The sequence below is a fragment of the Cervus elaphus genome, chromosome 1 (genome assembly GCF_910594005.1).
Source record: "Cervus elaphus chromosome 1, mCerEla1.1, whole genome shotgun sequence".
NCBI lineage: Eukaryota > Metazoa > Chordata > Mammalia > Artiodactyla > Cervidae > Cervus > Cervus elaphus.
This window is the reverse complement of record NC_057815.1, coordinates 49,934,347-50,006,150: the sequence shown is the minus strand read 5'-3', so window position 1 is coordinate 50,006,150 and position 71,804 is coordinate 49,934,347. Positions and strand designations below refer to the sequence as shown.

General features: G+C 48.4%; 1 long non-coding RNA gene and 1 other non-coding gene across 3 annotated transcripts; both read right to left on the bottom strand.

The window, feature by feature from the left end:
* Positions 1-806: 806 nt before the first annotated feature.
* TRNAH-GUG lies at positions 807-878 on the bottom strand. The gene has a single exon. It is a non-coding gene; the product is annotated as a tRNA-His (tRNA).
* Positions 879-12,494: 11,616 nt separating this feature from the next.
* On the bottom strand, positions 12,495-38,641 carry LOC122694091. 2 transcript variants are annotated; one of them, XR_006341110.1, is made up of 7 exons: positions 33,633-38,641; positions 32,670-32,899; positions 30,463-30,562; positions 25,348-25,549; positions 24,569-24,653; positions 23,117-23,300; positions 12,495-13,799 (listed from the first exon to the last, which is right to left on the bottom strand). It is a non-coding gene; the product is annotated as an uncharacterized LOC122694091 (long non-coding RNA). The 2 variants fall into 2 exon arrangements; XR_006341112.1 differs by lacking the exon at positions 30,463-30,562 and having other exon boundaries at positions 12,767-13,799.
* Positions 38,642-71,804: the final 33,163 nt, after the last annotated feature.

Genomic DNA, 71,804 nt, shown 5'->3' with positions numbered 1-71,804 from the left:
ATGTCATTTGGCATAAGTTCATCTATTAACACTCGGGGTCTACACAGGGGGAAAAAATACCTCGATTCTGGTGCTGTCTACACAGTGGGCCTCAGAGTCCAGAGGACGAGAATGGGTTAGTCAGAGTGTGGTCCCTGGGTGACAGCACCAGCCTCTTCTGGGAGCTCCATGAAACAGAACTTAAGTTTTAACAAGCCCCCCAGATGACTTTCAGGCACTCTCAAGTTTAGGGGGGCCCTGGCGTAGAACATCAGAACTAGACAGACCCGTGGAGGTGGTGTGAGTGGCAGGCGGAAGGCCACAGACAAAGTCAGGGGAGAGCGGGTGACAATGTCTCCCCCCAGCTCCCAGTCTGTCCCGTCTGTGCTGCCACAGCCAAACAATCGGGGGCTTTCTCACCACAGCAGAACCAGCACGATGGTAGGAGGTGGCCACTCTGCCCCTCCGCACGCTCTTCCCACAGCTGACTCCCCAGAGGGGCCTCCTTTAAAAGGAAGCCAGGCCCTGTCTTCCTTACCACCCTTTACTTAGGGAGGGGCTGGGCAGGAACCATCCCAGACACTCACTCACTGACCTCAGTTCTCATTCTCAAGGGGGCTCTCCTGTCCTTCTTCTCAAACTATGACCCTGGGGCAGATGTTCACCCTCTCTCCCTCTCCCCATTACCAGTCTCCTTTAAAACAAGTCTCGATGGAGGGAGCACAGACCTTGAAATCACAAAGTGAAAGTGTTAGTCGCCACCCCATGGATGTAATCATCCAGGCAAGAATACTGAAGTGGGTTGCCATTTCCTTCTCCATGGGATCTTCCCAAGCCAGGGATCGAACCTGGGTCTTCTGCATCACAGGCAGATTCTTTACCATCTGAGCCACCAGGGAAGTCCCCTCTCTCCCTCTCCCCATCACCAGTCTCCTTTAAAACAAGTCTCAATGGATGGAGTACAGACCTTGAAGTCACAGACTCAGGCGCAAAAATCTGTTTCATCATTCCCTACCTGTGTCACCTTGGGCAGTTTGCTTAACTTTTCTGAGCTGCATTTTCTTCACCAGTCAAATGGAGATGAGAATAGGTCTGTCATAAAGGATGAGATAATACGAGTCTGATACCAGACACAGAGGCCCCTTTCCTGACCACCTTCCATCACTGATCCCTGGGCCTAGGACCCAGGTGATTGTGAATGACGTGGGTGGTGCCAAACCAGGATATGTTAACCTGGGGCTGCTGACGCCAACTCCACATGGAATGCCATGGGGGTAGTGCCCATGCAAGAATAGGATGATCACTCAGGGGTTTCAGACCTGCAAGACCTGACCTATCGCATTCCCATCACTGCTTTAGCTGAAACCAAAGCCCATTTCCTCTCTAGGGTCGGTCTCATGCTAACAGCTGCAGGTGGGTCCCAGGAGCACACCTCTTTTAAGATCCCAGTGGCCCCAGGTAGAGCTGCCTCAGCCAGGCTGGTGGTCAAAATCAGACCAAATGAGACATGGGAAAGATTAAAACCCAGAGTCCTTTGCATCTGGGATTGAAGTCGTCAGCCCCCAGGTGATCTTATTCAGGGCTGGCATCATCCAAGTTTTCCTAAACACCCTCTGAGCCACTGCTTCCCACATCCTGGCCCAACATAGTGAAAAGGATTCTAGGAAGGCTTTCAGGGACCACATCTAAGAACAGCCATTGCCTCCCCAGCCACAGGACAAACATCACCCACAAGCATCACATGAGCAGCACCCTGGCAGAGGCAGAAGGGCAGGGAGGGGAAGCAGAGCTGCCGGAGAGAGCTGCTGCCCCAGAACACCAGGACTCGCCTCCCTGGCCCTACCCAAAGCTCCCGGGCCATTTAGCACATTGCCTTCCCAGATGAGAATCCCTTCCAGAATTCTTGTGCTTAATACTTCAAGGATGCCTCCCTTCTCTCAGAGTAAGCATAATCATAACTGTTGCTATTTGTTGAGTGCATGCTACATGCTAAACATTTTATGTAATTTTAGTCAAATTGACCCTTGAAAAACTCCTATGAGATAGAACACACGATCATTCTCTTTAACAGATAAGGAAGAAGATAAGGCTCACAAAGAGGAAAATTTCTGCTCAAGGCCACACAATCAGCAATATAGAACCAGGATTCCCACTTAGATCCCTTTAATTCCAAGGTCACGCTCATAGCTACTTGGCTAACAGATGTCCTTGTCACAAAGATTCCGCTACCTTTTTAGTTCTGTTGCTTAACCAGTTATGTCTATGTTCCTTATCAATTTGGGGACCACAGGCAAACACCCTGATATCTTTGGAGATGATCAATATGGAGGATGGCAGGACTATCATCTCCCTGATTCAGCACACTCTACCTACATTGGTAGGACCCCAAGACATCAGCCCTCCAGGCAACCTTCCACCACTGCTGACACACACTGAGCTAATATCAGCACAAGAATCTAAACATTTTTCACCTCCACCAATTTCCAGCGGAACTGGGAGAGGGCCTGCCCGCTTCCTGATGGAGTCTCAGAGCTAGGATTCGGCAGCACAGTCCCTGGAATCTTCTCTGCCAGTTCAGGCTGTCCTCATCGCCTTTCCTTTGCCCTGAGCCTGTAAACTCCACATTCCTCATTAACAGCAGAGTCAATAATTGCACTTCTTTGACAAGCCAGAGTTAGACCCATCCCCAGGCACCCCAGATGTCCCAGACCTGTGTACTTTTTCAGAATGTATGTATTTTTACAATAACAATTGCTTACTCCAAATGGCAGATGCATCCTCCTGACCTGTGGCTTTCATTTTAGTTCCTGAGGTCAAGTCAGAGGCCTGGAGCCAAAGGGCCTTTCTGCAGATTCGGAAGGTTCTCTCTGGCCCATAAGGCAGCCCCCTCCCTCAATCTTCCCCTAGTAAATGATATGAAAGTTCTCCCTAATTAGAGTCTCCCTTTAAGTTCTGTAGACTGCTAATGAGTAAGAAAGAGGAGGCACTTGGGAGCCCTGAAGAAATTATTTGAAAGCAGAACCAAGTGGCCTGGGTAAAACATCACCGTTTCAGTCAAAGGCATTTTCCCTTTCACATAACCATCTGACATGGCCCAGCTGGCAGCATATTGAAAAATCAGAGACACTGGCTTTTTTTTAAAGAAAATGACCTCCACTTTATTATTCCTGGGCTTCCTTTGCTTGGCAAACTGTCTCCTTATCAACTTGACCCTTCCACGACCCCCGATCCCTATCAGCTAAGACAGGAGCGGGCATCCTCTCTTGCCCAGGGTTCCAAAGGAGGTAAGTTAATTGATTGAGGTTGCACAGTAAGTTGACAGTCAGCAAGAACTGGGTCTTAGGGTTAGACACTCCAGGTCATTTCACTCCATCGCTAACAATTCTGAATGCTCACCGTGGGGTAGGAATGATCTTTCACAGGCGCTGACTCATTCATCTATTCCTTCATGAAACTGATATTGAGCAAAGAGTTATTTCTTGCTGGGCCTACAGCAGTGAGCTCAACAAAGTCTCTGCTCTCCTGAAGCTTACATTCTAACAAGGGAGACAACAACAGATAAATGTACATGATAGTGTCAGCCGATGCTCAGTGACTTGGGGAAAATACATCAGGGTAAGGGAATTGAGGGGGCTTCCCAGATGATGCAGTTATAAAGAAACTGCCTGCAATGCAGGAGATGTGCATTCAGTCCCTAAGTCAGAAAGATCCCCTGAGAAGGAAATGGCAACCCATTCCGATATTCTTGCCTGGAAAATTCATGGACAGAGGAGCCTAGTGGGCTACAGTCCATGGGGTCACAACGACTCGGATGTGACTGACTGAGTCACAGGGGATTTGCACACACACATGCACATGCACACAGGGGAATTGAGAAAGCCTCAAAATGCTGCTTAAGAGAGAGAATTAGGAGTTGTCTCTAGCAGGAGGTGACAGAGAGATTTCAGCCGAGTTTAATCAACGGTGGAGACAAGCTTCGCTCTGTTTTCTGAGGGCTTCCCAGGTGGCGCTAGTGGTAAAGAACCTGCCTGCCAATGCAGGAGGCATAATAGATGTGGGTTTGATCCCCGGGTCGGGAAGATCTCCTGGAGGAGGAAATGGCAACCCATTCCAGTCTTCTTGCCTGGAGAATCCCGTGAATACAGAAGCGCCTGTGAAAAATCATTCCTACACCATGGTGAGCATTCAGAATTGTTAGCGATGGAGTGAAATGACCTTGAATATATAGAGAATATAGCCTTTGGGCTATAGTCCAAAGGGTCTCAAAGAATCGAACACAACGGATGCAACTTAGCATGCACGCATACGGGCAAGGCATGCAGGCAGAGGGAACACAAGCACAGGTTCCATGGGGCAGGAGCCTGCTCTGTTTAGGGAGAGGGAGGAAGGTTGCTGCTGGCCACGTGCAGGAGCAGACCCTAACTGGGGATGCAAGGAGGCAGATGGCAGATCGCATAGGGCCTGCCAGTCCACGGTGGGGACTTCAGATTTTATCCTAAACACTGAGATGTGTGCTCAAGAAAACAAGTTCCAATTTCAGTTTTATAGGGTTTATCTGGCCACTCTTTGGAGAACAGTCTGGAGGGGGTCGAGGGTGGAGGCTGGGAGCTGAGTAAGGGGCAGATGAGATCATCAAATCCTTCAACAACCCCAGAAGATAAGTCATATTGTTACGAGGCAACTGGGGCTCAGAGACATTACAGAACTTGCTGCAGGTCTTACACCAGGATGCAGACAGACTGGGAAGGAACCCACGTTTGGCCCTGAGCCTGAGCTGCCCCAGAACCATGAAGCTCAAAAGCTGCAAGACACCAAGGAAAAGGGCAGGCACTGCTGCTGCTTTAAGGAATAAAGCTCTCGTTTCAGGCCTGCCTCTAGCCAGCGCCCGGAGTCCTGGTTCACTTGAGAAGCACCATTTACTGGGGCCTCGCTGTGTCCCAGGCACAGGCCGGGGCTTTGACGTACAGGATCTCATTTAATCCTCACTCTAGCCCAGGGATCTGGGTATTATTATCCCTGTGTTACCAGATGAAAAAGATCTCATTTTCTCAGTGGAGATAGTGAAAACATTCCAAAGCTGCTTTGGGGTTTAATTCACAGAAACCTCAGCATTTAATCTACTAAACCAGAAAGTAATCCCTTCTTTGGCTGGCCCTGGGAGCCTGGGTCTGCTCAGAGCCTGTGGGGGAGAGCTGGTTGCTCTCACTTGTACACGTGCTTAGGGGCACACACTCTATACTGCATTAAGGTCCCGACCTATTTGAACAATGCTAGCTCATGAGTCCCCAAGGCTCCCCTCCCCTTTCTGCCGGAGGGCTCTTGTTCGTCCTAAAGCCCCCGTCTCTCCTCTATTCATCTACACTCAGACAGTCGATGGCCTCCCTCTAGCCATTTGGCAGCCCCATAAACCCACCCACGAGGCTCCACCGGCTGCAGTGACAAGCACCCTCATCCATCTGCACCCTGGCCTAGCCCTCTCCCCTCCCTTCAAAACTTACTGAGTCATTGGTTAAGACGTGGATGGACCTAGAGACCGCCACACAGCGGGAAGTCAGTCAGGAAAGCGAATATAGTGTATTAATGCATGTTTGCAGAATCTAGAAAAATGGCGCAGGTGATCTCACTTGCAAAACAGAAAGACAGACACAGATGTAAACATGTGGACACGGAGGGGAAGGTGGGTGGGGTGGGATGAATTGGAAGATTAGGATTGACACATACACACTAATTGACACTGTGTATTAAATAGATAATGAGAAATGATTGCATAACTCAGAAAACTCGACTCAGTGCTCTGCGGCGACCTAAACAGGAAGGAAATCCAAAAAGAGGGGATGTACGTATACATATAGCTGATTCACTTTGCTCTACAGCAGAAAATGATACATCATAAACCAACTATACTTCAATTAAACAAACAAAACAATAAAACGACTCATCACATCTATGTCACTTTTTTCCCAGGACCTGGTAAAGCTAATCTGACAAGCTAGACTGGGCTCAGTGGTGTGTGGCTGTCAGGAAGCTATTGATACCAAAATCAAAGGTAATCCTTCTGTCTTTCAAAAGAAACCTTCTAAATCAATCCTTTCGTCCCAGGCAGTGAGGATAATAAGGAAAATTGCTGAGTGTGGCAGACAGGGAGGAAAGAGATGTTCCAAGAGGAGTTTACAGATGAGGTTTTGGGGTGTTTCCTAAAATTCTGCTTTTTCAAAACTCCTGTCCTTGGAGATAAATTCGACCTAATCGGGATTTTAGCACCTATTACAGACTGAGTACTCCGAGTAAGGCGCTCACAGTCTAGCGGGGACCCAGATAGGTGGACAATTACAATGGTTAGGTAACTTGCATGGCCCCTTGAACTATGTCCATGGTCTAGGAGGGCTGAGGAGGAAAGGGTTAAGTCTATCCTGGGAGGGTTCCTAAACTTGGGGAGCAGGTTTTGAAGTATAAATGTAAATGTATTTACATGGCCTATAAACAGGAAAGGGAGTTTCAGGCAGAATAAACTATGGGGACAGAGGCCAGGAGGAGTGTGGCTGGGAGACTGGCATTACTAGTGTGGACAGGGAAGTGGGCAGAAACAAGAGGATGGTTTTTCCTGGTATGTGATTTACACACTAATTTTTCCAAAAAATTCCTCAGCCAATTCCATTTCCCAGCTTCCCCCTGGAGCAAGAGGGTATAGCAAGAACTGCAGGGGCTTCAGCAAGTAGATGGTTTTCTGATGGGGTCACTACCATGCTCAAAAACCCTCCATGGCTCCCCAGTACCTAGGGAATTGAGTTCATATGAATAAACAAAGCTTGAGGCCATTGTTAAGTTCCCAGCATCTTTTTCAACCTCGGACCCTTCTCCAAAATCTCTTGCCTTCAACATGAAGCTGTTACTGATTCTTCCCTACTGGAAGGGGACCTCTCTTATGACACTGTGATGGGCCTCCCTGTATCAGAGACCTCTGTGCAAGTCACTGTCTGGGGCCATCATGGTCCAGTGGGAAAAAGCAAAAGCTCAGGGGTCCTCATGATGCACAGAGATGGGCGCGGCCGGGGCAGGGCCTCACAGTGGTTAAGTCTACAGGCTCTGGAAACACTGTTTTCAATCCTGGCAAAAGACGTACAGCCCGGGGGTGAAGTTATTAAACATCAATGCCCGATCTCACACTCAGAGAGTCTGAATTTATTGGTTTAGGGAGAGATCTAGAAATGGTTATGTTTTAAAAGCTCTCCAGGTGACAAAAAGGGGCCACCAAGATCAAAACCACTGATCTAGAGCCTGACCATAGAGGTCAAATCCCAGGTCCATCCTCACCAGCTGGGGACCTCAGGCAGGTCACCAAGTCTCAGCTGTTGAAACTGACAGTTTCCAGAATTATCCAAAGGGGATAATACAGCACCTCCTCTGAGGAGTGCCCCGAGACTTAAACTAGGTAATGAGCATCCTGCTTGGGGCAGAAGCGCTGCATGTGGTAAACACTCCGTATTAGCTCTCATTAGTATGGCTTTAGGCGGGTGTGCGCCACTCAGCTCTGTGTCCCCCGCAGAGCCCATCACAAAAGAGGCACCCGGGAGGTAAGTGCTGAATTAGAATCTGTTTAACTGAGCTCCTTGGGCAGCCGAGCGCTGCCGGGCAGAGCCCAGCCCCGGCCACCTCCCTCTGAGGCTTCCTTGAGCACTCAGGCTCATTCCTCAGCCAGTTGGCAACTTGCATCCTCTCTGGGACCCTTTCAAGACCAGCTCGCGCGTGCAAACAGGTGAGAGCTCAAGGCAGCCCCAGGACCGCTCTGTCTTCTCGCTCTTGGCCACCTCACAGCAGGGCCTGTCGGTACAATAGGACCTCAGACCCCAAGAGTATCACTGTATGTTCTCAGGACACAAGCTCATGCACCCCAACCCCTTAAAGTCTGACCACTCTGGTCAGTGGCAGGGGGAGCTCCCTGCCTCCCCACCTCGTACCCTGCCCACCTCCAGCCCAGGCCTCTCTCTGGCCTCTTGGGTCCCCAGGCCTCTGGTCAATTAATAGTAAGGTTCTGACCAGTGAAAGAATTGGTTTAAGTAAGTTTGTGCATCTCAGCCCTCACAGGGACCTTGCCAATCCAGAAATCTGTGTCCCATGGCCCTGGAAACAAATCTTCACATTTTCCAGGAAGGCTGGAAGATGACTACAGGCCTTCCGCTGTTAAATTTATCAAGAGCTGTAAAAAGTAAGAACATGTAAGTGTGACAGTACTATTGCCAGAAATTCATTTGCTGTTGTTGCTAAGGCTTTATTGCACAAATGAAAGAAATATTTGTGGAGGAAGGGAAAGCCTACATCCCTCTCTCCAACCCTCCAGCCAGCCTTTTCCTCACTCCCTGTTGCCAATGGGACATCTTCTAATCTGCTAGATGGGCTGTGTTTCCTGATCAGCAGGATCACTCCCTGGAGAGACCTGACGCACATGGGCCCCCCCTACCCCCTGCAACCCCGTCCCCGCTGCCTGTGGTTTCTTGGCAGAGTTGGTTGGGGAACCCATGACTGCCTCTCTTGATGGCAGGCCCTGCAACTCTTCTCTCTGCGTTTCTTGCATGTGCTACAGCAGGGCTGCTAACATGTGGTCCTTGGACCAGTGTCAGTCTCTGAACTGGTTTACACTGGTCGGCAAGGAGATTAGGACCTGCGACCCAACGTAAGCACAGTGTCACCAAGCGCACCGTTTCGCTCGCCTGATGTTTTTCCCAGCAAGGCTGTCTTGATGAAGAAAGCAGGGTGTTGATTTACATTCTCCATACGATGCTCACTTCGTTGCAGAAGGGTAACAGCTTGAGGAGGACTCCTCCACGTAGCACTCTTCTGTCAGACCCCCACACTTAGATGGGGTGCCTGGCCAGTGACGAGGTTCAGGTGTGAGCTCAGCTGGAGGGAGGTTGCACCAATGCCCCACCCCTACCTCACCAGGCCTCTGCAGGGGGGCATCAGGCATGGCCCAGCTCACAATGAAGTAGCCATCGTTCCTTTTCTTTGTGTGTAGCAAACCCAACACCCCAGCTGGAAGGAGGGAGATTCGCCAGCCAGAATCCAAGCTTAAATACAATCCTTATGTTCCCAATACCCCTAACTAATTACATTTGTATTCTGAAGTGTATTGATATGTAGTATGTCCAAGGTTACCTTGAAAGAGCCAAGAGGTTTTAGATGCATCATCCACATCAGGCAGAACGCTTCTTTGCGAGTGGACCCAGGAGACCAAAACTCAGGAAATGTTCTGATCAAAATTCCACCCCAAAAGTATACATCTATAGAGGTGTAGAGAGGTGTAACCACACCTTGGTTAACCTACCTGGTTTTCTAGGGACCACAGCTAAGCCCTGGGTGAGTAATTACAACAGGGCTTGTTCATCAACAATGGGGCTCCTGAGCAGTGTTTGTAGTGACAACCACATACACTAGTGTCCTACGCTTGATTCCTCTCACAGCCAAGGCAGGGAGTTGAGGTTCCCTAATCTCTCAAAAGACTGAGTTGAGCACATACTATACATGTGATCCTGGGTTTCCCTGGTGTCTCAGCTGTAAAGAATCTGCCTGCAATGCAGGGCACTCGGGTTTCATCCCTGGGTCGGGTAGATCCCCTGGAGAAGGAAATGGCAACCAGCTCCAGTATTCTTGCCTGGAGAACCCCAAGGACAGAGGAGCCTGGTGGGCTACAGTCCATAGCGTCGCAAAGAGTTGGACACAACTGAGCAACTAAACAACAGCAATGCATGTGACCCTAGGAAGTTGCCAAGACTCAATTTCTCCATCTGTGAAATGAGAGTGAAAGTATGTATGGGGGCAGGCAGGTGTGTGTCCCCTGCAGAGAAGCACTTTCAAAAGAGGTACCCCAGGAGGTGTCCTGTCTGCTCTGACTCTGAGGCAGCTGGACAGCAACTGAATATCTCCTTGGTTAGAATGATGCTGAGGAATGCTGGTGGCTCCTGAAAACCCTTCAAAAACAGTTGGCAATTCTCTGATGTTCCCTTTTGGACACCAAGAGATCACAACACGGGGAATTACGCCAGTTGCGGAGAAAAATCACCGGTCTTTAATCAGACACTCTAGCCGCCATGTCTCCATGGTTTGGTCTGAGGGTCGTGCTCATTTTCTCTTACTTTTATGTGATTCAGCAACATGCTGTGAACAATGACATCCAGGTTGCTGAGAGGCTTCCTGCCCCCATGCCTGAGCCTGGGGAGACAGCACCTCCAGAGAAAAGTGGTTCTGATCTAGGCCCCAGTGAGATGGCCAGCTGTCCCATATCGGGAGTGAGGGGGAGGGGCCAAGCCATCTCTCTGCCCCCAGTGCCAGTGTGGCCATTTCCTAGGGCTGCCCAGATGGCACTCTGTTACCATCTACTAGAGAGCTTAGAACAACAGAAAGTTATCCCCTCATGGTTTTGGAGACCAGATGTCCAAAATCAAAGTGCCAGCTGGGCCCTGCTCCCTCCAAAGCCTCTAAGAGAGGATCACTCCTCGCCTTTTCTGGCCAATGGTGGGTCCAGGTGTCCCTTAGCTTGTGGCCACATCTCTCCAGTCTCTGCCTCTTCTTCATATGCCTTCTTTTCTCCTGCTGCTTCCTCTGTGTCTTACAAGGGCAGTTGTCACTGGATTTAGGGCCCACCCAAGTCATCATGGACTTCTCTAATGGCTCAGATGGTGAAGAATCTGCCTGCAATGCTGGAGACCTGGGTTTGGTCCCTGGGTCGGAAAGATCCCCTGGAAAAGGGAATGGCAACTGACTCTATTGCCTAGAAAATTTCATGGTCAGAGGAGCCTGACGGGCTACAGTCCATGGGGTAGCTACGTGTCCATGGGGACATGACTAAGTGACTAACAGTTTCACTTTTCAGGTCATCATCAGGGATGATATCATCTCAAGATCCTTAATGACATCTGCAAAGATCCTTTTTCCAAATAAGATCACATTCACAGTTTCCAGAGGCTAGTATGTATCTTTTGGGGCAGGGGGCCGCCATTCCCCACTCCACCAGCTTAATGCCACCAATAGTGAGATCAACACCTAGTAGAGACAAAACATGTTGCTGAATGAAAGGATGAATCTGTTTTGTTCACTTCAAAGACATTGTCTGAAGCCTCCCTTGAGCTGGACCCTGTGTCAGCTCCTAAGGACACAATTCATAGGACACAACCCTGAAAGTGAGGATCTCAAAGTCAAGAAGGGAAGATAGAATAGGGCCAACAGACGAAGCAGCGTGAATCTCAGCCTCACCTCCTACCCACTGGGGAGCCATGAAGCTCCTTCTCTACCTGTGAAGTGAAAGTCGCTCAGTCGTGTCCCGACTGTTTGCAACGCCATGGACTATACAGTCCATGGAATTCTCCAGGCCAGAATACTGGAGTGGACAGTCATTCCCTTCTCCAGGGGATCTTCCCAACCCAGGAAGCGAACCCAGGTTTCCTGCATTGCAGGCAGATTCTTTATCAACTGAGCCACCAAGGAAGCCCTCTCTACCTGTAGAACAAAGAAAATAATCCCAAGGGCCTGGGTGGTGGAGGTGTGATGTCTCCTTGCTTGTGGAGAGGTCCACAGTTCCCTCCCTCACCTGATCTTAAAAAGTGAGAAGGAATTCTCTGGTGAATTTGGCCAAGCTCCCTCAGCATCTCTCTACCTGAGGAGGCAGCTTGCGTTTTCTCTCTTCTCTTAACAATTTAGAGATCAGTGCTCCACTCCACCACTCCCACCCCCACCCCCGCCCCCCATGCGACCTGTCCCAGCATAGCATGCGTGTTTATGGGGAAGGAACTAGATAACTGTGAGCTTCAGAATTACAAACCCAGCTTGCCTGCAAATACCAGGCACCTTCTGCGATACCAGCTTAAAATATTGGTAGTAAGCAGGATAGTTAGTATCAGTAGTAAGTGTGGTACGACTGAGCGACTGAACTGAACTGAACTGAAGTATGGTATCAGTGGGAAGCTTGATATTGATCTCTCATTTGCATCACTCTTTTGTCTTATTTCTCAGTTGGTTCACAATAAGTGAGATAAAGAGGAGTATTGTTTCTCAAGCTCTCTTAAACCCTCACAACAATTACAGTAGGTGGCCGTCAGAAATTTTAAATTTTAAGTGAGATAATGAGTGAAAAGGGCTTCCCAGGTGGCACTAGGGTTAAAGAACCTGCCCTGGGTCAGGAAGATCCCCTGGAGGAGAGCATGGCAACCACCTCCAGTATTCTTGCCTTGAGAATCCTATGGAGAGAGGAGCTTGGCAGCTATGGTCCATAGGGTCACAAAGAGTCCAACATGACTGAAGCAAATTAGCACAGCACAAATGCATGAAAAAGTTCCTAGCAGGCATCCGGGACATCAGTAGGTGCTCGGTCAAGGGCAACTATGCCATTCTCCATCCCTTCTGCCCACAGCAACCCCTCCAAGCCCCTGAACTTGGAGGCGCCGAGCCTGGCATGGAGGCTGCCTGGCTTTTGGGCTCCCCGAGCCCGCCACTCCCGCAGCCGGAGCCCCGTTTCAGATGCTGCCTGCTCCCAAGTGGCCCACAGCCTGGGTGGTAATCAGAGATTCCAGCCGAGTCTTTGATGCCACAGCCGGCGCGGTGAGCCGGGCACTGTTTGAAGTGCCTGCCTGTGTAATAAGGATTTCTAATTCACTCGAACCAAAGCAACATTTGCAGTAAAGATCATTTTTGGAATGAAAAATAAATTGTGACTGGAGGGTCTGGGTTTGTTTCAAAAAGGGAGATCACCCACAAGCATCGCGTTCTCTAAGAAGCCACCCGACCGCCTGTTTTAAGATGGAGAGCACGCCACTCAGAATTTCAAAGTGCTGTTAATTAAGAGCAGTTTATTAAAATGTCAATCTTTTAAACCAAAACAACTCTCTTCCCCAGCTTGCCGAGTGGTCTTCCTAGTCATTCTTCCCACCCCAGATATGCCAGCAGGCAGCTTCATCAAGGCCCATGGAAAAGGATCTGTCTGCATATTGCTCTTGAAGAACAAGAAAGAACTGGTCCCAAGGATGGTCCCCAACACCTGTCGTTCCTTTAAAAGGACTGCTCGTGGAGCCCATCTTGCACGAGACAAGATGACACACGGCTCAGTGTATGGACTCAGGGGCCAAACTGCCCAGGTGGAACCCTAGCCCTGCCTTGCCAGCTACATTCACCCCCTTTTTTTTGTACTTCGGTTTCTTTTTCTACAAAATGGAGTGATAATAATAGTAGCTACCTCACAGGTTGCTGTGAGCATTAAGAGACAATACTTATAAAGTGTTTAGACTGATGCTTGTACACAGTCAGTGCTAAAACAGCATTAGCCCTATTCTTTTCAGGAGTCTCCATGTAGCAGACACTAAACCTCACTTATTTCTTTACACATCTGTCTCTTTCAAGGCAGGAAATGAGCCTTATTCAGTTTTGTCACTCCAGCAATCAAGATTTTGCACACAGTAGGTAGGGAGCAAATGTCTGTCAAATGAGTGAGACAATAAATGAATGAAGGCACGCAGCATCCCACGGGTGCTCGTGAACATGATGTCAGCTGCCCTGCAGGAATTCGTGATCTGAGAGCAGCCGAAAGAGAACAGGCTGTGTGGTGGCAGCTTCTGGCACGGCTCCCAGCGACCCCTGCCCCTGGCATTTATACCCTCCTGTAATCCCCTCCTGTGGGTGTGGCTGGACCTAGGTACATGCTCCTCACGACAGAGTAGGGCAGACTGTGCTGGGACACTGTTCCAGGATTTCATTATTAACACTGGCTTCCATTTCTTCAGCACTCTAGCCTCTCTGGTTTGCTTGCTTTGATGAACTGGGCTGCCATGTTGGAGAGGCCCCTGCAACAAAACACAGGGAACCGTCTTCAGCCAAGAGGCAGCAAGAATGCAATCCTGCCAGCAGCCACACAGATGAGCTTGGAGCGGATCCTTCCCCAAATGAGCCTTCAGATGACTCATTGCAGTGCCAGGCAGCACCTGGATGGCAGCTCATGAGAGACCCAGAAGCAAAGGACCCAGTTAATCTGCACCCAAATTCCTGACCTACAGACACAGTGAGATAATATTTGCCACTAAGTTTTGGGATAATCTGTTACACAGTATCAGAAATCTAATACAGGCTATAAGGGAAGGGAAGAACCTGGGGGAGAGGGGATACCTCCAACCTTGCCCGGAATCTGCCTTGCAGCTTACTCTCTCCCAGAGACCCCTGGGAAAAGCTCTCAATTCAGGAGGCCTGGGTTTGAGTCTCAGCTCTGCGACTCTCAGATGGGTAATCTTGGGGAGTTTCCTTAACCTCGCCAAGCCTCTGTCTCTGTCTATAAAGGAAGATCACAATACCTATTTATGGATGTGTTGAAAAGATTGAGATCACATATATGAAAATTCCTGGCAGGCTTTTCTAGACTTTTCAAGTTAGAAGTGACTGGAAGAGACCTGTGCCCTCACTCTGATGGCCACCTGAGGGCCCCAGCTGTCCCCTCAATGATTGAACATATAACCCTGGAGCAGCTATTGTTGTGGGCCAGGCTCAGTGTGAAGCACCAAAGATTCAGAAGTAAACAAAACAGCACAGCCCCTGACCTTGTGGACCTTACTCTCTAGCGCTGAGAGACAGTTGACCTAGTAAGGAGCAAGAACGAGGCGCAACCACGGAAGTCCAGGGCTCTGAGAGAGCAAATGTGCAGGGTGTGGGGGCATGGCTGGCATGGCAGGGAAGTTGGAGAAGGCTCCCTGAAGAAGTGGGCTTTGAGCTCAGAACTAAAGTTCACTGGAGTTAAACTGCATGAAGAAGGTGGCAGAAGGATTTGTGTGTCTGAAGGCCCCATGGTGAGAAATAGCAGAGCAAGTTCTGATTCAAGAATTATTTGTTTAGCATGTATTGTACACTAGACAGTGTTCTAGGCCCTGAAGATACAACACTAACCAAAACACACATTTCCTTCTCTCATGGGGCTTTTATTCTAATGGGGGAAGGAAGACACGAAATAAATATAATAAAAAAGATCATTTCAGACAGTGATAAAGTCCAGAAAGAAAACAAATAATCCCTCCGATAAAGGAATGAAAAGGGTCTGAGTGAGGGGAGACACATGCATTTCAGGAAAGGCCTTTGGAACTGAAGTGCCTGATGGAGTGAGGTATTCTGAGAAAACAGTACCCCCAAGGGACCCAGTAAGTGGAATGGTCCCCAGACCAGAATGACATGGTGTGTTCTAGAACCAGCAAGAAGACTAGGGGGCTGGAATGAAGAGGTCAAGGAGGAAATGGCCAGAAAAAAGCTGGTGAGGTGCCCAGGGAAGGTCACGCAGAGCCTTCCAGGCCTAGGGGGGAAAGTTGGACATTTTATCCTGGTACCAAAAGAGCTGCTGAAGGTCAGGAGTGGAGGGCGTGACATGACAGTGTTGGAGTTCTGGAAACTTGGGATGGAGAATGCTCGGGGCAAGGGTGGGACTGCAGGCTGGGTGGCCAGGGAGGAGCCACCGCAGAACAGGTGTGAGAGAAAGAGAGAAGGTGGCAGTGCAGATGAAGGTGAGGCTGGCTTCCAGAACCAGGGACCCCTGTCAGCCCTGCCTTCACCTGGCCTCAAGGAACACCTGGCCTGAAGCTTACCCTCATCTCTGACAAGGCTCCTCCCTTCCCCAGATGGAGAAGGTCTGGAGAGACTCATGGTGAGTCACCACGAGTGTCCCCAGACCTTCAGAGGACTGCCACTCTCCCCCAAAATGGACCTCCCATCAAAGATCTCTGCATTGGGATGGGGAGGGAGGTGGGAGGGGGGTTTAAGGTGGGGAACACATGTACACACATGGCTGATTCGTGTCAATGTATGGCAAAAACCACTACAATATTGCAAAGTAATTAGCCTCCAATTAAAATAAATAAGTTAATTTTTTTTTAAATGGATAACCAAAAAAAGATTTCTGCATAAAGGCCGGCAGTGTGGCCTCCAGACACTAATTACCAGGGTTCAAATGCCAACGGCACACCACTCAGTGGCTGTGGCAGCTTGAGCAAGTTACTTAACCGCTCTGTGCTTCCGTTCCCTCCACAGTCAACTGGGCAGAATAACGACTTCACAGGGCCGTCAGTCACCGAGATGAAGGGAGGTCAGGTGCCGGGGGGAGCCCTGGCACAGGGAGTGGCCCTGGCGTGAGTGACTGCAGGGTTAGACTGCCCTCCTTGGTGACCTCCTCTTCACCCAACTTCAAATCCCCAGGGTTTAGAAAAAACAAATGACAAATGATGTCTCCCCACACCCAGTGCCTCCACCCAATCGGGCCTGACTTAACAGGTTCCCCGAGGGTTTCTTACCTGCCCCGTCCTGCACTGGGTCCAATGCACCCTGACCCAGGTACACAGGCCATGAACTGTGGACAGGGAAGATATGTGGGTACCCACCCTCTGTGTCCCTCTTTCCAGCAAGCCCTTCCCAGGGGTGGGTTTCAGGGGGGCTGGGATGGTCTCTGAGCTGTTCTCTGATGGATCCAAACACCCAGCCAGTGCTCAACAGTTCTGCCTTCTATGAATGAGGGCAATGAGTAAAAGGATAAGCGTGTCTTCTCCACCAATATGTGGGTTTCTTAAGGGCAGCCATTCATGTGTTCCACACATATTTATTGTATGCAGATCTTCTCAGGTGTTCTTCCAGGTCCAGGCTCTACCCTACCCAGGGTCCCAGGGGCCTGACCTGGACTGTATGATCCAGGTACCCTTGTTCTTTGGCTTCCAGAGACCCCTGTCTGACTGGGCGGCACTGGGGTGAGGGCCCTGGTCTGTCTGGCAGCTGTTCTCCCATGTGGGGCTGGGGAGGACCCCGCTGTGGCTAGCGCTGGGCACTTCACACCCTTGTTTGTTCCCGTTAACCATGTACACGGTTGATAAAGGTTTATAAATAGTCCCTTCATTACATTCTCTTCAAAGCCCACTCCCCATGCTTCCCCCTGCATTTGGTGCAGGGCCCCCCTTGGTTCCTGCCACGTCACTGATCCATACAGTGTACCCTTCAGACTCCCAGACTTTCTTCTAGCCACTGAAGCAAGGGAGGCGGGTGATAATTCCTGCCTTCTGGGAACTTCAGTTTTAGGCGGAAGAGACTGACAAAAAGTATAATCGAGAAGTAAAATGTATATTATATAGTAGCGAATGCTGAGAGAAGGGGGAGAGGAATTCTTGTGGGTGACAGCAATTTGCCATTTGAGACAAGAAGGCAAAGGAGGCCTCGTTGAGAAGACAACGTTAAAAGATTTCATATTAGTGAAGGGGTAGGGATTCTGAAGGAAGAGAAGCTGAGGAAAGAGAAGTGCAAAGGCGCCGAAGCAATGGCAGGTCATCCTCGAGGAAGGAATGAAGAGGAGGTGCCACTGAGCCTTGTCTCTCCTATAGCGCCTGGGTCCCAGTGGGCTTTGGTGAATGCTGTCCCTGAAAGGGAGAGGGAGGGACAGAGGGAGATGATAGTGGGCAGAAGGAGCGCTGATTGGACAAAGTTCCCATTACTCATCGGTATGCCAACCATAGGGCCTTCTGCAGGCCCCCAGACCTTCAAGAGACTGACTCAGCATCTCGCTTCATGGGCTCTAGGTCACCACAGGTGGGGGGGCGGGTCCGCCCACTGCTAACCAACCCCCACCATGGCGGTCTCTTCTGGGGCTCCTCTTAGTGGAAGCTTCCTTCCTCCCAGATTGTACAGCTTGCCCTCAAGAGAGCTGGTGCCCAAGGTCCCCAGGGGCAGCTCCGGGCTGAGAAGAAGCCCACTAGGTCTGGGCACCTGGGTCTAGGGGCCCCAGGCCTGCCCACCCCCTCAGGCCCACGGCCTGGCCAGGGACCCTGAGTGAGGAGGACACAGGGCGGAAGGGGAGGGGAGCCGGCAGAGGGCGGCCCTGCCCGCACAGGAGAGCCTGTCCCTGGGGAGTCTCTCTCCCTTTGGTGATTGTTTCCCAGGCTCCCTGGAGCCAGAGGAGGATGGAATGTTCTTATCGCTTCCCAGAGGGACGGCTTTCTTCTTCCTTCACAAAAATGTTAAGCTTCATAATCCGATAGGAAACCTGGATGGGCTGCAGCTGGCGGCCTGGGTCCTAGTTCTGGGAACCATGGGGAGGGGAAGGAGATGCGGGGGAGGAGGAGAGGCAGAGAAAGAGCCCTACTGAGTGAGACCAGGGGAGGGGGACCAGGGGCATGGGCAGGGGACCTGAAGACCCTCCCCCAACAAGTGGGAAATCTTGGGGATCCACCTCAGACCCCAAGACTGTGAAAGACACCCTTCACCCTAGCCCACGACAGCCCTGAATTATGAAGAGGAGAGGTCCCCAGGGCAGAGCCTTGCCAACTCCAAGTCGCTGGCCTGTTCGCACACGTGCACAGAGTAGCCTCCCTCTGCACTGGGCAAGTAGTCACATCCCCGTGGGAAGCTGGGTCTGGAAAAGTCTCTCAGAAAACTGCAGTCACAGGTCAGAGGCCTGCCTAGGAGGGGACAGGATAGGTGACCTCAGCAGGGCCAGCCTCCTCAGAAGGCCTGAGTTCTGTGAGGCTAGGATTGCGGTTTCCTAGGAATTGCTCGACCTCCTGAAATGGGACAGGTTGGGGAGATGCCCTGAGACTCAGAAATACAATTAGAGCTGATGAAGATTATCCCCCCAAGGGGATGTGTACCCTTCAGTCATTCATTCATTCTGCAGATGTTCGGTGACTGCTGAGTGCAAAGCTGGGTGCTAACCAGTGAGCGGTTGCTACTCATCTGCTTCTGTCCTGCCCCAGGGCCCCATGAAACATCCCAGGCTGGCTTCTGGAGCTATGAATGCCCCAGGGGACCACAGGGTCTGGGAGGTCAGCAGGCCCAGCCATTTCCTCCTCTGGATCCCCAGGGAGGAGCAGCTCCCCGCACCCCCAGGCAGTCTGGTCAGGGGAAAAGGCAGGCCAGGGGGACCCAGGCCAGACCCCTCAGAGCCCGGGTACCCTCTCCCCACTACACCTCCTTCCATAGGGGGTGACCGTGGACATGATCCCGGTCCTTCTGGCTATGAGATCCCAGGAATAACTGCTAAAAACACAATCACTGCTCAGGCCCAGCTTCAGTACTGGGCCTGACCAGTCAGCCTGAGGCTGAGTATCCAATAGACAGCCTTCCTAGTTCTCTTTGCTTCCAATGTGAAGCCAGGCAGAGTCTCCTGTCAACTGACTTTTTAAAATCAATACCATATTGGGATCTGTTTCCATTCACACACTCATTTCAGCCTTAGCTCTACATATATTTATATATGTAGATTAAAAAAGAAAACTTTTAATAATGGTTATCTCTACATTCCATATAAAAAGTTTCTAGTTCTCTCCAATTTCTAGCTTACAGATTTATATATGGCTTGAATTTTTATAAAGTGTGCATTACTTTTACAATAGAAAAACAACAAGGACATTACTGTTCTGAAATTTAAAATACACTAATACGTTGTTTTAAAAAACAACACATTAGTTTGTGTGGTGGAACAGTGAAATAACTGAGGGGAAAGATTATGTCACTGGGGGTTTCTGGAGGGGTGTATGTTCTGATGTGTTCAGTTCCATGCCAGGTCCCCAGACATGCCCCATGCCATACCCCCATTCCCTACAACCCCAGCCATGCCGCCAGACCCAGAGCCACTCACGCTAAGCCAGAAAACCAACTCTCCTTACGTGAGCCAGTGAGGGAAGGGTCCACCCTGGACTCAGGGCGCTGCACAGTGGTCAGAGGCAAGCTAACAGGGTGCATAGCCCTTCTCCATGGAGGATCAGATGAAGCTGTCCTCAGGAGAGATGAATGTTCACCCAGGCCAGGTGCGCGTGCTGTAGGTGTCATCTGGGGAGGGAGCCAGCTGCAACTCAGCTGCTCTGGGGGCACATCAGACAGACCCCGTGGCCACCCCTGAGCTGCCGGATGGGTGCTGGGACCAAACATCTTCCCCAGGGACAGGAGCAGCTTCCGGGGTAAAGAGGTTGGGACACCACCAGACTGCAGGTTTTGGCAGAAGAGCTGTGTAGAAATGAGGGAAGGCTGAGGCATCTGTGTATCACAGGCTTACTGTTCCCGCTCTTGGGAGAGAAAAAAAGACAGAGACAAGAAAGAAAAAACTGCTGCTCTTTTGAGCTGGGCTCCACACATCTCTGCAGTAGTCATTTGCCACCTTTGAACACATCTGTGTGTTGGTGGAATTTCCCACTCTGAGTCCAGGTCAGAGACTACCTTCATGTGGAAGTCAGATCCTCCCCACCCCACCTCCACTTTCCCATCCTCCCTGCAGCCAGAGTTCAAGCCCGTGACCTCACTCTGTTGACCGGACTCATCCACAGCAAACTTTGAACCTTTGAATTGAAAGAAAATGATGCAACAAAGCAGATGATGCCTGGAGCCCGTTCCAGTAAGGGTGCGGGAACACCGCACCCAGCTTCTAGGGGAGCTGGGCTGAGATTCTGGGACATTAAGTACCAGGCGCTGGCCGTGACACAATGCCGGGGGCAGAGGCAGCACCCTGCAGTGACGGCCGTGGGTCTTTCCCAGACCAGTTAGTTCTGAGAAGCTATCTGGGTGTTGTTCCTGGCTTGGGGTGGGGGCCTCCAGGTCAGGAGCTCTGGCCCAGATTCTGCAAATTTCCCAACAGCCTTTAATACATCTCCATTTTACCCAAATAAGCCAGAGCTGGTTCCTGTGTTTGCAAGATGGAAGCCAAACCTGAATTGGAAGCCTGTGTGTTATTTCACTCTGAACCTGTTTGCAGGGAAGGAACGGAGACGCAGATATAGAGAATGGACTTGCGGACATAGCAGGGGAAGGAGAGGCTGGGACGAATCGAAGTGTAGCATTGACATGTATCCATGACCATGTGTAAATAGCTAGCTAGTGGGAAGCTGCTATATAACCCAGGGAGCCTAACCCAGTGCTCTGTGACGACCTAGAGGGGTGGGATGGAGGGAGGCGAGGGAGGCTTAAGAGGGATAGGGATATACATATAATTATGATTGATTCACGTTGTTGTACAGCAGAAATCAACACAACATTGTAAAGCAGTTTAGTGAAAGTGAAAGTCACTCAGTCCTGTCCGACTCTTTGTGACCCCATGGACTACACAGTTCATGGAATTCTGTAGACCAGAATACTGGAATGGGTAGCCTTTTCCTTCTCCAGGGGATCTTCCCAACCCAGGGATTGAACCCAAGTCTCCTGCATTGCAGGCAGATTCTTTACCAGATGAGCCACAAGGGAAGCCCGTAAAGCAATTTACCTCCAATTAAAAAAATAAATTAAAAAAAAAAAAGTCTATGTGTGTGGTCCGAGGAGGGACAGGAAGGCAGGAGGTTCTCAAGAAGGGACAGTAACTGCTCTGAGCCGCCGCTATGGGCCATGTCACCCCATGGAGACCTTGTGACGCTGATTATCAGCATCAGTAGAGTAGACTCTCCCCACCCCCACCCCGCCCCCTCCACAAGAAACAATAAAACAAATTTCTGAGTTGCATCTGCAGGATGACTCAGAAGCTCCAGTTTCCACGGGTCCAGAGGAGGCCGACACTCACTTCCCCACAGAGCCTTTCAAGGGTCTGAGGGTCTCTCAGTGCTGCCTGCCTTGTCCCACAGCCCCCAGGGGGCGCGCTCACAGTGCACCCCTAAGGACAGCTCCTGAACCCCAGGCACAGGAGTCCCAGAGCGCTCGGGGCGGATGGGGTCCCTGCAGCTGTGCAAGGCAAGATGGCTGGCCATCATGGGGTGGCAGAGAGGAGAGTCCTGAGACCCCCGGGCTCTGCTGTGCAAGGCAAGACATCTGGCCAACACGGGGTGGCAGAGAGGAGGGTCCTGAGACCCCAGGGCTATGGGAAGTAGACACTAGCTGGCAGGCAGTACGAAAGGACTTTTCTATAATCAGAGTGCTCTGGCCTGCCAAAGCTTCTCGTCTTGCAGCATCCACATCTCTGCGTCCCTCCCCAAGTGTCAGAGTCTGAGACACTCACTGCCTCCCTTGGCCAGGACCCCACTCCCCCCACACACCACTTCCCTTAATGTCTCCTCCTGATTTAGAATGTCCACATGTGAGTTTCAAGGAGGCTCATGGACAAACGGCACTGTGTGTGTGTGTGCATGTGCATGTGTGTGCGTGTGTGTGTGTGTGTGTGTCTGCGCATGTGTGTGAGTGAGCCCACCCATGCTGGAGAAGTACAAGCCCTATCTCTCTGGAGGCTGCACGAGCCCTGAGATGCTATCAGCAGCTCCTCACTCTTGCTCCACTGAAGCCAATGTAAATAGAGCCACAGAGCCGCCCCCAGGCCGGGCCGCCCTAGAAGGCCCACGCCTCCTTCCCACCTTCTTGGGCAGCTACCCATGGAGCCAAGAGCCAGGTATCAGGCTTCAGTTGGCTGGACTCCCGGCAGCTCCTGCTGGTCTGTGCTGGGCCTGCAGCCCAGGCTGCCCACAGGCACTGGCCACCGCCCGGGCCATGGGGCCGCAGCGCTCAGCCCATTAGTGCCCACCAGTCAGCCTCCACTCTGGCCTCTGGGGGGGGTTCTGGCTTGGCAGAGAAGCAGAGCACATGGACAGGGTGCCCCGATTCACTGTGCTTCCCAAGACCTCCAAATCTGCCCCAGGACCCTTTCCATGAGGCAATGGGAAACCTGAACGCTCAGGCCAGAAACAGAATGTTTTGAACAATTTGAGAGGAAAAAATTATTCAGACCAATTTCATGACATCTGAGAGCTCCAGGGGAAAAAAGCAGCCACCTCTTCAGGCACTATTGTGTGTTCACGCCAAACCCCAAACAGCTTGGACTGAAGCGGCACAAAGGCTGTCAATCCTCACGTCCCTCCAGCGGGGAACTGGGCCGACACCCGGGCCTCTGGTTTTCTAGGCCACTGGGCTTGTCTCCTCTTCTGTGACCCTGCTTTTCTGGACACCCACGGCACGTGGTTGATGCTCCTGGTCCCACCCACTGGCTGGAACAATCTCCTTGGCCTTTAGAACTCAGTTCAGATATGCTTCCTCCTAAGAGCTCTCCTGGCCCTTCAAGACAGTGAGCCCCGACTACCCACCGAACCCCAGGGGCCAGAGGTCTACCTGGCTTGGAGCCCCTTCCAAGTACTGGGCTCTTCTGAGCAGTAAGCTTCAAATAGGTCACCCCATTTAAAGGGCACAGCCACCTTACCAGTGGGTATCATCATTCAAGTCTCGAGTGCGGCCACCGAGCCTCAGCGTTGAAGTCACTCAAAGTTGCAGTGAGTAGGCAGTGGTGCTGGGGTTTAGAAGCAGGCAGTGTGGAGCCAGAGACTTTGCCCAAACCACTTCACACCATCTCTCCAGCAGCTGCCCAGAGAAAGGAGGGGCCGGTTCTGCTGGGGGAGAGAGAAGAGTCAGGAAGGGCAGAGTGGAAACTTCCAGAGGGGTGCCAGGTATCAAAAGATGCATAGACATTCGGCAGGTAAATATGGCAGGGAAGAGCCACCCCTGTGAAAAGCCCGGCAGGTACTAAGGCCTAGAAAAGAGAAATGTCGGAGGATGGTGGCTCTGGGTTCCTGCAAGTGGGGTGTGAGGAGGAGGCTGCAGAGTTAAGCCAGACCCCAGACCCACCATCCCCTACACACACACACACACACACACACACACACCCCACCTGGCCCAGGGGCTCACACTGGTCCTCCAGGTGAGGAAGTACCACAGCTGTGATACAGGAGGGAGGTGCAGTAGTCTCTGACAGGAGACCCACCCTCAGGGCCCACGTGAAGCCCCGGCAGGGTCCTTTGCAGCCATCGCAGGACCACGTGAGCAGCATTAAGGGTCTGAGTGGACACAAAGGACACCTCTGGGGATGTGCTTAGGAGGCATGCTTTTATTTAAAATATATTGTTCAGTTTCTGTGACATTTGATCATATTCAATTAGAAGACAGTTGTTTGGTCTTGTTTTAATTTTTTTTCCATTTAAAAATGGTTGAAAGTGAAAGTGCGTCACTCAGTTGTGTCCGACTCTTTGTGACCCCATGGACTGTATCCTGCTAGGCTCCTCTGTCTACGGAATTTTCCGGGCAAGAATACTAGAGTGGGTTGCCGTTTCCTTCTCCAAGGGATCTTCCTGACCCAGGGATTGAACCTGGGTCTCCTGCATCGCAGGCAGAGTCTTTACCATTTGAGCTACCAGGGAAGTGCTTAAAATGGCTATGTATGCTTTTAACCAAAAATTTTTTTTAAAATGTTTTTTAATGAGAAATGCATGAAGTAAGACAGAGAAGTCATTCTCCTGTCTGTTCCCACTCAGTTCTCTCCCCAGAGGTCACCACTGCAATAAATGTGGTCCTTCCTGAGCTTTTCTATTTTCATAAACATGCACACAGCTGTACCCATGTATAGGACTTCTTTCTTAAGAGAACACATATTTGTCTGCATCCTGCTCTTTTTCTCACACAGTAATACATGGTAAATTCATTATTCACCAATTCAGTAAATATTCACTGGGATCCTAACTGTGTTCATGGCCTGGACTGGGAGGCTGGGTAGAGAGCAGTAGAGACTGGAAGTCAGGCTCCTGCCAACCAGCTTCTGCAGTCCAGCAGGACTAAGAAATGCAGGCAGTTGCTGGTAGCTGGAAAAGACCGGGAAACTCACCCCAGAAGCTCCAGAGAGTAACACATCCCTGCTGATAACTTGATCCAGCCCAGTGAGATCTGTGTCAGACTTCTGAATTATAGAACTGTAAGATAACAAAGCCGTGAAACTAAAGGATGCTTGCTCCTTGGAAGAAAAGCTAAGACAAACCTAGACAGCATATTAAAAAGCAGAGACATCACTTTGCCAACAAAGGTCTGGACAGTCAAAGCCAGGGTTTTTCCAAGCATCATGTACAGATGTGAGAGTTGGACCATACAGAAGGTTGAGCACCACAGAATTGATGCTTTCATTGTGGTGTTGGAAAAGACTCTAGAGAGTCCCTTGGACACCAAGGAAATCAAACCTGTCAACCCTTAAGGAAATCAACCCTGAATGTTCATTGGAAGGACTGATGCTGAAACTGAAGCTTCAATACTTTGGCCACCTGATATGAAGAACCTTGATGCTGGGAATGATTTGAAGGCAGGAGGAGAACAGGGCAAGAGAGGATGAGATGGTTGGATGGCATCACTGACTCAGGGGAATGAGTCTGAGCCAACTCTGGGAGGTAGTGAAGGACAGGGAAGCATCACAAAGAGTCAGAATTGGACTTGACTTAGTGACTGAACAATGACAAGACAACAAGTGTGTGTTGTTTCAAGCCGCCAAGCTTTTGGTAGTTTGTTACAGCAACGAGTAGGAGACTAACACAAGTGGGTAATCCAGGAGTTCAAGTGAGAGATGCTGGGGTTTGGTCCCAGCTGGTGAGAGAGAAGCACACAGATCAATTCTTGTACCTTCCAGTACAAACGGAGGGGTTCACAGGGGGAGACTTAGGGACTGAGTTGAGTGGATGTGGACGCTTTGGAAGAGGAAGGAGTCTCAGGCGACTCTGGGTTTGGGATGGCCAATGGAAGATGGTGGTACTTTACTCTGCACGCCTGGTGAGGGCAGGACTCTGTCTCGTTCACTGCTGTGTCGCCAGCACCATCAGAGCATCTGGAACATAGCATGTGCTCAATAAATATTCATCGAATGGATTTATTAATTAAATAAGTGGAGAATCTAGGATGCTTATGTTGGAGGGAAAGACGATGAGTTCAGTGATCAGCACCACATGTCCCAAGCAGTTCTGTGGGCCCCCTGCAGCCATCAGAAGGATCCATCAGGAGCAATGAACCCACCCCCAGGATGAGAAAGATGAGCCTCAGTGGAGGGGCCCCCAGCTGCCCTGGCCTGCGAGGCTAAGCTAAGAGACTGCGGCCAGCCAGGAGTCCCTGAGGCAGGCAGGCAGACTGGAGGCGGCTCCCTGCTGACATTACCCCCTAATAGGAGGTCCTTATCACCCGGGATGGAGCCGGGTGCTCTGCTTAATTCAGGAGAAAGCTACTCTCTGGGAAATAGGTGCCAATTTGCAGCAATCACAATAAGAAACATCCTCTCTCTGGCTGATGCAAGCTAACAAGGTAACAGGGCATTGTGCAGTAGGGAGAGATCAAAAGGGTTTTTTTTCCAGGCCCACGGTGGGCACTTAATCCATCTTTTGCTCTCTCTCTCTCTCCCTCCATTACAGCCGCAGATGCACTATTTACAGGGCCTGCATTAGCTGCCTTTTCAGATATCGCACTTCCTCAAAACCACTTCAGAAGGAAAGTGAATTAGAAATGAGTTTGAGACGCAGGCAGGGGTTTTTGCCGCCTCCTCCCTGCGCTAAGGCCAGCAGCACCTTCCTGCCTAGATGCGGGAACCCAGGTCCATACCCTCTCAGCTCCCAGGAGAAAGACTCTGCTGTCCTCCAGACCCTGTGGACACTCTGACTCCGGCCCATGAGGCTGGACTGGAAGCAGCAAGGTGAAGGGCCAGCAGGTGTGGATGAGGAGCAGGTAACACCTCCCAGGCAAACATAGGAAGCCAGGCTGAGATGAAGAGGCAAATCTGGGATGTGGATCCTGGCGGAGGTGGCAGGGTAGGGGTGCATTTTGGACAGCACTGATCTCTGTAGGACCTTCCCCAGGAGCCTTCCTGCTTTTCTCTCTCTGGGGCCCTCCCTTCCACCTCCAGGGAGTTCAGGGCCACTGCTAAGTTAGGGTGGTTGCCTGGGCAGATGCCAAACTGCTAAGGCCCAGGCCAGTGTCCTGACCTTTCTCTACCAGCTCCCCCCACCCACCTTTCCCCGCCACCCCTGGAATACACCACCCCAGGAATGCAACCACCCCTCTCAGATGCACTGGCATCTTCCAGTTATGAGTCTATAAAGGGCAGAGGGAAGGCAAGAACGTGGGAGATTTCTGTCCCCAGCGTGGGAGATTTCAATTCAGGAGAATGTTCCACCAGAAATCCCCATCCAAGTTCCACCTTTTACAGGTAAGTTCATCTGTGAACCGAGTGACTTGCCTGAATTCCTTAAGACCTGGCCAAGGACCTGACATTTCTGACCTGCGGCCAAATACTTTTGCCTCCATCAGATGTGTGCATGCTCAGTCATGTCAGACTCTATTTGACCCTATGGATTGTAGCCTGTCAGATTCCTCTGTCCATGAGATTTTCCAGGCAAGAATACTGGAGTATTCTTGTATACTGGAGTGAGTTGTCATTTCCTTCTCCTGGGGCTCTTCCTAACCCAGGGAAGCATCTCCCATGTCTCCTGCAATGGCAGGTGGATTCTTTACTGCTTGAGCCATCAGGGAAGCCTCCATTGGATGGGTATAAAAATCTAGGCTGTACAAGTGCAAAGAAACTTGGGTTTCATCTAGGCTGAGATTCCTGTCTGGAGGGGAGAAGAGGATCCCACCCCTCCTCCAGCTCCATTTAAATTGTCATATGTATTGGGATTTCCCCAAGAGTTTGAAAGCAAATGAACTATTAAGTGAGAGGAGAAGCCATGGACCTCGCTAGACCTTCTTTGCCGACTGACTATGTGGGAAGCCAGCTCTCAAACAGCTCCCAGTAATCCCCACCTCCTAGGTCTACACCTGTGATTCCCCACTCCAAGGGTGGGTTGGGCCTTGTGACTTAAGTCTGTTGAATAGAATATGGTCAGCATGGTGGGAAGTCACTCGTAAATGAGGTTACAAAAAGATGCTACTTCTGCCTGCTGGCCTGCCCTGGCCTCTCTCCAACCACCCCCTGAAGGAAGCCGGGCACCATGCTGGGAGCCCTCATCTTGTCAAGGAACTGGTGTCTCTGGCCGATAGTCTGCGAGACCCTGAACTTTGTCAACATCCATGTGCGTGAGCTAGGACACAGATCCTCCCCAGTTGAGCCTCGAGAAGATTGCAGCCCTAGCTGGCACCCTAATCCTGTCTGTACCAGAGAGCTTGAGACTTGAATCCCAACTAAGATGCACCCAGTTTCCTAACCCCCAGGAACTTCGTGATAACAAATGTTTCTTGTTTTAAGCTGCCATATTTTGGAGTAATTTGTTACAGTGTAGTTGATGGCTACATACAATGTCGTTTTTGGAAGACCACTTTTCATGAGACAGGTGAAGCAAGAGTGAGCAGAGGCATCTGTGAGGTTGCCACATGCCGGTACTGGGTAAGTCAGCAGACCTAGGCTTCGTTTTGGGTCCTGCCGCTGACCCACACTCTGGCCTTGGACAGGACCCTAACCATTTATGGGCCTTACTTCCCCAACTGCTGGGGAGGACTCTGGGTCAGTTCCAACTGCCTGTGACTTGAGACCTAAGAAAGGGAAGCTTCCAGGCCTGAGAAGACTGCATACGTCATGAGGAAGGGGAGGAGGAAGATGCCTGATAGCCCTGTACCACCCCCTGCCCTTTTCCCCAGACCTGAGCCCTATGGCATGAGTTAGTCTTTAGTGACACCCTCTGACCTCAGAGGCTGGGGCACTCCAGATCGGTGGGAGGAAACTCAAGACACTGAGGGTCCCTTGGAAGGAAAAGTTGTCCTCACTGCCCTGGTCCTCTCCACCAAGCATATCTCCTGCCTTCGGCCCCCACGAGCCCTGAACAGATCTCCGCCAGCCCCTTCCCCTCAAGGACCCAGCTGGGTCCCCACCTCTTCCCCTGGGAGAGCACTCCACAGGGGGCCCAGGGGTCAACAGGAGGCTCCCAAGGCAAAGATCGGGCCCTTGCTTTTCCCAGGCCCCAGCAGTAGCACAGGCCTCCTGCTCTGTACCCCAGGTGGGGGCTGGGTCTCTTCTCTCCACACCAGGCGTGGGACCGTCCCCAAGGTCCCACTTCCCTCCCTGGAGCAGTGGGAAAGCCTGGGAAAAGCCAGGCCACTTTAACACTCCTGGGGGATAAAAACAAGACCAAATAAGGGTCCATTTCTGCCACATTCCTTCAGGCTGCAAGAGAATGCCAGGCCAGGGCAGTCTCCCCACGGCCGCCTCCCCCCACCAGGGCCAGGCCAGGCCTGACGTCTCCAGGCCAGGAAGAGCTGTCTCGAGACCAGGCCCTCTGCAGCCAAGCTGACAGGACTGCTCCCTGCAAACTCTGTTGAATGTGAGTCTGTCTGCTCACAGGCCGAGGACAGGGGCTCCTGCAGGACATTCGCTGAAGGGCCAGGACTGTTGGGGACCCCCAGAGGTTCCTGGAACCCTGACAGGCTATCGTCACTCAGTTCTGGATCACTCCATAAGGTTCTTGCCACATTTTATGCTCTGGCTGATTCTCTCTCTCATCAGCTATTCAATTCTTCTAAGTCAGGGTTTCTCAACTTCAGCACTACAAACATTTGGGGCTGGATAATTCTTTGCTGGTTCTTCCCCAGTGGCTCAGCCTTAAAGAATTTGCCTGCAGTACAGGAAACGCAGGTTCAGTCCCTGGGTCGGGAAGATCCCCTGGAGGAGGAAATGGCAACCCACTCCAGTATTCTTGCCTGGACAGTCTCATGGACAGAGGAGCCTGGTGGGCTGCAGTCCACAGGGTCACAAAGAATTGGACACAACTGAGCGACAGGGCACAAGCATAATTCTTTGCTGGGGGCGGGATAACCAGCTGTCCTGTATGTCAGAGTATTTAGGAAGCACCCCTGGCTTCTACCCCCTAGATGTCAGTAGCACACCCCCACCCCTATGGGTTATATTAACAAAACTTGCTCAGATATACACCAAGAATCACCCCCAGTTGAGGATAACTGTTCTAAATGCATTTAAAGGCCTCTGACTGGTCTCTGATTAAGTGTCCTGACTGTATGCAGGGCTTAGGAGGAAGAAAGACAGGTGGCAGAGAGGAAGGAAACCTCACTGGCCCCATGACCACAAACCCCTAACACACACACACACACACACACACACACACCAGGGTCAGAGCTGATAACTGATCCTTCTCCAATCTTGAGAAGCCAGTATTAACATCCTTGCTTTGTCAATGAAGCTCGGGTGGCTCCATGGCTTGCCCAAGGCCACACAGCTCAGCAGAGGCAGAGCTGGGCTCCAGCCCAGGGCGTGGACACCCAGACCTATGCTCTGTGCCATACCACCCTCCCCGGTCTATGGATGAGAGACCACACCTCCCTCACTGATCTACTTCGGGGTGCCAGGCTCCCAGGCTCCCACGCTCCCCCACTCAGGCTGAGTCTCCTGAGCCTCCTGGGTTGACTCCCCCTTCCCATCATTGTGCTGTCCTGATCCCGGGTGATCGATTTGCATACCATATCGATCTCAAGAGCCATGTAATACGTTTGACTTGTGGCACTTTGCATAATTTTCTGATTAAGTTACTTATTTAACCTATTGACCTTTTCTCTTAATTAGAGTATCTGGGTACTGCAAATGTTGAGTAGTAATCAAGTTGTGCATTTCCCCGAGTGGAATTCACGTCCTTGCCACTTCCCTGCTTCTTCATGACTTCGGCTTCCTCTGCAGTGGCTCCTGTTGAACCAGCTGTCCCCTCCCATCCACCCCCACCCCCACGCTTTCCCCTGAGGGATGTGAGAGGTACATACATGGGGCCAGTCCTTCTCTACACCTCTGCTGTCCAGAAGTCTCCAGAACCAGGAAGGGACCAAGATAAGGAGACAGCATCACTGGAAATAGTATCCCCACCTGAGTGGACAAAATAAGGCTCATATGTGGGTCAGAGTAGTGGACCCTGTATCCGTTGGCTGTTGTAGTTAACAAATCCCAAAACGTAGTAGCCTGCAACACCACCCGTGGATTATTTTCTTAGGAGTCTGTGGGTCTGCTGAACAGTTCTGAAGATCTGAACCAGGCTCCGGTGATTTGGCTAAGCTCACTCACCCATCTGCAGCCAGTCAGTGGTCTGCCGGGGACTGGCTGTGATGAGTGTGGTTTTCTCTGTCAGTCTCCTAGAGTCTCCAGCAGCTGACCTGGATGTGTTCTTACCGATGATGAAGGAACAAAAGTGACAAGAAAGCATGCCCCAGTGAACAGTGCTTGTGAAACCTCCACTTGCATTGTACCTATTACCACACCTGTGGCCAAAGCAAGGCCCCAGCTGAGCCCAGCATCAAGGATATGGCAGAAAGCTCTGCCCACTAAGGAAGGAGAAAAGACCCAGGCCAGGTGAACCTCTTCTGTCCCCCTCTGAGGAAGAGGTGCTCACTTAAGAGTCTTGACACAAGTGCAAAGCAAGGAGATCTTCTTCCTCCTGCCCTTCCCACCCTGGACAAGGATCCCAAGTGTCAAAGTCCAGGGTGGTGAGCCTGGGGCCCTGGGAAGGGAGGTTGCAGTTTGTTACCACTTCTTATCCTAGCATCTACTCTTTAGAGGGTCTGGGTGATACCCTTTCAAGGGCTCCTAAAAATCTTACTGTTCTGGTTGCACTGGGACAGGGGGGATACAGAGAGGCTGTCTCAGGTGCTCTGCGCCCCTGACCACCACCCTCTCCCCGGGTGTGGCCACATCGTCTCCACTCTGCTAGCACCGGCTCAGAAAACTCCGGCAAAGTTCTTGCCTCCCAGGGATCCATGCAGGCAGGGAAGAGGTCCTTCTTACTCTCTCCCCAAACCTCTTTTACTCAACGTAATTACTTTGAGATTTTCATCTATGTTATTACATGTACCAACAATTCATTCCTTTTTATTGCTAAGCAGTATTCCTTCACATGGATGGACCACAATCAGCTTATTCATTCACTTCTTGATGGATAACTTGAATTGTTTCCAGTCTGGGGCAATTACAAATAAAGCTGCTACATTCATGCAAGTCTTTGTACAGACATATGTTTTCATTCACCTGGGTAAATATATAGAAGTGTATTGTCTGGATCATAGGGTAGAGGTATGCTTAGCCTTCCACGTAACTGCCAAGCCATTTTTCTAAGTGGTTGTAATTTTACATTCCCACAGGTGGTGTCTGAGAATTCCAGTTGCTCTACATCCTCGTCAGCACACGGAATGATCAGCCCTTTCAGCCATTCTAGTGAGAATTTAGCAGCATCACTCCATGGCTTTAATTAGAACTTCTCTACTGACTAATGAGCATATTTTATGTCCATAGCTCTTCTTTTAAACTGGGCATCAGATTGTGCCACAACAGTCTATATCTTTCAGCCTCCCTTGCAGCTAACTATAATCATATGATTAATATTAATTTTCTAAACTTCACTCATGCTTACTTAAAAGAAAATTGCTTGCCCTCATTCCACACTTCATATCACCTGCTTTTGCTGAAGTAATACTGCATAAAACCACCCCAAAATTCAGTGGTAAACAAGTGTGAGTATTTATTTCTGACACATCCGCAGGTCTCAAAGCAGCTGCTTCATTTCCAATCCTAGGTTAAGTTCAGGTCTGCCCCACATGTCTTGTTCCCACACCGAGGCTCCCGAGAGAGCAGTCACCTTGGGCAGGTTTTTCTTATGGCTGAGGTCAGAAGCTCCCAGAGGATCAGATGGAAACTTATGATGCCTCTTAAGGCCTAGACTTGGAACTGGGGCAGGGGAGTTTATTCCCTCTGTGGAGTTTATTCCTACTGTTTTTGATAGACCAAAAAAGAAGCGAAAATTTGCTGGACCATGGAATCTCCCAGTGTACTTGTCCCCCCCCCCCCCCACAAGCTGGAACACAGATGTGTCTGTGACCCACACTGACCGTGAAGCTGAGATTATTATTCTAGGGATGATGGAGGGCACCTGGATCCCCAAGAGTCCTAGAGAAGCCAAACTGTGGCCCACCAGTTCCCCTCTCACCTGAGGATGGTGAGGCCAAGATGCAATAACCTCCATCTTCTTTAAGACATCGCATTTTTAACCCTCTTTGTTTAGCAACCTGGACTTCACTCTCATGTATGATCCAGGTTTTCCTTTTCTGGCACAGGGAAAACTTGTTTTTGTTTTACTTTGCTTTAATCTCTTCTCAGGTGGAAAAAAATTACCCAGCCAGCATTCTTTCATGTCTGCCAGCCAGAAGAGGGAAGGTCCTGGGGTCAAAATGCAAAAGTTAATGCTTCACGCTACCATCCAGCCACATGACCTGCCCCGCTGGGTGTCTCCAAGAATTCTGGGAGCCGACTTGCCACGTTCAGAACACCCCCTTCCCTGCTCTCCTGCTGTCCAGCGCATTCACCCTTCTCCCACATGGAGCTCCCGGCTCTGCTGTCCCCAGTCCTGCCTTCCCCAGGCCTGGGGCTCGCCCTGCAGAGCGGGGTCCCAGCGCCAGCCCGCTCTCCTTGTCTCTGACTGGCAGCACCTCCATCCAACCCTGCTCCACTCGACAAACACAAAATAGCAGGCTCTGGCATCTCCTGAAGTTCTGCTCTCATTAGCACACTGGGAGGTAAGTGCAGGCAACCAGGGAGAATTTACCCTGCAGCAACAGGCTTCTCTGCAGAAGCCAAACACACCCCAGCAGGTAGTGAGTGCAAAGGCTGGGCCTTCAAATACTTCTGGAATCGCTCCTTTCCCTCTCCACAGAGCCAACCCACTCCTCTTCTCTCTCCCCGTGTCCTCCGCAGCCTCAGCCCCGCTTTTGTGCCCCTTTTCAGCTCAGCTTTCAGGCTCTTCTCCTGTGGAGCTTCCGCGGGAAACAGCCCAGCCTCATCCAGGGCTGTTTCTTCCCCAGGCACTCTCTCTGGCCACTGGCAGCTCCACCCCATAGCAGGAAAAACCCCGGATCTCACTGCCTTTTCTCCCCCTTGCCCTCAACACCCTTACCTTCGTCTCTGCCTGGGCAAATTCATTCTCATCTGCCAAGTCCTGATTAAATGATACCTCCTCCAGGAAGCCTGCCCTCAGCCTCCGATTGTAGTGGTGCTTTTTTCCTCCTCTGGCTCCTACTGGTCCACGAGCATCTCTGTTCTAGTTCCAGCCCCTCGGTATCACTGTAAGGTGTTTATCTGTTTCCCTCACTTATCAGTCTGTGCCTGCTTCAAGGGAAAGGTCATGGTCTTTTTTTGTATTCAAGTCTCCAACACCTGGCCTAGTGCCAAATAAATGACAAATATCAAGCCCATGTTTATTGATGCCTGAAGCAATGAATGAGCAAAAACAGACACGTGAAGAAATAAACAGCCAGTTAGATGAGAGTCTGCTTGGAGGCACTTTCCCTTCCTAGCACTTATTTCTGAAAGTACGTCTTATATATTTATTTACTATATCCTCTCCCAGCCACCCTGTGTATGTACTCTGTGAAGACACAGGCTGCGTGCTTCATTCACTGTTGTATCTTCCATACTCAGCTTCAGGCCTGGAACTTAGAAGGTGCACAATAAATATCTATTGGGCAAATGAAAAAAATGAACATGGATTGGAGGATAAGAGGATGTAGGGGTGGGTACCAGGATAAAAGCAGGAAAGGTCCACTTGAGTTTTATAATCTAGAGAAACCTGGCCACTTTTTCTTGAGAGAAAAAAGAGTTTAACTGGTCTCTCGGTTTCATAAAGACAAGGCCCAGGCTTAATCTAAAAGTGTGCTGTGCTGTGCTTAGCTGCCTCAGCCGCGTCCGACTCTTTGTGACCCCATGGACAGAAGTCCCCGGGGATTCTCCAGGCAAGAATACTGGAGTGGGTTGCCATGCCCTCCTCCAGGGGATCTTCCTGACCCAGGGATCAAACTACATCTCCTGCGTTGCAGGGGGATTCTTTACCACTGAACCGCTGGGGAAGCCCCATCTAAAAGTGTAGATTAAGGAAATTCAGGGTCAGCCTCTTTACAGAATAAGCATTAAGCATCTGCCCTAGGGACAAGGGCCTATATCTGGACTTTTTTGTCTTTTCATGTTAAAAGAATGGCAGTTTTTCCTTTGGTTCTGGTTTGTTATTCCTGATGAGTGAGATGGACAGGTGTCGTAGTCTTGGACCCAGAGAGACAAAAGAGATGAGAGAAGATGCTGAGCTGAGGGGGAGCTGCAACACCCCCCCAGGACCAGGGAGACAGGCGGGGACAGGCCTCCTTGTGATGGGCCATGAGGACACTGATGTGTGCACGCTAAGTCACTTCCGTTGTGTCACTCTTTAGGACCCCCTGGACTGTAGCCCACCAGGCTCCTCTGTCCATTGGATTCTCTGGGCAAGAATACTGGAGTGGGATGCCATTTCCTCCTCCAAGGGATCTTCCTGACCCAGGGATGGAACCTGTGTCTTTGGTATTTCCTGCATTGGCAGGCAAGTTTTTCATTGCTAGCACCGTCTGGGAAGCCTGAGAACACTGATACTGAAGGGTAAATTTTAAGTTTTCTCTCTGTGGGGCACAATTTCCTTAGAATGTTCTCAATACCATCCATTACCTATGACGACTGTATGTCAGGGAGACTTGGAGAGTAAGACAGGTGTTGTGTCCAGGTTCGGAGCAAACTGTTAGGGTGGAGAAGTCAGGACAAGCTGGGGAGGATGAGGGGAGAAGCCCACAGCGGCACCTCACAGAAAGAGGTGACAGCAACAGCCACCCCGAGAAAACACTCCCCACAAAGCCTCAGTGAGATGTAGGTGGGGCTGAGGTTTCCTCCAGTCAGCAGGGTGAGGGCCTCAGGTATCAGACTAGGACGGAAAAGGAAAGAATGTCTGCAAGAGCCTAGAGAACGGGAAGGCACAGCTTATTAAAGGATGGATGGATGGATAGATGGATGGATTGACAGGTAGATGAAAGGGTAGATGAGGGGATAGGTGGAAGAAAAGATGGATAGACTGGAGAATGAGTGGAAAAATAAATGAATAAGTGGCTATTACTACTCCCTCTCCTTGCGGTATGTGGACCCAAACAGAGTGACTGGCCACTTGGATGTCTGAGTTACAAAGGAAACGGGTAATCGTGTTGCCCATCTGGAACTCACTTCACTGCTTAGAGTCCTAAAAAACAAGCCCGTCTCTTCGGCTTCCTGGCCCTCTGCCCTGGCAAGCCCTGTCCCAGGCTGGTGCGTGGATATGCTGCAATCAGCTCAGGGGAGGAAATCTCCTAGTTAAAATATTCAACAGCAGCAGCTAAGAATGCACAGTGATTAGCCAAGTGCACCCAGGCCCAGCTCCTCCACTCCACCGCACGGCCTGATTAGTACAGGAGGGGGCTCGGTCAGCAGAGTCTGCAGCCCCAGGAGGGGCCCTGGCACTGCCAGCTCTTCGTGGACCTTCCCTCCAGAGCGGGGCAGACGGACGGAGGGGCTGTTGCTGACCCCCAGGAAGTCAGTCCTGCTCCAGGCCTCCTGCTGCCTCTTTAAGACCAGGACCCTCACAGTCTGCCAGGCTGTTTCCTGGCTGACCACCTACCATTCAATCACTTCCTCATCCAGCACTTTGAAGCTGATCTTCTTACTACTCCCATTGTATAGATGAGGAGACTGAGGCTCAGTGAAGTCAAGTAGGCTACAGAACTAGAATTCAAACCCCAATCTTAAGGTCACATGTAATACTACTGTCTCCGTACAGGCATCTGACGGTGAGGGTGCCCAGTCAGGGACCTGCAGAGACCCTATTTGTCCAAAAGGGCTGAGCAGGTAGGACGAGGCTGGTCAGGGAGTCCCTCCTTTGTGGGTTCGTCTCGCTTTCTTCAAAGGAGATGGTTACACAGACCTCCCTTCCTGGACCTAACTACCGCTCACGGATATGCCCTCTGACCCCAAGAACTGGTCTTTCACCTTGCCCTACCACCTAGCCTCACAGCCTTCACACCCAGAGCCAGGGACCCGGTCTCCTGGTTGCCCTAAGCCAGCATCACTGGTCCTGGAGGACCTTCACCCATCTCAAACCCTCTTCCTCGTCAGAGCCTAACGGGGTGCGGCAAAGCCTCTCTCAAGCCAAGAACAAGCGTAGCTTGTCTTGCTCCCACCACTCCCTGCTCCCCTGACTCCTGGTGGGCCCACAGGACCCTCCTCAACCTTCCCAGCTTCCCTCCCTCTCTTGACCTCTCGCCATCACTCCGGTGCCCTAGTCACACCCGCATGCCACACAAGTTCCCCAGTCACTCATTCTGCAGCAGGGCCATCCTCTCCCCTTCTCCTCCCCACCCACTCAGCAAACCCCAATCCTCTTTTAAGACTCGACTTGAATATCATCTTCTTAGCAGAGACTTTTCAGCGCCCCTCCTCCACCTATCCAAAGACTAAATAACCACTCCTTCCTTTGGCTCCTTCTGGGTCTGCCCCTCTCATCAGACACACTGCCCTGCCCATGGCTGTGACAGCACCTTAGACAGATGGCACTAGGAGAGGGAAAGATGAAACAGTGAACCTCTCACTTGGCACCAACTTGGGCCTAGCTCCGTACTTGCAGAACCAATAATCCCAGAGAACTCTCTTGGGGCTAGGCTGGGGAGGGGGCTGATCAAGAGAGGCATCTGATCTGGCCTCCTATTGTGTCCCATCAAACTATCCCCAGGGCAGTATCAGCTCCACATAGTGTGGAGCCCTGATCACAGTCCAGACATCCCCTCCCACGAAACGAGTCTCCTGTCAACCTCCCCTTTCCTCCACAGTGACACAACCTCTGTATGTTAGTATCTTGACTAAAGACTACTTTTCCTCACACTTTGTTGCAGGGAGGTAAGTCCTGAGACTAAACTCTGGCCAATGAGATGTAAGCAGAGGGTAACAACTTGCTTAAACCTTTTTAAAAGAAGCTGGAATGTACCTTTCCCCTTCTTGAGTCATCGCTTGCTCCATCCTGCTGCCCGGGATGTCTTGAACTTTAGCTTCCATTGCAGATCATTTGAATTAGAACCACACTTTAGGAGTGGAGAAGCAAGAGCTTCAGAGTAGCAAAAATGTTTTATCAGCCATGCATTATGTACCTCCAAGTTTGAAAATGAAAGCAAAATAACAATGTCTCTTCTTTCTTATTTTTTCCAGCTGCTGTTTGCTTAGGTCTCTGTCTTGTGCAGCAGAACCCAGCACAGGGTCCTTTTCCTACCCACTAATCTCCTCTGGTATCACCTCCAGAGTATCAGGCTGTGGTCACGGTCAGATATTCCATCCCCTCCTCTCCCAACAGGCACCTTATTCTTATTCTTAAGATGGTCCTTAATCTCTACAACCACCCCAATAACTTTTGAAGACCACATACCCAAAGAATGTGAGAGGTGTAACCTTTGTCAGTGAAAATCTTGTGCTATAAACAATCAAGTATTAAATGTGGTAACAGTGAATAATTCTTAATCATAAGACTATGGGTTTTTTTCACTTCTTCCCTTCTTGGCATATTCTCATTTTCCTCAGTGAACATTTATTGCTTATAATAATAAAAAGTAGGAACTTCCCTGGGAGTCCAGTGGTTAAGAATCCACCTTCCGGTGCAAGGGACATGGGTTCGATCCCTGATCTGGGAACTGGGATCCCACGTGCTGCGGGGAAACTGACCCCACGTGCCACAGCTACTGAGCCCTTGCACTCTGGAGCCCGCTCACTGCAACTAGAGAAGCCCGTGCACCACACCAAAGAACACACATGCCGTAACTAAGACTCAGTACAACCAAAATGAATAAGTCAATAAGTAGAATAAAAATAATGACAAAAATAAACAATTTAATTTTAAAAATCTGATACAATTCTAATAAAAATAATACATCAATGTCTCTGAGGACAAATCAAAAGTTGGGAGGATAATAGGTATATCCAGAGTGGGCTTTCCTGTTGGCTCAGCTGGTAAAGAATCTGCCTGCAATGCAGGAGACTTGGGTTCGATCCCTGGGTTGGGAAGATCCCCTGGAGAAGGGAACAGCTACCCACTCCAGTATTCTGGCCTGGAGAATTCCATGAACTGTTCCATGGGGTGGCAAAGAGTCAGACACAACTGAGCAACTTTCACACACTCACAAAGAGGGCAGACAAACAAAGGAAAAAGGGGGAAATCACACATCTTTTCCCAGAATTCTCAGCTAAAGTGTGTTTTATCTCATTGGCCCTGCGAGTCATGTGCCCATCCATGAACCAGTCACTGTGGCCTCCAGAATGCCAGGGGGTGGTGCTCCTACCCTAAAGGTTCTGAAAGTTGAGGTGATGGGATTTCCCAAAGGAAATTCTAAGAGTTATTTAACAAAAGAAAGGTGCAGGGATGTTGTGGGTCGAACAACAGATGTCCCCCCGCCCAGCTCCCAATGCCCATCCTCTGCCTCGGGCTTGGCCTCTTGGAATCACTTCTTTGTGTAAATGCAGGAACCCACCACTGAAGCGTGTGCAGCCCATGGAAAAAGTGGCTTCTGTAGGACCACTTATTCCTTTCCCAAACGGACTTTGTTCTTGAAATCCTTTAATGAGGAGCAAGCCGGCAAAACACATCTATCTGGTGTGGACTCAGGGCCAGAGGCATTTGATGATTTATTAATTGACCCACCAAATCTCGTGCCTCCCTGAGGCCCATGCTAACAGGCCATTTCATTTATTACTGGGCAAAGTTTGAGTCCATGAAACAGATTCTTTCAAGTACTCGTTACAGAGGAATTTGCTTTGGCCAGTTCAAGTCAATGAGCACTTATTAAGCACCAATTATATGTCACAGACATTGAGCTGGGAATGCAGAGACAGAGGTCACCCAGATCCTGCTCACAGACCAGTGCATGGGAACTGGCCTGTGACAATGTTTTCAGTGTTTTGCAGACAATACTCTGCTAGTTGCCAGGGCCACCATAGGGAATGACTACAGATGGAGTGGCTGGAAACAACTGAAGTGTATTCACTCACAGTTCTGGAAGCCGGAAGAATGAACTCAAGGTGTCAGCAGGGTTCATTCTTTCCGGAACCTCTGTTCTGGGTCTCTTTCCTGGTTTCTGGTGGCAACTGGCCATTCTCGGCCTCTCTTGGCTTGTGGACAGCCTCTGTCTCCATCTTTAGGTTGTCATCCCCTCTGTGTCCGTATCAAATCCCCCTTGAGCTTTTATAAGGATAGTTGTCATTGAGTTTAGGGCCCAATCTAATTCAGGCTGATCTCACCTGGGGGTCCTGAACTTCATCTGCAGAGACCCCTTTTTTTCCGAATAAGGTCACATTTACAGGTTCCAAATGGACGTCACATTTGGGGCCCACCTCTCCACCCACAGTCAACTGTTCAGGATTACAGAGAGGCTTCAGAGAAGAGAGTGGTTTTTGTCTGTAGACGGCGAGGGCAGTAGAGCCCCACAGCGGAGGGCACAGGGGAGCTCTCCAAGAGGAGAACAGGGGTCTCTGTTCTGAAAAGGGAACAAAGGCAGCCAGGGCTTTGCAGGAAGGAGCAGGGGCTGAGACAAAAGAAAGAGAAAGAGTAGTCACCTTCGGGGAACAAGCAGCCAGGGCATGATGGGAGAGTGACAAAGGATGAGGCTGGAGAGGGAGGTGGGGCTGGACCTCGACAGGGCTGAGGAGCCTTGCAAAAGAGTCTGGACTTGACCCTGCAGGAGCCACGGAAGAGGAAACTGGTTTGCTCTGTGTGGGCCAGTTCTCAGCTCTACTCAGAGGCTCTTTTCTTGTGGATTTTATGCATTTCCTTTACAATCATGGCAAATAATAGAATGTGAGCTACTTGAGGGTAAGAGTCATGTTTGATTTACCTCTGAATCTAGCACAATGCCCATGTGTGACAGTGTGTGCCCAGAAAACACACCCTGTTTAACGAATAAGCCGAAAGAAGTGAAAAGGTGGCTGCGGAGGACGGATGGCCTCCAGCCCTCACCCATCAGAGGCAGAACTTGTGTTTATGAGACTCCGTCCAAACTGCAGTTCTGCCACTTAGGAGCCCTGTGACCTCAGGCAACCCCTTCACTTTCTGGTTCTCAGCTTGCTCCTATGAACGATGGAAATAATCATCACTGCCATAAACACCACAGGTTAGTGTCTGGACCTCAGGCGTGTGTGGCCTGCCCCGTGCAGCCTCCAATAAACAGGAGTTGTATCTGAAGAGGCTGAGGTACTGAAGGGGTGGGGGCCCGGAGCCGGGCTGGCCGTGGGAGCGGCTTCAGCAGCTCAGAAGGCTCGGTGGCCGGCCAGTGACGCATCTGGCTTGAGGGCAGGCCCTGGCTGCGGCGGTGTCAGAGACGATGCTTCCGTGACAAGTCGTGGGCTGCCTCTGTAGCTGCTCACACACCTTGTGCGGTTGTCCATCTGATGGAACCAGGAGTTTCTCAGTCCCAAAGCCTGAGGGTGGGCTCCAGATTGGCCAAGGTGCAACCCCACCCAATTCAAACGACTGAGAGGGCTTCCGCCCTGACCCAGGTCCACCCGGCCTGTCGCCCAACTCCTGGGCTCCACAGACTGCCTGGGAGGCCCAGGGATAGAGCTTCCAAGATGTCTTGTGCTCCAGAGTCCTCTTTGAGGGCCCGGTCCTGGCTCTGCTCCTGCTGTCTCTCTGTCAACTAGGGATCTCCACAGTGGCCTGCTTGGCCACAGCCTCCTCCCACCTCCTGTGACCTTTGAGAACCAGGTAAACATCATCCTCTTCCCTGGCATCAGCTCACCGATGCAGAGCCACAGCTCCTAGGGAAGCTGGGACCATCAAAATGTTCCCCTTGAGGATCTGGATTTGGAACCCTGAGACTGTTGGCTACAGGATCAGTCTTAACAGGCTTCAGCATCTGTTGGCACTTGGAGCTCATACCAGAGACATATACAAATCCCCAGATGTGGGAATACATGCTCCTGCAGAGAGAACAGGGCACAAGCAGGAGGTGAAAGTGAGAGGAAGCGACTTCCGAGGGGCTATCAGGTCCTGCAAGCCCAGCTGTCCCTCCTGGTACCGGAAGTAGCGCGAGTGAGTTTCAGTTTCCTACAACTTGGAAATATCTGCCACAAATATGCTTGCCCTCCCAGCTGAACGCGACTCTGCCTAAAAGGACCAACTTAAGTTGTTCATTCGCAATGCCAGTGCCTGGCGCTGCTCACTTCATGCCGATGCAGGAGGATTACAGACAACACGTACTGTGCCTCCAAGGTGCCTGGCCAGTGTTGAGTCTTTAAACCTTTGCAGCAGTGCTTTGAAGAGGTACTATTTTAGGTCCAGTTTTCAGATGAGGGACCCAAGGAACACACAGAGGTGTTAAGCAGTAATGCCAAGGGGACCTAGCGTTATGTAATGGAGTTGGCCTCTGGTTGCAGAGTCCACACTCATAGCCACAGGCCAAGCTGACTGTCTGGGACCAAGACGTCAGTAAGACTGGTTCCTGCCCCAGAGCCCAGTGGTGAGCTGGCAGAGCAGGAGATACTTTGTAACCACTGAGATAAGCAGAAAAGAGAGAGATATTGCAAGTGCTGTGGGTCACAGGAGAGGCAGCCTCAAACAACCCAGGAAAGCCGGAGGTTTTCAGTGAAGGGTGACCATAGGGCTGGATGTTGAAGGATGTATAGGAGGCATCAGGGCAGAAACAAAGGAGAGACCACCCCAGACAAAGGGAACAGATGATGCACAGGCAAGAAGACAGGCAAGCCTGGTGTGCCTTTTCTAGCCCATGCTGACCCCATTTTCCTCTGAGTCCTGTTGCACTCACTGGGATGCTCACAGGCTGATTAAATGCCGTGGACAGGCGTTGTGCAAGTCTCCTCTGTATCCACAGAGGCACATGTACGTGGCTGGCCTCTGCCTCTTTAAACCAAGTGTCCCACTCCAGGACTGGAAAGCTGATCCCCAGGAGGAACAACAGAATTGCCTCAAAGCCTTTCTGCCTCCCAGTTCCAGAGATACCAACTCCTCATAGCATGTCCTGCCTTCAGCCTTTCCCTCTCCTTCAGGCCTGCCATCTGGTCCTTCCCTCAGTGCTCATCTCACCCATGAAGAGCCTCAGTCCACTCAGGTAAGACCCTTGTCTGAACCACCCAGCATCCAGGAGCCTGCCCTGTCCCCAGGGCTGCTAATGCCCTGGCCCACCAGCCCTGTTTCCACTGAAAGGGCTCAGTGAGAATGCCGAATTTGTGTGCTGCCTCTCTGCTTGCAGTAAAGCCCCAATAAACTCTGAAAAGCTCTCCCCTTGGATCCTGCACTAATTACAACAAACAGAATTCTTTAATGTATTTCTGGCCTCCCTAGAAAGTAAGGGAAACTCCCATGGCCAGACATGGACAAAAAAGAGAGCAAGATCAGCAAACTGAAACTCACGTGTAAAAGGCAGAATTCGCTGGAGTGCAAACAGCAATACTATGGAGAGGAGACTAGCCCTGTGCAGAAGGCAGGGTCAGAGATCTGACCAAGACTTCAACTTCAATCAGGGTAACTCTGAAGGGGACTGAAGTAGATCCAGATCTCTAGAGCTCCTTGCTTCTCATCAGAATTATATATCATTCTCTGAAAAAATAACCTACCAATCAAGGTCTGACGGGATTATCAGATTAGTTCAATGAAAAATGAGCTCACAATGGAAACTATCAAACATATATGAAATGGGTGAGAACCAGCCAAATGATTTTGACCTTCAAATGCTTTAGATGTTGGAATCGTAATACCTAAGATATGATAACCCTGTATTAAATCACCCTATATTAAAGAGCTAGAATAAAGAGCTAAAAATGTTCATGGGGCAGAAAATTATCAAAACTAATCAGGCAAATATGAAAATGAGTAACATAGAACTTTGAGAAGTGAAAAAAATTTTTGAAATTTAAAATTCAGTGGCTGAGCCAGAGATAAATCCACGAACCTATGGACACCTTATCTTTGACAAAGGAGGCAAGGATATACAATGGAAAAAAGACAACCTCTTTAACAAGTGGTGCTGGGAAAACTGGTCAACCACTTGCAAAAGAATGAAACTAGAACACTTTCTAACACCATACACAAAAATAAACTCAAAATGGATTAAAGATCTAAATGTAAGACCAGAAACTATAAAACTCCTAGAGGAGAACATAGGCAAAACACTCTCCGACATAAATCACAGCAAGATCCTCTATGACCCACCTCCCAGAATATTGGAAATAAAAGCAAAACTAAACAAATGGGATCTAATGAAACTTAAAAGCTTTTGCACTACAAAAGAAACTATAAGTAAGGTGAAAAGACAGCCGTCAGATTGGGAGAAAATAATAGCAAATGAAGCAACAGACAAAGGATTAATCTCAAAAATATACAAGCAACTCCTGCAGCTCAATTCCAGAAAAATAAATGACCCAATCAAAAAATGGGCCAAAGAACTAAACAGACATTTCTCCAAAGAAGACATACAGATGGCTAACAAACACATGAAAAGGTGCTCAACATCACTCATTATTAGAGAAATGCAAATAAAAACCACAATGAGGTACCATTACACGCCAGTCAGGATGGCTGCTATCCAAAAGTCTACAAGCAATAAATGCTGGAGAGGCTGTGGAGAAAAGGGAACCCTCTTACACTGTTGGTGGGAATGCAAACTAGTACAGCCACTATGGAAAACAGTGTGGAGATTCCTTAAAAAACTGGAAATAGAACTGCCATATGACCCAGCAATACCACTTCTGGGCATACACACTGAGGAAACCAGATCTGAAAGAGACACATGCACCCCAATGTTCATCGCAGCACTGTTTATAATAGCCAGGACATGGAAGCAACCTAGATGCCCATCAGCAGATGAATGGATAAGGAAACTGTGGTACATATACACCATGGAATTTTACTCAGCCGTCAAAAAGAATTCATTTGAACCAGTCCTAATGAGATGGATGAAACTGGAACCCCTTATACAGAGTGAAGTAAGCCAGAAAGATAAAGAACATTACAGCATACTAACCCATATATATGGAATTTAGAAAGATGGTAACGATAACCCTATATGCAAAACAGAAAAAGAGACACAGAAATACAGAACAGACTTTTGAACTCTGTGGGAGAAGGTGAGGGTGGGATGTTTCAAAAGAACAGCATGTATACTATCTATGGTGAAACAGATCACCAGCCCAGGTGGGATGCATGAGACAAGTGCTCCGGCCTGGTGCACTGGGAAGACCCAGAGGAATCGGGTGGAGAGGGAGATGGGAGGGGGGATCGGGATGGGGAATAAGTGTAAATCTATGGCTGATTCATATCAATGTATGACAAAACCCACTGAAATGTTGTGAAGCAATTAGCCTCCAACTAATAAAAAAATTAAAAAAAAAAAATAAAATTCAGTGGCTGAGTTAAATAGTGGATTAAGACACAATTGAATAGAGAATTAGTGATCTGGAAGACAGAGCTGATGAGATTTCTGAGAATGTAGCTCAGAGAGGGAGATAGATGAAAGGCTAAGTGATATGAAGGATGAAATGAGACGGAGTAATAATAAATGAAAGAGAGCCAATATTCAAAGAAGTAATGGCTGAGAAAATGTCCAGAACTGATGAAAATTTATAAATTTACAGATGCAGAAACATAAAACATAAACATAAATATATCAAACAAGACTAAATAAATAAATTCATGTAATATTGTAGTGAGGGTGCAGAAGAACCAGTGACAAAGAGGAGATCCTAAATCCTGCTTTGCAACAAAGCAAAGCAGATCATCCCCAAAGGAATGATAATTAGATTGACCAGTAATGGAAGCCAGAATACAGTAGAATAAGATCATCAAAGTGCTAAGAGTAAGTAACTATCCAAAAAACAAAAACCAAAGACAAACAAGTGAAAAAAACCACTTTCAAGGTTGAGGGCAAAATACAGTTTATAATCAGTGAACTTCCCTAAAAGAATAACTTCAGAAGAAGGAACACAGTCTCAGAAGAAGTGCAAGAAAGAGTGAAAATTTTGGTGAACATGTAGGTAAACACAAACCAGACATTATCTTTAAGGTAAATATAATAATAATACCTCAATAATAACAATAAAAATATACAAATATGAGGTTTAAAAAGGACAGATCTAAATTATCCAGTGACAGTACCATGTCATTCAGGAGAAGTGTGACTATATTAAAGCATTTGAACATTCTTTTGATGTTTCCTATACTGCTGAGATGGAGAAGGAAATGGCAACCCACTCCAGTATTCTTGCTTGGAGAATCCCCATGGACAGAGGAACTTGGTGGGCTACAGTCCATGGGGTCACAAACGGTTGGACATGACTTAACAACTAAACTACCACCACCATGCTGCTGAGAAGAAATGTTTAGACGTTGCTTAACAATGTTAAGTGTACAAGGTAAAAAGCAAATGCAGTAAGTAAAAGAATATAAATTAAATGTATAACTTGGAAAATGTGGAAGAAAAAAAATTTAAAGTTAAACCAGTAATAACCATTAAAAGCAAGAAGAATAAAGCAAGAGAAAGTAAAGAAAAAAGAAAAAAAAATACCAGGCAAGGAGGAGGTACAGAGTAAGCTGTAAGAAGCAAATACAAATATGTCAGCCAAAACAATAAATATAAAGAGACTTAAGTCACCAGATAAAATATCAGAGCTCACCATACTGGATAGAAAATATAACTATATGCTGTTTCAAAGAAATAAGTCTAAAAGATAAGGACACACACAAAAAAGGTGAAAGTAAAAGGGTGGAAAAAATATACTAGATCAAGTTTAATAAATCTGGAGCAGCTATATTGATGGGGCTTCCCAGGAGGCACTAGTACTGCCTGCCAATGCAGGAGGCATAAGAGATGCAGGTTCGATCCCTGGGTCAAGAAGATCCCCTGGAGAAGGGAATGGGCTACCCACTCCAGTATTCTTGCCTGAGAATCCCATGGGCAGAGCAGCCTGGTGGGCTACAGTCCACGGGGTCGCAAAGAGTCAGACTGAAGCAACTTGGCATGCACGCATATTGGTATAAAAATATACTTTAAAACAAAGAGCCCAGAAGTCATTACCTCTTAACAGGGTTAATCTTCAGGAAGATACACAGGCTATTTACTTACATTCATCTCATAAAATAACTTTAAACTTGCTAGACATATAGAGAGAAAATGAACTTACCTTCATAGTGAGAGTTCAACACATCTCTCTACTGACAGATGAAGCAAATAAAAACTGAGGAAAGATACATTTGAGCAACATAATCCACTAGCTTAATTAAAACTCTGTACCCCATATCTCTGTGTGTGTGCTAAGTCGCTTCAGTCACGTCTGGATCTTTGTGTAGCCCACCAGGCTTCTTGGTCCATGGGATTCTTCAGGCAAGAATATTGGAATGGGTTGAAATACCCTCCTCCAGGGAATCTTCCCAACCCAGGGATCAAACCCACTCTTATGTCTCCTGCACTGGCAAGCGGATTCTTTATGCTAGTGCCCCTTGGGAAGCCCGTTATACCCAGTATGTGTATGTGTCTGTGTGTGTTAAGCCACTTCAGTCGTGTCCAACTCTTTGCGACCCCATGGACTGTAGCCTGCCAGGCTCCTCTGTCCATGGGATTTTTCAGGCAAGAGTACTGGAGTGGGTTGCCATGCACTCCTCCAGGGGATCCTCCTGACCCAGGGATCAAACCCTTTTTTGTCTCCTGCATTGTCAGGCAGGTTCTTTACCACTAGAACCATCTGGGAAGCCCCTGTACCCAGATCATAGCTTTTTAAGCACATAAAGATCATTTATAAAAAAATCAACCACAATATTGAATTATAAAGTAGTTCTCAACCAACTGCAAACACATTCCTGTTGAGCAAGTAAGGTGTAAGTCAATAACAAAAAGGTAACCGAACAATCACCACCGCCAGCAGCAGCAGGCTGGTTAGGCAGATCTGCTTTACCACATTATTTAGGGAGTGCAACGTCCTTCATGTTGACGCCCGAACATTCCCTAGGGTATTGTTGTCATCTGTATGGGTGAAGTTTGGTCACAGACACATTTGTCTGCCAGCTTGTGGAAAGAAAAGGCGCCCAGGGCAAGCAATTTTACTTTAAACTCACGTTGCATCAGTGCTCATTTAATCACATGGAGGGGCCACAGTCAACTCCAAGAAAGCTGAAAATGTCATCTCTGACTGTGCAATCATGTCCAGGAGAATGCAGAGACCAGAGCTGGAAGACCAAACTGACAGTTTGCCGCATGCCAGACTCCTTCTCTAAAGTATAATATTGTTATAAAAACCACAAAAGAATAGTAGGAAAAAAAAGAAAAGAAATAGCTGGCCAATCTCACTCATGAAAAGAGATAGAAAAACCTGAAACAGGAATAGGAAAAAAAATCTTATTCCAACTATTTAGAAAATATATAAACCGAATTAACAGATATATATGTGTGTGTGTGTATATATATATGTATATGTATAAAACAATCATCTCAGAGTTGACCTACAGCCAGCTGATGCTTGCAGAGCAGAAACTGAAGACAATGGGAAGCTGACTCACTCAAGCTCACATGGTAACTGAAGGCTCCAAGTCCCCACCTCCACCCTACCCTCTTGGATGCTGCCCAGACGTGTAAAGCAGCCAGGACGTTTGTAGAGGACACACCCTTTGTAGTTACATCAATTATTTCCATTTCTCTGAGTCCAGTACAAACCAGACAAGCCCTTCGTTTTCTGGACTTTTCAACTAGCTTCATGAGCCCTGGAACAGCTCTTACTTTACAGAGCACCCTGACGGGCATTATTCCTTCACGTCTCACAGAAACCCAGTGAGGTCGGTGGCATTAGTATTACTGCCAGATCGCAGACGAGGACGCCAGAGCTGGCCTCTTGGGTTGCTTTGGTCATTCACTCATTCCTGGGGATCATCTACTGCTGGGTCCCCAGAAGTGCTCCCTGCAGAACTGTACCACTAGTTCCTCCTGAAGGTGTTTCTGGAGGCAAGGGACAGCCTTGTTCTGAGAAGCCCCAGAGGGCAGACACTGCAGGCCAGAGGGCGAAGGGCACCAGCCTGGGTTCAGCAAGTGTGATTCCTCCAGCTGTCTCTGGAAAGAGCCCCCACCCCACCCCGAGCCTGCTGCTTTGATGTCCCTATTTAAAGACTAAAGCAGGATTATAGCTCTCCTTTCCTCTCCCTACACACACACACACACACACACACACACACACACTTCACACATTATTTATAGATTTATAGATGGCCAGGAGGCTCTGCTGGAGGTGAAAGAGGCCTGGACTAGAAATCAGACACGCCGAGTTCTGATTTTGGCTGTGTTACTCACTCGCATGTGATCTTGGACAAATCACTTCACCTTTCTGAGCCTCATTGACAGCACACAACCTGAGGCTTCTATGAAGCACCTGATGTACAGGGATGCCTGGGGGTCACAATAAGAAGATGTTATTGGCAGCAATAATATTTTTCAATACAGGAGTCAGGTCTGTTCTCTGGCTCAGCAGCCTCTCTTGAGCATCAGCTTTTGGGGGTTGGCCAAGGGACCCACAAGTCCTAGCTGTATTAAGTAAGATAGAGGTTCATCTGCTGTAACAAAACCTCAAAATAACAGTAGCTTAAGTAAGATGGAGTGTATTTCTCTTTCATATTACAAGCAACCCAGGCTTGGAGTCAGGGCTCCATCATGTCAGTGGCCCAGTATTCTTCTACCTGTTGCTCTGCCCACCCTTGGGTGTTGCCCCTGCCATCTCTAGTGGGTCAACTGGCCACCACCCTGTGTTCCAGGAAGCAAGCTGGAGGAGCCAGGGCTCACCTTCCCCCTTAAAGGCATAATCCAGACGTTGTTCACATCACTTCCACTCATCCCACCAGACAGAACTTAGTTGTATGACTGAGCCGAGTTACAGTGAAGACAAGATCTCTCACCTTTAGATGAGAAGCCATACATCCAGCTGAAAAGTCTACTAATATTAAGAAAGGGGGACAGACATCAGAAGGCAGTTTTTAGTCTCTACCACACCATCCCTCTCCTTTCACCCTTGAGGGGGATAAGAAACTTCTCTGACTGAAAATGAGCTTTCTAGGGGTGTTCTAGATTGGCAGGCATGTTGAATTTGCAATGACATTTAGAGGCCCTCTTTGGAGACACTGAGTCAGAGAACTCAGCAAATAAACAGTCTATTCATGGTCAGCTCTGGAGTCCATCCTTCTTCCCACTCTCAGAGGAGAAACTTGAACCAGCTGTTAAAAGACAGAGCCAGGAATCAACACACATGTCAGCAAAGCGGGGTGAGGGGGGGCTTCTTTTTCTTTAAAATAAATTTATTCATTTATTTGGCTGCACCACATCCTAGTTGCAGCATGTCGCATCTTTCCTGGCAGCACACAGACTCTTTAGGTTTGGCACATCAGCTCCAGAGCCGGTGGGCTCAGCAGTCGTGTTGCTCAAGCTTAGCAGCTCCACGGCACGTGGACCCTTAGTTCCCCGACCAAGGATTGAACCTGTGTCCTCTGCTTTGCTAAGTGGATGGTTAATCACTGGACCAGCAGGAAAGTCCCCGGGGCTTCCTTAATAGCTGTGTCCTGTGCTTAATCTCTCAGTCATGTCTGACCCTTTGCAACCCCATGGACTGTAGCCCACCAGGCTCCTCTGTCCATGGGGACTCTCCAGGCAAGAATACTGGAGTGGGTTGCCATGCTTCTCTCCAGGGGATCTTCCCAACCCTGGGGTTGAACTCAGGTCTCCCACATTGCAGGAGGATTCTTTACTGTCTGAACCACCAAGAAAGCCCTCCTTAACAGCTGGAGGCCTGTTTACCCAGCAGGATGCCTCCGGACCTCAGCAAGACGATTCCCCATCTGCAACTGAGAACCAGTTGGGAACGGGGCACACAACTCAGAGCTGGGGCTCAAGGGCTTCCTCACCCCTCACGGGAGGCTGTGCCATCAGAGTCACTGGCAGATTCAGGGCTGCTAAGGACACCAGGGATGACAAAGGTGTGTGTCCAGGGGGATGGAGCCAGGGGCTCAGGGGCCACTCACAGAGAGCTGCAGAGCCCCGTGGAGGCCCAACTGACCAACGACAAGGGCCACCCACAGCCTCTGGCACCAGGGATGCTGCGGATGACATTCCACCCTCCCAGGGCCCTCAGGCACAGGAGAAAATCAAAATGCCCATATTAGCTTAGCCATTTATAAAGGGCTGCTTGTGCCAGGCATCAAGTCAAAGGCTTTATGTATATGTTATAGAGAGAAATCTCATAGTTATTGCTCCCAAAACCCAATGGGAATGAGGGAAAACCAAAACTAAAAGAAGTAAAAAAAAGTTGCTGAAATCACATGGCTGACTTCCAGGCTGGCAGGATTCACCACCAGCACAGCGGAAGCCAACGATGCAGGGTGGGAGGCGGTGGGCTTTAGAGTCAGGTGGGCCTTGGTAGAAGCCCCAGCCCTTCTCACACCAGCAGCCTCTCTGAGCCTCAGCTTACGCCTCTGTCTCAAGGGCCCAGCGGCTTCCCAGGTGGCTCAATGGTAAAGAATCTGCCTGCCAATGCAGGAGACACAGGAGGCAAGGGTTTGATACCTGGGTCGGGAAGATCCCCTGGAGTAGGAAATGGCAACACCCTCCAGTACTCTTGCCTGGAGAATTCCACAGACAGAGGAGCCCTACAGTCCACTGGGGTGGCAAAGAGTCAGACATGATTAGCAACTGAGCACGCACGTGGCACCCACCTTGGCTTCATACCGTGGTACTGACAAGACATGTTAAGTGCACAGGTCTTCTCTAGCCCACAGGAAACCGCACACACTGAAGGAATGGAATGCTCACTACTCTCCCATCTTAACTATGAATGCCACGCGCTGCAGGGACCTCACCCAAGACCTCACCGCTCTAACCTGGCATCTCCCTGCCTCCCCGACATCCTCAGCTGCCCTACTCCACTGTTTTCACATTTTTTTAACCTGTTTTTTTTTTCTTTTACATCTTAGCTCTTCTCATCACCTGATGTATCATATATCTGCATTCATTTGTGTTGTCTGTCACCATACACGAGAATGGACAAGGATGAAAATATTTCTGGTTTTATTCACTACTGTAGCCTTGCTGTCCAGATAAAAACCTGGCAAGGAGCGAGCAGCAGTAAGGTTAATGAACAGGTCATCCTTCAGGGTCTAGATGCCCACTCTCTGCTCACAGCTCCTAAGCCCCTTTAGATGACAGCTGCTTCAGCCTCCCCAGAGCGGGACCCTCAGGCACTTGGCCTCCCCTAACAGCCTCTCCCCCTTCCACAGCACAGTGGGTTCTGGAACGTTCCAAGGAATGGGCTTCTTCGGCCAGCGAGGGCAAACCCCAAGAATCAGATAAACACCAGTGGCCCGCCTCCATCCCTCTCGGGGCTGATTCCTGAGGCCCAGGCGTGCCCATTAGCTGCCAGGCCGGCCCTGAACGCTCAGAAAAATATTGCTGCTGCTCTGGAGGCGGCTGCAGCATTTCTCAGAAGAGCCGTGGCCATAATAACCAGGCGTCCGCCTCCCGCCCGGGAGCCCATCAGTTATTATCTGCAGCACAAACACCTACCACTTTGTACTAACATTTTGGCAGTTTCATACAAACAGAGCACTTAGCGCTGCCCCATAACTCTGCGCTCTTGCTGGGCCCCAGCTCCCAGCTGGCACCGGCAGCCAAGTGGTCTGCAGCAAAAAAGTGCAAAAGCAAATGAAACATTTGGGGTTGTTTTTATGGCCTCCGCGACTCCCCCGGCTCCCATGGCAGACACACAAGTATGAGTTCAGACCCTACACGACACGGTTTTTGGACGGGCCTGGGTGACGCCAGCCCCGGGGACTACAACAGGACGGATTGTGCGCCCCGAGTGGCATTTTCCGCCCTCGGCCGGGGGCTTCCGCTGCAGGCGCCGGGGATCCTTAGGCTTGGTGTCGGCCCACCGCCTACGCAGTGGCCGGGCCGCGGTCCTCGCAGCTGGGCACCCCGGCACATGCTGATCCTGCAGAAAGGACAGAAAGCCCCGAATGTGGCCGCTGGCTGCCCAGATATTTGCCACCCCAGCCCTAGGCCAGCCAGGATCCCAGGACCTGGGCAATTCAAAGGCCTTGTAGCTTTTCCTGGCAGAGCTGGGGGACTCTGGAGGCCATAGGAGGTGGCAGAGAATGACTTCTTGGGCTTGGAGCCTGCTTCGCTGTCTACTGCATTGGTTCTTCTGGCCTGGAGACCAGAGAGCTGACCCCATGGCTGGGTGGATGGCCTGGCTGCCTCCTGTCTCCTTTCTGAGCCCCTCCTCTCTGGCCCATTCAACTAGTTCTTGCCTCTTTCTAATGATCCCTGGATCCTTCAAAAGCTAAAAATGTTTAAGAGAGTTATTAGGACAGCCCTGCTAGGTATCAGGTGCTGTACTGAGCACTTTAATGGCCCTTAACTCTCCCTAACAGCCCTGTTAGGGAGAAGGTAGCATTGTCTACATCTAAAAGGTAAAAACACTTGTGCTCAGAGAGGTTAAGTGCCCTGTCCAAGGTCACACAGCTTATGAATGAGGATGCTGGGACAGAAACCCAGACCTGCCTCAATCCAAAGGATTGCCTCTTACTATCTCCTGGGGAGAAATAAGGGAACACAAGAGAGCTTCCTGAGGAGCACAGACACCCTTGGTGACTTGGGGCTGGAAACATGTGCTATGTAACACTAGGCAGTTGTCATCGCCTCTCCGGTCTAGAGTATTAGCATCTGTGCAGTAAAGGGCATAGATCTGCTGTTCCCTTAGCTCTCCCTTATTTCTTACACTTGGCCACAGTGAGCTCTGCCCTTCAGAACACATCCAACCTTCACTCGGGCCTCCCTGTCCACCCTAAAGTTGCTGCATTGACCCCCAGTGGCCTCCCTGTCTGCAAGAGGCACTCCCACTGCCCACCCACAGGAGCCCCTGAGGTCTGTGTAACTGGCCACTATGTAATAGCCACACTCTTTGCGTTGATGTTCGAGGCCTCTCAAAGTCTGTCACTCATTATCAGGCACAAAGCGTTCTGGGACACCAGACCCAGAAGACGGGAGGAAGGGGAAGGAAGCTGGGTCCAAAACAGACAAGGAGATGGGGGCTGACCTGGGCCAGGGCTGTGCTGAACTTGGAGGAAAATAAGGCCCTGGATCTCTCGGGACTCTCGGGGTTGGATGATAGGCACCAAGGCCAGGCTCAGGCACAACTGGAGAGATGGCAGAAGCTACCTTCAACTTAGTTTTGTCTTGGGACTAAGCCAGCTGCTGGAGATTCAGGCCAGGGCTTGGCTCTGCGGGAACCAAAGGGCTAATCAGAGAAACTGAGGCAGCCATTTGTTCTCATGAGAGACAGGGGGGTTAGAAACTCCCCATTAGTCCTCAGCTAGGCCCATGTTGCTGCTCGTCTTAACTCTCACCCTCCCAGGATGGGCTGGGGGCTGACGCCTCTCACGTGCAGCCTGTCTTAGCCAGGATGGGCCTGGGAGCTGGTGGAACACACATATAGGTGTGACAGACCTTTGTGCTGGAATTCCCGCCGTGTTCCTTGCCTTCAGCTACCGTATCTTCTCCTGTCCTGCTACTCATTTCTCAAGACTCAGTCTCTTCTCCATCATTACCACCTTCTGCTCCTCCACCAAGCCTGCCCCAGTTTCCCAGGCCTGGTTGGCAGATCACTTGTACTGCCTTGCTTTATTTTATAGTCTTTTTTTCTCAAAGCAGATCTTAGATTCCTTCAAGAAATCACACTGAGCCTTCTCCTTTTGAATCTGCTCACATATTCACTCACTCACTCATTCAACAACAGCAAAGACTTGTCTGAGACAGGCTGTATGCTAAGTGGCAGGGATAGGAGGACAAAGATGACCTTAATCAAGGACTCATCAGACCCGAAATCAGATTATAGAATTTTTGAGTTTGATCCACTGGGGCCGTGGCAAGAGTGAAGAGAACTCAGAGAAAGAGCTCATGAGAAAGCTCTTAAAAGTGGTGACACAGGGCTGGTCCAACTCTGGGATGTCTAAAGAGCCTGGAGGAGAGGGAGGAACAGGAACAGGGGAAGAACAGGCTGTGAAGGCAGGCCCAGGCCCTCACTGGACAAACTCGACAGTCCCTGAAGGATTTTGGACCTGAAAGTGACTAGAAGCCATGGAAGGTGAGATGTCTGGTCAGACTCCCCCCCTGTAAAAAATTTCTAAAAACTTTGAAGCTCTCACTGTCTATGTAACCTTGGGCGAATATCTTAATGGCTCTGAATTTCAGCTTTTCCTCATCAGCAAAATGGGAAAAATACCCTTTATGAAGCATTATTGCTCAGCAAAGGTTGTTGACAGTAGTGATTATACTAATCAAATGGGATAGTAAGAGATGTCCCCTCAGTCTTTCCACATCATTCCCTTCCCAGAGGGGCCTGGGTGCCAGAGGCCCTCAGAGATTAGCCAGGGCCCTGAGTCTCCTTGCCCAGAGAAAACCTCAGCCTCAGGGTGGCCTGCCGGCCCTTTCGCTGCCCAGCTGCCCAAGCCTGGGAATAGCCAGGCCCAGCCCAGCCTAATTACTCCCAGCCTGGCATCCGCCTTTGGTTAAATGCACAGCTCCTTTCACAGGCTTGGAACATCAGCAGTAAACAGAGCATCTGCATGGCGGATGCTGACGTTTAAAAATAGCCCAGCCTTGGGAACCGCATTTCCCTGCCCCGGGGAGTTCCTGGAACAGGAGAAGGACCATCTTCTGCGGATTTAGCCCAGCAAGACACTCTGAGTCTCCGGTCCAAAGCAAGAGAGGGGCGGCCATGCTGGTGCAGTTCCACAGCCAGCCACCAGGTGGCGTCGCGGGCGCCGCCTGGGGGGCCGGGAGGGGCTCTGGGCCGCCCCAGCCTTTGGCAGTGCCCTGTGATCCCACCACTTGGCCCTGGGAGTTGGCTGCGGGCAGCGGCTTGGCAGCCTGCGGCTGGGGGCGGATGGTGAGGCCGGTGTGGGGTTTCAGCCTCCCCGGAGGGCCCTCTCGGCTGTGTGCTGAGCAAACGTTCGGGCCTGCTGTTGGCAACATGCGGAACCAATTTTCGGGGAACTCGGCAGCCAAACCATCCACCTTTGGGCGGGAAGCAGGATCGCTGTCGGGCCTGAGGGCTCTGTGTCTCCCTTTTGGAAAATCAGAGCGGTCTCCTCGTGGTGGGGGGCAAGGCCGGCCTGCCTGTGCAAGGCCTGAAAATACAGTCTGGGCAAGCGCTGAACTCATTCGCCCTGGGCTGCCGAATTACAGTCCGAGCTCAACTACCACTTTTAATGAAGCATCTACTACGTGCTCAGCCATGTCCTACCTTTTCTAAGCATTTTCCTATCAAATCCTCACCACCAACAAGTCTCAGGGAGTGACAGCCAGGGCCCCAGTCTTCCAGGGGCACTAAAACATCACTAGAACAAAGGAATGTGAGGCTAATTCAGGTCCCTACACAAAGAGAGGAGGGTAAACTGATTGTTCTGCCATCCAAGCACCCCCTCGTCCTAAGCCTCCCTGTGGGTAATACCAGAAGGGCCTGGAGGACAGAGCCCTCAGAACACCAGCCAGGGCTGAGAGTGTCCTCACCTCTGAAACCTCAGAATCATATCTTAAACCATCTCCTAAACTACTCCACACTAAGTGAGCATAGAACAAATATTTAAAGTACACATCTTTGAAAAACAGAATTGTCAGTTTTTCTGGGTTTTTCATTGTCTGGCCCCAGACACAATGTAATCACTTCCATTTTACAGATAAGAAAACTGAGACCCAGGGAGTCCCTACGGGAGGTAGAGGGCTGTAACCAGAAGAGGATTTTAGATGGTCTGACAGGCAGACATAATCAACAGATGGGTCTCTCTGCTTCTTGAACTTGTACATGGAGCTGAGACTCCACTTCCTCATCCATGTGGTAGGTGGTAAGAATCAAAACAGACTCTCCCTCTGTGAGACTCAAGTGATGTTCAGAAACTCTAAAGTACTGTACATGTAAATTAGTTCCAGAATTGACTATGGTACAGACTGTGGTGTAGAGGAGTCAGGGAGTAGCCTGAGGGGGCAGAAGAACTCTTGGAAGAGCAAATATTCCCAGGAAGTTATTCCAGGACTAAACAGGAAGAAGCCAATGGAAGAAGGAAAAACAAGATGGTAGCCTTCACCTAAAAAACGTGACAGAACTTCCGTGAGAAAGGAAAATGACTCCAGAAGAAAAACAAGGAGGGGCCTCTTTTTACCTACTCTCCCCACCCTCACCTTCATCCTTCTAGCTCCTCAGTCACGAATTTTGGCCACCTCTGAATGTGGGTGGCCATAAGTGTGGGTGGCACTGAGCAGGTGTGGAAGGTCTTGTTGGGTGCCCATGGGAATAAGCAGTCCAGCACCTGAGTGTACAGTGTCTGGGTGTGCAGAATGACCAGAGACACCTGAGTCACACTGAATGAGGGTGCATGTGACACTCAGTGGCTGTGTGCAGCTAGTGGGGTGGACACGTGGGCCCTGACTGCTCACGGTGCCTGGGATGATTTGCTTCAACTCCCATTGATGTGTCTTGCATCGTCTCCCTTCTCAGAGATGAAGAGGGCGTGACCCTCTCCCCTTCTGCCACTGTGTGGGCAGGAAGAGCAGGATCGTGGGGATGGAGGGAGCCCATGGCAGTGGGGTGCCAGCGGTAGATGCTGGGGACCGTTTCAACACTGAAGAGGGCTGAGAAGGAAGCTTAGGGGCAAGAGGGGGAGAGGGGACAGCCCACCTCTCAGTACTCTGCTAGACTGTGACTGTCCTCTCCGCCTACTCCCAGGTGGGTGAACTTGCACTGCAGGCTCATTATCATGGCCCCCTCATCTTATATGAGCTTGGATGCAGAGGTCATCTCAGGATCAGGTGGAAGGAGTAATCAGAGTGTGAGGGAATCTTATGTAATTACTCACCAGCATGACCCTTACAGATTCCAAGTTTCACATTCATCATCTCACTTAATTGTCCCAGAGGAGGTTATGATTTCCATCATACAGCCTTGGAAGCTGAGGCTAAGGCAGTGTGCTCTGCAGAGATCAGTCAGTGAACAGTCACTAAAATGCCTCTGGCCAGGTCCTCACTTACTGGACAAAGCTCTAGGTCCTTACCTGGGCTTTTTAGGCCAACTGGATCAGACACATGTAAGCTGCCTCATCCATCACCAGGCCCTTCCACCCATCCTGGTTCTAGCCATGCACAATGTCTTATTCTTTAAAATTCTTCTGAAATTTTAAAGATTTAAAAATTCTTCTTTCCCCTTTTCTACCTGACAAGCTCCTACTCTACTTTTAAGATTTGCTCAGTTATCTCAAATATCAGCACAACTTTCTCCCCAAGGCAGAATTGATATTCCTGTCTTGGAGTGTCCACTGCACTGCTCACTGAGCCCTACTGAAATTCGGACAATGACCTTAGGAACTGTGATTCACTGAGGTCTGCTTGAGACCCACACTGTGCTGGGTACTTAGTACATACTTTATTGATGCATTCCCTAAGGGCTGGCACTAGTATGAGGAAGATGAGGCACTCTGTTTGGGTGCAGAATTTAAGGGGATGCCCCCAAAACCCAGTAAGCAAGGTAAATAATGTTTCAATGCATTACCTTAAAAAATAAAAAACAGCACCTGTTTGAAACATGAAGTATGCTCACGCACAGACCAGCCAACATTTTCCTCTCCAACATGCCTGACTTTTTCCCTAAAAAGGCCCTTTGTGATCAGGGAAATGTTTCTCAGTCCAAAGAGACATTGGGAAGTCATCTTGAAAACAAAAATAAGTTTAAATGCTTTCCAGGTGATTCCTGGGGATTCTAGAATTGGTTAATCATTGACCTAAAATATTCTGCCCCTGGGACTTCTAAAAAACTTAACTCCTTATTCCCTTTCATGCCAGCAAAATGACAGCCACAGGTACCATAGATTCAGCCAATCCCTACTTTTCTGTTGAAGAGGCTGTCAAAGGCTTCCCTTAGAAAGTGATGATTAAGTCTATCTGAATGAACTAAGAATGAGCCAAAGAAGATTTGGAAAAGAGGGTTCCAGTAAGGGGGAACAGCATGTGCAAAGTTTGAAAAGCTCTTTTAACCCAAAGTAAATTTGAATAAACTCCGGGAGTTGGTGATGGACAGGGAGGCCTGGCATGCTGCGATTCATGGGGTCGCAAAGAGTCGGACACGACTGAGCGACTGAACTGAACTGAAGTAGAAGGAAGGAAATAATAAAGATGGGAGTGGAAATCAATGAAATAGAAAACAGACAGGCAATTGAGAAAAATCAATAAAACCAAAAGCTGTTTCCTTGAAAAGATCAATAAAATTGATGAGCTTGTAGCAAGACTGAGCAAGAAGAGAAAGCAAAAGATGCAAATATTGAGAATGAAAGAGGGAAGGAGAATAAGGAAATATTATGCAAAGACTCTTTTTCACTTTTGATCAATTATATAAATTTGAAAACTTAGAGTAAAAGGGCAAAATTATTTTAAAAATTATTTTTAAAAAATTACCAAACTTACTTTAAAAATAGAAAGTAGAAATTATTTCATATTTTTTAAGTAAATTGATATTGTAATTTAAAGTTTTCCCCTAAAAACATTCAAGGTCCAAAGGTGTCAGTTATCTCAATTATTTATGAAAAAACTACTAAGCTTACTTAAGCTTATTTTTAGGAGTATGGTTTTCCTGATACCAATACTAGACAAAGATATTACAAGAAAAGAAAAATCATAGACTAACAGTCTTCATGGATATGGACACAAAAATCCTTAACACAATATTAACAAATAAAATCTGCAATATAGTAAAAGAAAAACACATCATTATCAAGTGAGGTTTATTCTAGGAATGCAAGGTTGGTTTAATATTTGAAAAGTAATCAATATAATTCACTATTTGTATGTGTACATTCTTGACTATCTTGTTTTTATTTTTGCTTATTTTCTCAAAGGCTACTGTCATATTCATGCATCCATGGTGGCTCAGGTGGTAAATAATCTTCCTACAATGCTGGAGACACAGGTTCTATCTATGGGTCAGGAAGATCCCCCTGCAGAAGGGAATGGTTATCCACTCCAGTGTTCTTGCCTGGAGAATTCCATGGACAGAAGAGAAATATCAATAACCACAGATATGCAGATAATGCCACTCTAATTGCAGAAAGCAGAGAGAAATTAAAGAGCCTTTTGATGAGGGTGAAAGAGGAGAGTGAAAAAGCTGGCTTAAAACTCAACATTCAAAAAACAAAGATCATGGCATCTGGTCCCATCACTTCATGGTAAATAGCTGGGGAAAAAGTGGAAACAGTGACAGTCTGTATTTTCTTGGGCTCCAGAATCACTGTGGAAAGTGACTGCAGCCACAAAATTAAAAGACGCTTACTCCTTGGAAGAAAAGCTTTGACAAACCTATAGAGTATTAAAAAGCAGAGAAATCACTTTGCCAACAAAGGTAGGTATAGTCAAAGCTATGATTTGTCCAGTAGTCAGGTACAGATGTGGGAGCTGGACCATAAAGAAGGCTGAGCGCCAAAGAATTGATGCCTGCGAACTATGGTGCTGGAGAAGACTCTTGAGAGTCCCTTGGATGGCAAGGAGATCAAACCAGTTAATCCTCAAGGAAATCAACCCTGAACATTCATTGGAAGGACTGAAGCTGAAGCTCCAATACTTTGGCCACCTGATGTGAAGAACCGGCTCATCAGAAGACCCTGATGCTGGGAGAGACTGAAGGCAGGAGAAGGGGGCGACAGAGGATGAGATGGTTGGATGGCATCACCAACTCAATGCACACGAGTCTGAGCAAACTCCAGGAGATGGTGAAAGACAAGGAAGCCTGGCGTGCTGCTGTCTGTGGGATCGCAGAGTCGGATTTGACTTAGTGTCTAAACAACAATGAACAACAACTGTCATATCCTGTGGCCTACTGGAACTGATATTTGTTCTTTCTGCTCTCTCAGGACTTCTATCATCACCACCTTATATCACATACAAGCCCATCGCTGACTCCTGATTTGCTCCTGTTTGACTCCCAGACTTCTAATTCTAAGCTTTATCCACCTTCAGTCACATCCTCCCCAACCCAGGCCTCCATTAGCTTTACGTTCTCCCTCACGAGCATCAGTTAGCTGCTCAATCTTGGCTCACAAAGCCACTTTCCTATTTAGTTCAGCCTCTTGGCTTTCAGGAGGTGAGTCCCATCCCTCCAGTTCCATCTGGGAGACCAAGTTCAGACAAGCCAGACGCTCCCAATGAAGGATGGGGCTTTCAGACACTGGCCACTTGTTGCATAGATGGCTGAGAGGCTTTGATGGGAAAGGGTCTTCCCAAACGACCCTTCTTGCTTTCTCTATTTACCTGTTTTAAGGAGTCCCATCAAGAGATCCAGACTAGATACTTTCCTACCCACCAACCCTCATGAGCCTAGTGTTACCTTCATACTTAATAGCACCCTCACACAACCTTTTCCTGAAGTATTTGCCTCTGTGGAGTCCCAGGTTCCCACAGAGCCTATAAAAAGGGGAATAATACCCAAGAAAAATGTTTTGAAATTCATAGGCTCCCTTAAATTTTCATGGGATGAGGGAACAGATTTTTAAAGGAAAGGTTAGGAATATGAATATCTGCTAGCCTAATTCATCATATTTCAATTGAGTCCTATAGGACATCTTTAGAATTGATCAATGGAATTCAGCTTTCAAGTAGCTGTTGGCATCTGCTGACTCATTGAAACTGAAAATTTGACTGCCCCAGGGCTTTGACAGTAGAACTAGGAGGCAGGCAGCCACTGAGCCTGCTCTGAAGTTAGAAAAGAGTTATTTGAAGTTTCCCAAACATGCTTTTGTATATGCTTCTTCTCGAATATTCTTGCCACTCTCCTTTTCACCAGATTACTCTCAGTCCTCCTTCAGGTTTGCGGTGTTCAATATGGTAGCCACTAGACTCATGTGGCTTTTAAATTAAATCAAATTAAATTAAAATTCAGCTCCTCAGGCTCACTGATCATATTTCAAGTGCTCAAAAGACACGTGGCTAGCGGCCACGACTTGAGCCAATGCAGACACAGAACGCTTCATCTCTGCAGAAAGCTGTGTTTGACAGCCTTACTCTATCCTAGATAATCACTAAGCCCCTTCAAAATGATGTTGTGCTAATTTTTGTGAGTTTTTTGTGAGCTCCATGGAGGCTGTAGAACAGTGTGGGGGCTAACAGCTTGTATCCCCTACTGTGTCCTACACAGTGCTGAACTTTGCTTTCTAAAGATACCATTCTAAGAAGAGTCAGTTCAGTTCAATATGATTTGTGGAGCATCTGTGCTGTCCTGGGACCTATGCCAGGTGCTAGAGGTTTTGAAATGATGAACCAAGGGCTGTGTCCTTGAGGCATGCACTTGCTGGTGTGGAAGGCAGATCATATAAGCATGTAATGACCCAATGGATACCAGGTAGGGGAGAGAGCATGTGGTAGGGGCCTTGGAAGCACAAAGGAGCAGAGATTAGCGCTGGCTGGGGAGCTGGGGAAAGCTTTAGAAAGTAGACCATGTCTAAGTAGCTTCTGAAAGGTGAATGGGAGTTCCTCTGATGGCATGATGAAGGAGGGCAATTCAGAAAAGATGCCTGGCATGTTCAAAAGCAAAGGGGCAAGGCATGTTACAGGGAAGGCCCTGGAGGACTACAAGGCACTTGATATTGGTGACCAAACACCATGTCTCAACCCCCTCATGATGCTTGGCATGGGTTAGCTGTTCAGTAAACATTAAAATAGTATGAATTTTGGTTTTAAAACTCAGGCATGCAGAAACCATAAGCTTCAGACCTCAATTGAATTTTTCTTTTGAACTCTTTTTATTCTAGGATATTGAGAACTCGAAGGGAGCTTGGGTGACAGTGTTTGAGATGCTGGATGGAACCACACCAGAAGGTAGTTCTACCTCTACATTTTGGTCTTGTGAATCATTAAATTCTTTTCCTATTTCAGCTACTTTGATTTGGACTTGCTGCCATAAAGCATCCATTTACAGGGGAAGAGATAGAGGCTTTTCTTCTCTCATTCTTTGTGTACATCAGAATCACCTGGAAAACTTGTTAAAACACAGATTCCTGGCCTCGCCTTCAGACTCAGATTCAATAGGTCTGAGATGGTGCTTGGATCTGGAATTTCTAGGAAGCACCCAGATGATGAATGATGCTGGTTCAGGGACCACATTCTGAGAGCACTGGCTTAGTCACTCATCCAAGGTCACTTTGCTAGGAAGTGGCAGTCTGGGGTTTGAACCTGGCTCTATCTGATTCCAAACTCAGCACCTTTCCCACTCACCAGCTTAGTAAAGCCTCACCACCTTTAGGATGGGAGAGCATATTAGCAGCAGGATAGTGGGTGTATTTGTCTTGCTTACACCAGAAGACCAGCTCTAAGGGGAAAAAAAATCCATCAAGTTTAAGTTGTTTATAGAATAAAGTGCAATAACTTTCAGCCACCCTTGCTTGATTATTCTCCCTTTAAAATGCCAGCCTTGTTTCTGCCCCAGCTATCTTTCACCTACAAAAGGCATCTCCCACTTTGCACACACAGTACTTCATTATGTGGGCCACTTAATTACATGTGTAAAATGGAATGAAATTTCATATGTCCATATGGAGTCGTGTTAGGTAATATTTTTATAACGTTGCTTCCAGCCATCGTGTGAAAGTTATAACGTCATTGCCACATAATTTCTTGGAAATTCCCACCTAATACTGTATGGGTAATACTAAAAGCAAATAAACTTGTCCTACCCTTCCTCTCCCACTCTCTCCCCCAACAATCTAATCAACTGCTCCTGGGATAGAAGTTAACAACTCTGGAAGGTTCAGGACCTACAATTGAGCTGAGCCTCCAAGGCCACCCCAAATGATGGGGAGAGGGAATTTCCTGCCTTGGCCAAGGGCAAGGGGCTATGGCTCCTTCCCTTCCCACCCTCCTGGTATCTAGAATATCAGGCTAGATGTGTAGTTTTCTCTGCAGGGATGGAGGAGGAGAAGACGAAAGGTATGAGCAGGTGACGGCCTGGAGAGCAGTGGGAAGGACCTCACAGAGGGCATCTGAGAGTCAGGAAAGGGAAGGCTGCAAGCCAGGGATGTGCAACAGCTAGGCCATCGAGAGGCCTGGAATCAGATCTGGGTTGGAATCTGAGTGGAATCCAATCCACTTAGGAGGTGGAATGTAAGCTCATGATGGCTGGACTGTTATGTTTAGCTCAGTTCAATAAACATTTATGGATGCTGACTAGCATGCTAGTCCCTGCAGTAAGTGCTGAGGACAGTGAGACAAATTAGGTGCTTCCCTGAGTGGAAATCACTGCCAGGCAGCTGTGCCGGACATTGGCAGGCAGAAGGTATGTCCACCACATTTAGGTTTTAAGCAAAGGAGTAATATGATCAGAAATGTAGTTCAGAAAGACCACCTTGGCTGCAGTTGGCGTTGGGGACTTGGAGGTATGAAGTCCAGGTGGTACATTACTGCAAGGTCCAGAAAAGAGATCTCAAAGTCCTGAAGCAAGGCAGGGCCATCCAGGAAGCAGGGGAGGGTCCAGTCAAGGAACACTGAGGAGGGAAAATGTGTAGAATGTGGGAAGGACAATGGAAGAGTCTAGGATACTTCCAAGTTTCAGGTTCAGATGACTGAATTCAACGTTAACTCACTCATCCTCTGCAGCCAGCACAGTTTTAAGGCACATAATAGTTTTTTAACCAATTATTTGCATGATGAGTTAAAATGATCATCTAATTATTTAATCTCTCTGACCCTTTCATTACATTTCCAAGAACCTCAATGTTACAAGGCTTAAGTTCAATACTGTAGGTAAAAGTGCCTTACTCTGTATCTGGCCCACAGTAGGCACAAAAGAACTTTAAGTTCTTCACTCTCTTAAAAAAAATCACTAAGGATTCAGAAAACATCTGAAAATGTCAGATTGAACACATACATTTTAGCTCTGATTTTTACTGAAATATTGCTAAAATATTCTTAAAGAGATATATTTAAAGTTGTAAGCCTAGAGGACAAAGGGAACAATAGAGAAGACCTTACCACTAAAATTTCAGAACGTGGAAAGTAGACTGTGAAATGGAACTAATTTAGCAGGCCCAGGAAAGCAGATGACCAAGCCAACAGTTGGCAACCACAAACCACAACATTTTATAGAAGTAAAATGATTTGCATGGTAGAACCATCTAAGTTTCAGAACCTAAAGGCTCAGGAATCACTACTGATGTCCCGGAAGTGAAAGGAAAGGGATGCTAAAATAATGGAACTGGTTGAAAGTCTGTTTAAGAAGTGAATCGTCTCCCCGACTCTGAACAGACACCTTGACTGAACTTCCCCTCTCCAGCAAGACTGGAGACTTAGTCTCTATCAGGGTGAAGCAGAGAATCTCTAGATATCTGCCACATAGGAAAGAGAAAATAATTATAATTTTCCACATGTCTCAGCTGTGAGCTCTGACAAAATGTAGGTAAACAAACTTCAAGCTCAGAATAGGAAATCCGCCATTAACTCTTAAAACTAAAAAACCAGGAAGCAGCTATATAAGCCCTCTTTTTTGCAGAACTTAAAGTTGAGAGACTCTAAGTCTGGAGCTGCAGAGCTCATGGAAAGAGACTACCTGGGAGCAAGGCCAACCAGAGCAGAGAGGAGAGATAGAGACATCAAGTCTGGATGGCCTTCTTTGAACACCTGTATCTAGCCATGCCTGAAGCCGTGCTATCCTTGCACTTTTTCAGTTATGTAAGCCACTAAATCCCTTTTGGCTGCAGAAGCCATCTAAATTGGGTTTCAGTCACTTATAATTGACAAAATCTAAATAACTCAGTACAGTATTTGATCTCACCAAAGTCTTTGTGGATTTTGTTTTATTTGGAAAAGGGGATTTCCCAGTTCTCTTCAACTCTCTGAATTATCCTCCCAGATTACCAATCAGAAAACTTGATGTAATTCATATACCTGAGTCATCTGATCCTTAGGATTGCAATAGAGAAATTAACGAATATTTAACCTTCTTCAGCATGTCCTGTATTTCTTTAGCCTATTATTATGGAGTTGACTGAAATTTAGGGTTAAGTTGAATTTCCTCCAAATAGCATCTTAAAATTTGTGAAATTAATTTCAATTTCAAATTTTGATTGGATAATTTAACTCTTTTGATCTTCACTTCTTAGATTTTCTTGGTTAAATTAATTGGACTTTAGCCATTTCTTGCAGTAGAGTTGCAAAAATAGAGAGTCCCAGATATTACACTCTGCTTGGCAAGCATCTGAAATTCAGCAGCCTGAAAAATGATCCAGTTTCTTGAGTTGTATTTATAGCTGCAGTATTTATCCCCTGGTATGTCTTATCTGACACAGTTTAAGGTCCAGACACTTGTCTTTTCCATAGCTCTGTCCAGGGCAAGTGTGTTTGGCCAATAGTAGCCAGCACATCGATTCCTATCTGTCCTCCTGGTATTCACAGAGGATCCAAGTTATCTCTGCAGGTAAAGAAGTAAAGGTGTTCCCAAACCCAGACCTACGGCTGCTTGGGAAATTACTTCTCATTTCTCCAGTGGCTCAACCCCATTTATTTAGTGGGTCTTCTTTTCAATATTAATAAACAAATGCCTTTTCTAAATGAATTAATTTTTTAATGTGCAAAAGTGCATTTAGATGATCTCATAAAGGTTTTTTATTCAAATATAGACTATATGAGTACTTTTTGCAACTAAATAACTCAAGGGTGAATCAGGGCAGTAGAAGTCATATCAGGGAAGAATGAGCAATTGGCTTGTCTCAGGGTCAGAATTCTGATCATTCTTTGTGGTCATATAATTATTTGTTTTGCCTTAACTTTCCTGCCTGCCTGTTTTATTCACTAATAGTATCAGTGCATCTTTTATTTCCAAAAATATATCTAAACTCTATACTTTACATTTAATGATAAGGATCCAGCTTCATTTATTCTTTTCATATAATGACACTTGGAAATACTAGTGGAGTTTTTATTAAAATGAACCTATAGCAATATTTTAAAATAGAATTATAAGTAGAATTCAAATAAAAGAATATGCTAAATATCCTTGCTTGTTTAGATCTGGTTTGGGTATGTATGATAATAGCCATTAGCTGATTAATATTAATCCAAAGTCAGAAATTTAAAAGATTGTTTTAAGGTTCACATTTTTTTTTCTCAATTTAACCTTTTTGGGTTTAACTGCTACTATAGGTCATATTAGAGACTGCTAGAACATCAAACTACTATTTCCCAAGTCTGAAAAATGCTAATTTTTGTATAGTTTATGATTCATAATACCGATTATTACCATTTTAAAACATCTTTTGTTGTATTGATGATAGTAGTGTTGACAGAAATATCAATGCAGGTAGAATATTATTGAAAGCAGATAGACTGTATTTTGCTGAGTAGTGAGTTTCTTTGACAGGCTTCTATAGAAATGAATATAAGTCAAATCCTATTGCAAATACTTTGGGTGACTCACTCATTCACTCTATCTGCCTATCTAACTATGTATCTATAAATATATATACTGGAATTTGACTGGTTTGAATATTTCCAGAAATAACAGATGGCCTCTGAGGCAAAAAACAAACAAACAAAAAACAAACTTTAACCAGGATCTTGCTTATAATGCTTGCTACTCATTACTATTTGTTCTAGAGCACTGTGGTGCATCGTGGAGTTTCCTGCCCAAAGCTGACCTCTCCAGGGATCTCTGGACCTGGTAACCACATGCTGGTAATGACAGGAATGGACCACAGCTTGGGGTTTTATCCTCTCAACTCAGAGTATCCAAATAAATTTCAAACACATATACCAACATTGCACCATATAGAAGGCCCTCTGAAAGATAAGGTGGTAGTTGGAGGTAGGGCACAGAGTCACAGATAAACAAATATCAGAGTGCAGCATATTGTATTTTCCAAAAATGTCTAGAGCAGCCTATCCACTCCCACATACTATACAGAGGCTTATCACTCTCCCATTGAGAGGTGGAGTTGATTTCCTCTCCCCTTGAATTAGGCATGACTCTGACTGCATCAGTGGATAGAATGCAGTCGAAGTGATGCTGCATGACTTCTGGGGTTAGGCCAGAAAAGAGGACTCAACCTGGCCCTCACTCTTTCTGCTTTGGTCTGCTCCCCCTTGACACCCAGCCACCATGTTGTAAGGCGGCCCAAGTCACATGAAGAGGCCACATGTAGATGTTCTAGCCAACAGCTGGCGTCAACTGGGCCAAACATGAGAGTAAATGAGCCTTCATTTTATTCCAGTCCCAGTTTGTGAGTTTCCTAGCTGAGGTCCCAGACATTGTGGAATAGAGAAAAACCTTCCATTGTGCCCCGTTCAAATGTGTGAACTCACGGAATTTATGAGGATAATAAGTGCTTGTTTCATATCACCACGTTTTGTGGAAAATTGCTACTAAGCCCTAGTAAACAGAATACAGTATTCAATGTATAGTAAGGAAACTGTTACAAGCTCCATGGTAAGGGCCAGACCTCAAAGTGAACTCGATACAGAGCATGTATTCTCAATAAGGGTAATGTGCCGCTAAAGGGACAAAAATTGGCTCATGGGGGTGAAAAATCATTTTTTTAAATGAATAAAGCATAGATGCACATAGAGTACACAAGCAGGTAGTGTATTTGTGTTATTTAAATTCCATGGGTGGTAGAGCACTATTGGGGAAGAAAATGTCTAAAAGTCTCCTTAAGTAGTGATAATGAAGAAAAAAATAAAAGGTTAAGAAACTCTGAACCAGAGAGAAAATTATTCATTCTGAGCTGAAGAAATCTGAGAGGCAGCCCGTCCAAACAAAAGACATTCTGACTAACTGGGAGACCCTGACCAAGCAAATTGATTTATCCCTGTTGTAGTATCTCCTTCTGTGAAACAGGGAAAATGATACCTAGCATTCAGAGCAGTTGTTAAGGGTTAAATGAAACATTTAATAATGCTTCTGCTACATCGTCAACTCAGGATTTTTGTAGAGGTTGTTGAAGGAGATGTACTTCAAGTTGGTCCTGAAAGGAAAGATGGTGATCACAGAAGTGGGCCAAGGGCAATTTAGACAGGGAACATGAATTGATCAAAAGTCCAAAGACATGGGAAAATACCCTACAAACAGGCTGATGTGTCTGGAGAGTTACGAGCCATAGTTAGGAGATAGGCCGGAAAAAAAAAAAATTACCAGTCGCAGAGTATGGAAGATTTGGAACTCAGAGGTGAAGAGTTCTTTCCTTCGTGTTTCAAATTGTTTTAAGAATGGTGGTGGTTTAGTCACTAAGTTGTGTGCAACTCATGAGACTCCATGGACTTAGCCTGCCAAACTCCTCTGTCCATGGAATTCTCCAGGCAAGAATACTGGAGTGGGTTGCCATTTCCTTCCTTCCTGCCATTTCCAGGGAATCTTCCCGACCCAGGAATTGAACCAGGGTCTCCTGCATTGCAGGCAGATTCTTTACCTACTGAGCTACAAGGGAAGCCCTATTATTAAGTGTTTTAAGAATACACACATGTATGGAGAAACTAGTATGTGCCAGGACTATAGGATTAAAAAAAGTGAATGAGACAAAGGAATCCATTAGATTCCTGCGACACAATACTGCGTTTGTGACAAGTGCAATCAGATCATTTCAGAGCAATTCACATTTTCTGGAACAAAGAAGAATTTTTGAGGGACCATAGAACAAGTTCTTAAGAGAGCTGGGGGTGGGGGGTTGGGGGTCTCTCCTGGGCCCTGGACCAAGAACCAGGCCCAGCCAGAGCAGGGGTTGGAGCTGTCAAGGGCCACTGCTCCTAGATGCCTCAGTGCGCCCACAGTGATACACCTCAGGATGCCTGGTGATAAATGGAGTCTAGACTCAGGGTTGTGATCTCCACAGACTATTGTGGGGCCATATGCAATACTGTCAACTGTTTTTAAAATTGAAACATACAAGTGTGCATTCTGACATTGCTATTTAATCTCTGCATGACTTTGTATGTGAAGTGAAAGTCACTCAGTCCTGTCCTACTCTTTGCAACCCCATGGACTGTACCCTTCCAGGCTAGGCTCCTCTGTCCTTGGAATTCTTCAGGCAAGAATACTGAAATGGGTAGCCGTTCCCTTCGCCAGGGGATCTTCCCAACCCAGGGATCAAACCCAGATCTTCCACATTGCAGGCGTATTCTTTACCGTCTGAACCACCAGGGAAGTCTGACTTTGGGTAGGTCATTTACTGTCTCTGCTGCTGCTGCTAAGTCACTTCAGTCATGTCTGACTCTGTGTGACCCCATAGATGTCAGCCCACCAGGCTCCCCTGTCCCTGGGATTCTCCAGGCAAGAACACTGGAGTGGGTTGCCATTTCCTTCTCCAGTGCGTGAAAGTGAAAAGTGAAAGTGAGGTCGCTCAGTCGTGTGCGACTCTTCGTGACCTCATGGACTGCGGCCCACCAGGCTCCTCCATCCATGGGATTTTCCAGGCAAGAGTACTGGAGTGGGGTGCCATTCCTGTCTCACACCTTCACAATTCAAATGAGGACAATAATCCTTAACTTCTCCATGCCATGGTGTGTTACTGACTAAGAAGAGGTAGATTATAGTTATCAGATGCTCCTGTATATCACAGCCTGCTACTCAGCCTGGTCCAGGAAGTGCTTTAATGCATCTTAAGTGATGATGAGGCTGATCCATGAACCATATTTTCAGGAAGCAAGGCTCAGCTCTAGAGCAATATTAAGGGAAAGAGTCATTATTACCTGGACCATGAGTTTCTTTTGTTGAAGAAGGAGTACGTACTAAATAAACAGCTTGTGGAGTCACTACCTGTCTTCTCCCCAGCAGGCAGAGAAGCTAAGAAGCCCCCTGCTTCTGTGGTGGATGTCCATGGGGTGGACCTGCCAATACCCCTCGGCGCTGGGCAGAGTGGAAAGTAATCTTGGGCCCTGGGATGTTAAGCAAGGAGTAAGACAAATCCATAAAACTTCTTATTTCTGGTTTGTCTTTTCCATGCTTTAGCCAGGATGCCTGGGAAGAAGGATAGGGCAGTGACGCTATGCTCAGAAACTTGGGCATTCAAAGCATGGGAACTTGATTCCCTCAAGTCTGATCAAGAGAAACCATCGCTCCATCTTGAAATGGTCTCCCCCAAATGACTACAGATGTTTCAAGTAAAAATATTCTCCAATGAAATAACTAATACCACAGTACCTCTACAGGCTCCCTCACTCCACCATCTAAGAGCCTGATGCTCAGAGGCATCTGTAACACACAGAGAGGCCAAGTTGCCACCACTCATACATTCATTCCACAAACAAGTGTTGAGCACTTACTCTGTGCCAAGCACTGTGCTGGGAGCTGGGAGGACCAAGGTACAGTCCTTGGTTTCAGTAGCTTGTTATCTAGCAGAAAAGACAGACACAGAAACAGGTTATTACAATGAGATAATGTGATCATAGAGGTTCTTTCCACGTACCTTGGAAACCCTGAGGGAGAGCCTGAAACTGCCCGGGGAGCAGGGGGAGGCCTGATAAGGTAATGATAAGTTGGTAATATCTGGGGTGGGGTTTGAAAGAGGAACTTCCCTGGTGGCTCAGATGTGTCTGCCTACAACGCGGGAGGCCTGAGTTCGATCCCTGGGTCAGGAAGATCCCCCTAGAGAAGGAAATGGCAACCCACTCCAGTACTCTTGCCTGGAAAATCCCATGGATGGAGGAATCTCGTAGGCTACAGTCCATGGGGTCGCAGAGTCGGACACGACTGAGTGACTTCACTTTCACTTTGAAAGAGGAGAGGAAATTTTGCAAACAGAAAACAGCACAGATTTACTTCAAACAAAAGGTGAAGTGAGAGTCCCAGGGTGGTGGTCAGGCCCCAGGGTGTGAGCAACGAAGTGCCTCCCCTCTCTCCCCCGAGAGCCCTTGGTTTCCCTCTCCAGGCCTTGGTCACTAACCTCTGGATCCACAGCACTGGCTTGGCTGGTTTGGCCAGTCTCCTTTAAGGGCCCGCCTCGCTTCGGTCCACTACCCCACCTCCAGACCCCAGACCATTAGAGGCTGATATCATTCACTCTTGAGCCAGCTCATGGCTGCACAGCGGGATGGGAACTCTCCTCTGCTGCAGAAGCAGCTGAGAAATCAGCCAACCGCTCCCAACCACAGTGGAGGCGATGGTTCCAGAAGTGCAGCATTTTCCACTCTTGGCTGCTAGGCCTGTAGAAGTTGATGTCAGATGAGAGGCTGGCCCT